Source organism: Astatotilapia calliptera, chromosome 22, assembly GCF_900246225.1.
Source record: "Astatotilapia calliptera chromosome 22, fAstCal1.2, whole genome shotgun sequence".
In the NCBI taxonomy this organism is placed as follows: Eukaryota; Metazoa; Chordata; class Actinopteri; order Cichliformes; family Cichlidae; genus Astatotilapia; species Astatotilapia calliptera.
Genome location: NC_039322.1, coordinates 34,291,999 through 34,364,087, shown reverse-complemented (window position 1 = coordinate 34,364,087; position 72,089 = coordinate 34,291,999). Strand labels below are relative to the sequence as shown.

Genomic DNA, 72,089 nt, shown 5'->3' with positions numbered 1-72,089 from the left:
GTTTTTCTCCAAAGTTCATGGTGACATTTGTTTCTGCTGTTTTCATTTTCAGCTGCTGTTTCAAGTTTAAATTATAAGCTTATAAATGTATGAACCTCCTGAACATGTGTTCACTTTAAACCGGGACTGTCTGCTTTCTCTGCTGTTGTTATCTGACATCAGACTTCACCAATCAGTCTTCTCTGATTAGACCTCCGGAGAGGCTGATTGGCCCCGAGGGCTCGTCATAAACTCTGCTAAAAAAGACCGACAGCAGCAGCACGCCATTGCCTTCTCATCAAACCTTTATTAACAGTCATGCTGGTGACAGACTTAAACCAACTGTGAGAATTAATCAACCACCTATTAGTCAAAATAAAGACACATGAAAATATTAAACTTAAAGTCAGATTCTTTCATTGATATCAGACTTAAACATAAAAATATCACAAAGAAAGAACAATACAGTATCCTCAACAGCACCAAAGAGTAAAACAGTCAAATGTGGATCTGCCTAAAGCAGATGACTCGTAATCTGGAGAGGAAATGGCGTGTTACAAATTTAGAGGATCATCATTTAGCCTGGAGAAATAGTTTGCTGCTTTATAAGAAAGCCCTCCACAAAGCCAGAACATCTTACTATTCATCACTGATTGAAGAAAATAAGAACAACCCCAGGTTTCTCTTCAGCTCTGTAGCCAGGCTGACAAAAAGTCAGAGCTCTTTTGAGCCAACAATCCCTTTAACGTTAACTAGTAATGACTTCATGAACTTCTTCACAAATAAATTTTTATCATTAGAGAAAAAATTACCAATAATCATCCCACAGATCAGAATCAGAATCAGAATCAGAATACTTTATTGATCCCTGGGGGAAATTATTTTTTGTTACAGTGCTCCATTTTAAACCAACATTAAGACAAGACAGACAATACGCTAACTAAGAATAGTACAATATATACATATATATACATACATACATAAGTCACTTATAAATAAATAGTTGGAAAAGAAACATGTGTAGCTGTAGCAGCAAACAGTGTGTTAAGTGGATGCGTTGTACAGGGAGATGGCCACAGGCAGGAATGATTTCCTGTGTCGTTCAGTGGTGCTTTTCGGTAATCTCAGTCTCTCACTGAACGAGCTCCTGTGGCTGACCAGCATGTCATGGAGTGGGTGGGAGGTGTTATCCAACATTGTCTTTATCTTGGACAGCATCCGCCTCTCCGACACCACCTTGAGGGAGTCCAGCTCCATCCCCACAACATTGCTGGCCTTACGGATCAGTTTATTAAGTCTGTTGGCATCTGCGACCCTCAGCCTGCTCCCCCAGCATGCAACAGCATAGAGGATCGCACTGGCCACCACAGACTCATAGAAAATCCTCAGCATTTTCTGGCAGATGTTGAAGGACCTCAGTCGCCTCAAAAAATAGAGACGACTCTGGCCCTTCCTGTAAAGTGCTGTGGTGTTTTTAGCCCAGTCCAGTTTATTGTCAATGTGTACTCCAAGGTATTTATAGTCCTCCACAATGTCAACACTGACCCCCTGGATTGAAACAGGGGTCAAGTGTTTCCTGGTCTTCCTGAAGTCCACGATCAGTTCCTTGGTCTTTGCCACGTTGAGCTGCAGATGATTCTGCTCACACCACGTGACAAAGGAGTCGACCACAGCCCGGTACTCTGTCTCATCATCCCTGCTGATGCATCCAACCACCGCAGAGTCATCAGAAAACTTCTGAAGATGGCAGGTCTCTGTGCAGTGGCTGAAGTCTGTGGTGTAGAGGGTGAAGAGGAAGGGGGAGAGGACAGTCCCCTGTGGTGCCCCTGTGTTGCTAATCACCTTGTCAGACACACACTGTGGGAGACGTACATATTGTGGTCTTCCTGTCAGGTAATCAACAATCCAGGACACCAGAGAAGCATCCACCTGCATCGCTGCTAACTTATCACCCAGGAGGGTCGGCCTGATGGTGTTGAAAGCACTGGAAAAGTCAAAAAACATGACCCTCACAGTGCTCGCCGGCTGGTCCAGATGGGTGTAGACACGATTGAGCAGGTAGATGATGGCGTCCTCTGTTCCGAGACGAGGCTGATAAGCGAACTGAAGGGGATCCAGATGTGGTCTTACTATGGGTCGCAGCTGGTCCAGGATGAGCCTTTCCAGGGTCTTCATGATGTGGGAGGTCAGTGCCACGGGCCTGTAATCCTGGGGGCCACTGGGACGTGGCGTCTTTGGTACAGGGACGAGGTATGATGTCTTCCACATCACCGGGACCCTCTGCAGACTCAGACTCAGCATAAACAGTTTATGAAAGACTCCACACAGCTGGGGGGCACAGGCCTTGAGGACAAGGGGACTCACTCCGTCTGGTCCAGCAGACTTGCCTGAGTGAAGTCTCCTCATTTGCATCTCAACCTGGTATTGAGTGAAGGTGATGGGTGGGGGAGGGGTGTCAGGAATCTCACAGGAGGCAACATGTGAAGAGAGAGGCTGGCACAGTGGTGTGGCTCTGGATTCCAGGCTGACTGCAGGTGAGGTTGTGGGGGTGGGAGCAGACACTGTGGTGTCGAATCTATTGAAAAACAGATTCAACTCGTTGGCTCTATTCTCACCTCCCTCAGCTCCCCTGCTGTTGGTTGGCCTGAATCCAGTGATGGTCTTCATGCCCCTCCACACCTCTCTCATGCTGTTCTGCTGGAGTTTCCACTCCAGCTTCCTCCTGTAATTGTCCTTAGCCTCTCTGATCTTGTCCTTTAGTAACACCTGGACCTTCCTCACCTCCTCTTTGTTGCCCCCTCTGAAAGCCCTCTTCTTGTTGTTGAGGAGGGCTTTGATGTCCTTAGTCACCCACGGCTTGTTATTTGGGTAACAATGAACAGTCTGAGCTGGAACAATGGAGTCGGTGCAGAAAGTTATGTAGTCTGTGATACACTCAGTAAGCCCATTGATGTCCTCGGCGTGAGGCTCACAGAGTGTTTCCCAGTCGGTCACCTCAAAACAGCCCTGTAGTTCCGCTATTGCCTCCTCTGACCACCTCCTAACAGTCCTGGTGGTCACAGGTTCCCTCCTCACAATTGGCACATAGCGGGGGGTGGGGTGAATCAGGTTATGATCTGACCTACCAAGTGGGGGGAGGGAGGAGGAGCTGTATGCATCCTTGACGTTAGCATACAGTAAGTCTAAAGTTTTCTCTCCCCTGGTGGGACAGTCCACATATTGTTTGAATGTTGGTAGTGTATTGTCCAGTGATACATGGTTGAAGTCACCCGAGATCACAATAAAGGCACTCGGGTGCTGAGTCTGTAGCCGAGCTATGGCAGAGTGGATAGTGTCACATGCAGCTGTGGGGTTAGCAGAGGGGGGAACATAAACAGCCACCAAGATGACGTGAGAGAATTCCCTGGGTAAATAATACGGCCTGAGTCCAACAGCACACAGTTCAGTGTCCGGGCAACAACTCCTTTCTTTGATTGTTATGTTGGCAGGGTTACACCACCGGTTGTTAACTAAAACAGCAAGCCCACCTCCTTTACGCTTACCGCTAGCGATGCTGTCCCTGTCCGCCCGAACAGTGTGGAAGCCTTCCACGGAAGCATTCTCATCGGGAATGACCTGGTGCAGCTATGATTCGGTGAAACACATCAGGCTACACTCTCGGTATTCCCTCTGACTCCGTACCAGTGCTGAGAGCTCGTCGATTTTACTTGCCAATGATCGCACATTTCCCATCACGATAGACGGCAGACACGGTTTATACCTCCTCCTCGCTTCGAGCCTCCGCTGTCTCACCGTCACCTTTTTTCTTCTCTTCTGTCCTTGACCTCTGCATCCCCGATGTGTTTTCCTCCAAATTTCAGCTGGTACTTCTGCGGGCACTTCTGCGGGCCTGGCCAGCGAGCCGGCCGGCATCAGGGCGATCAGCTGATCTCTGGAGTAAACAGTCCGTGCGTGTAGGAGATGTGCCGCGGTCCCGTTCCATGATAAAAGTAACAGTTCCACGGCCACCAGAAGAACAAAAACTCTCTCAATCCACATGATTGAGTAAGAGATAGAAAACGGAGGAAAATACAAGTCAGAAAAAAAAAAGAATACGTAAGAAAAAAGAGCTAAACTAAGAGAAAAGCAGGAGCGACTGTAACAGGCTGCACGCTGGTTGGCGCATGCGCACTGTCTTGTGTAATATTATCTGTCTTATGTAATATTATCTACAGCTACTCTTAGTACCATTGATGTTAAGTTAGACTCTTTTTCTCCAATTGATCTTTCTGAGTTAACTTCAATCCGGTCGTTAAGTGATGACGTGACGAATCCTACTTCCGGGTCTAAAGTAGTCTGCGTTTAATATGGATTTTGTGTTGTTAACATGTTTAATGTTTTGTATTTTCTTCTATTTGATCTCAAAAAGCTCCTAAAACAGTCAGTGATCCCTGTTGACCTCCCTCGGCTTTTATTACCGCTAATCATTAATTTAAGCTCAGTTTTTAAAACCTTAGGATGTAACTACAGCCCAGCCCATGCAGCAGTATATGAATGACTAACCTCGTATTGTGGATGGATTATCTCAGTTGTTCTCCTGGCTGAAGTTTGGTCCTTTTACATGCGATACTGCCATGCGATTACATTTGTTCCTGACCACCGAGAACACTCACGTTAACTTTTATCGAGTGGAAAAAAAGTTAGCTTGTTTATATTATGCTAACATAGCTGTGTCGCTAGCGGTCACGTAGCACATCATTATATACCAGCTAGCCAAACTTCAGTAACCCTACAAACGTCACTGCTGTTTAGTTTTCTGTCCTCATTTATGCTGGAAGTGATAACAGAGCTGTACGTTTTAATTTGTTTCCAAAACCCCGCAGTCAGGACATGCTATATTGTATTTAGATAGAAGCTAGCGAGCTAACTCCCTGCTAACTTCTAACTCCGTTAAATGTCATAAATTCCGTTTTCATGGATGCCTGGATGTTAAACTCAATTGTTACACCTGGTAGAGCAGAATGCTGATCATTTTATTAAAGATGAAAGACTTTAGACAGTTTTTCAACTCTCAGTAATGCCATAGTGATCGTTTGATATATGGACCTGCAGCGGAGTTTAGGCCCAGACACGGCTAGTGACGTCAGACTGAACAATCGGATAATTACTTCCTCCAAACCATCAACGTGTCTTTTAGACCCCATTCCTACAAAACTGCTCAAAGAAGTCCTGCCATTAATTAATTCTTCGATCTTAAATATGATCAACCTATCTCTAATATTCAGCTATGTACCACAGGCCTTCAAGCTGGCTGTAGTTAAACCTTTACTCAAAAAGCATCTCTAGACCCAGCAGTCTTAGCTAATTATAGGCCAATCTCCAACCTTCCTTTATATCAAACATCCTTGAAAGAGTAGTTGTCAAACAGCTAACAGATCATCTGCAGAGGAATGGTTTATTTGAAGAGTTTCAGTCAGGTTTCAGCGCTCATCACAGCACAGAAACAGCTTTAGTGAAGGTTACAAATGATCTTCTTATGGCCTCTGACAGTGGACTCATCTCTGTGCTTGTCCTGCTAGACCTCAGTGCATCGTTCGATACTGTCGACCATAATATCCTATTAGAGCGATTAGAACATGCTGTAGGTATTACAGGTACTGCACTGCAGTGGTTTGTATCATATCTATCTAATAGACTCCAGTTTGTGCATGTAAATGGAGAGTCCTCTTCACACACTGAGGTTAATTATGGAGTTCCACAGGGTTCAGTGCTAGGACCAATTCTGTTTACATTATACATGCTTCCCTTAGGCAGCATCATTAGAAGACATAGCATACATTTACACTGCTATGCAGATGACACCCAGCTCTATCTGTCCATGAAGCCAGATAACACACACCAATGAGTTAAACTGCAGGAATGTCTTAAAGACATAAAGACCTGGATGGCCGCTAACTTTCTGCTTCTTAATTCAGATCAAACTGAGGTTATTGTACTCGGCCCCTAAGACTGCGTTCTTCCATTTGTGCAACATCTCTAAAGTTAGAAATATCCTGTCTCAGAGTGACGCTGAAAAACTAGTTCATGCATTTATTACTTCCAGGCTGGACTACTGTAATTCATTATTATCAGGATGTCCTAAAAAACTCCCTGAAAAGCCTTCAGCTAATCCAAAATGCTGCAGCAAGAGTCCTGACAGGGACTAGAAAGAGAGAGCATATTTCTTCTGTTTTGGCTTCCCTTCATTGGCTTCCTGTTAAATCCAGAATTGAATTCAAAATCCTGCTCCTCACATACAAGGTCTTAATTAATCAGGCCCCATCTTATCTTAATGACCTTGTAGTACCATATCACCCTATTAGAGCACTTCGCTCTCGCTCTGCAGGCCTACTTGTTGTTCCTAGAGTATTTAAAAGTAGAATGGGAGGCAGAGCCTTCAGTTTTCAGGCCCCTCTTCTGTGGAACCAGCTTCCAGTTTGCAGGGCTCTAGACTAATTTTTTGCCATGGGCATACAGGTACTTTAAAACTTTAAAAAGTTAGGCGTACCGCCACAAAAGTTAGGCGCACACAAATTTTATAATAATTGATATAATATAATGTGTTTTTCTGGATACACTGTGCTTTTTCAGCATTCAAAGATTGATGACACCGTGTCAGAGCTGGCTATGAATTTCAGAAGCATCAGGCCTTAACAGAAAAGTTAGCAATAGTTCTTTTCCTATTACAGCTACATCCACTTCTGTCCTGCCTAGGCTGCTCACTAGGGCTGGGTATCATCACTGATTTCTATAATCCATTCGATTCCAGTTTTCAAAGTCCCAATTCGATTCAACTTAGCCTCAGACAGTCAGAAATATTATAATTCTGATCATTTATCAGTACTGACTTCATCAGAATTGTGAACATCACAGCAGATGCCTTTGTGTGAAAGTAACTGAGAATAAAACACAGAAAAACATGAAGGAGATTTTCCTGGTCTGGCTTTTTATAGCAGATAACCTTAAAAATATTCTGCAATGTTCTGCATATAAAGTTTAAATTTCTTCAGTACTGAACAACAGAAAAAATAGGCTTTCTTGTCCAAGGTCATTTAAGTGAAAAAAAGAAAAAGACAGCAGCCACAGCGCTGTAAACAGCGGTAGACTGGTGGGTAATAAGCGAATGAATAATACAGAAAACAGAGATTGGAGATGAGAAACTATTCTTGAAGTACAGAGAGAGAGAGAGCTAGCTGTGCATGGATGTGATTTTAATAGTCGTGGAAGCAAAATTCATGACGACATTGATCAAATGTGAAGCGCAGTTTGCTGCTTCTTTTGCTGCTGGCTCGGTGGATTTTGGTTGGAGAGACAAAACCTGCAGCTCAGAATCAGCGCAAAAAGACGTAAACACAGCGCGGACCGGATGCATCAGGATCGCTGAGCTCCGACAGCGTGTCCGTCTACGGGCCGTCGGGTGAGAAAGCCGAGAAAGACAAAGCTGATTCTGATGCGTCGGGTCTGTGTTTACGTCTTTGTGTGGAGTCCGTGTACCTGCTCTCATCTGCTGTTTGGTTGTTGTTGAAATGGTTTTGTGAGCTTTAATCTGAGAATCTGGCATTTCTGGCAAAACACAGTTATATTTAAAAGTCAGGATTTAATGAATTGATATCGCTTTATTCAAGCTGCTCACCTCCCACTTCCACCTGCACTTTCAACTGGACCACGGCCAATCAGAGAGGTCCCGCCCCTTACTATCTCTGATTGGTTTAGTCCATGATAGGGGCAAAATGTGTGTCTGTTGTTGACCACAGGGAAGGTTGCAGATTTTTATTTTTTTTTGCTACCCGAACAGTTGGTCGCACAGGTGCAACCAAATATTTTTTTTTAGTCGCACCACTGAAAAATTTGGTTGCAAATGCAACTTTGTGTTAGCATTGTTAACACAAAGTACTTTATTATAACTCAGATTTTTGACTTGTTTGCAGAGAATGTGTGTTTGAATAAACTTCATTCACCCTCCTCTGATCGTGCTCTACCTCCAGCTGTGTTTTCAGTTTGATCGTCCAATCAGAGACGAGCAGCGTCTGCTTTAAAGGACCTTTGCTGCGAGCATGGATCAGACAGACGGAGCTTATCAACCCCCATCACAGACACACTGGCATTTAGCTCCCAGCGTGCACCTTATCCAGAGATAAGATGGGTTAATTATTGCACCGAGTGCACACACACACCTACACACACACAGCAGCACATGAATCATTACAGCGAGTAATGAATTATAATATGAATTACTGCAAATATGACAGTGAGACACTTCCAAATAATCACTCTCAATTTTCCTCGTTTAGTCTTTCTTCCAGCGTAACACACACACTGACTTCCTCTCCTACTCTCAGTAAGTCAGACAGTAAACAGCTGATTCTTTGTGTCACCTGTTCATGTAAGTGACAAACTTATTTACTTTAATTAATCAGAAAATGTCGTGTTCAAAATGTCGTGCACAATTAGAGCACACACGTCCAATTTTTGAAAAAGAAACTTTATTTATAAATCATAAAAGTGCAAAATAAAACCATAAAAACAAAAATAAAAACTGTTTTGGCAGGAAGTAAACAGAAATCATTTAGATGCAGGAACAAGAGGAGCTTGGCTGAGCGACATGGAGTGGTGTGAGACACACTTGAGCGACTTTGTGAAGAGAAATGAGGAGGAAGAGGAGGCTGCAGGAGCAATCAGCTCGGTGAGGAAGAAGGTGCAGGTGAAGCAGTGGCTGTGGGCTGCTAGGAAGTAGGAAGTAGTCCTAAATGAATATGAGGAGGAGAAGTGGCACCTTCCATGTCTGAGAAGTGGACGGAGGCTTGATGCTCCTTTCAGACTGGTTTCATTCACAGCTGACCACTGTTATTTCAAAATAAAAGCCTTGGCTGTGTCTGCCGACACACATCGTATCTGTTTCTGCTGCTCTTTAGTGTGTTACACAGAAAAGTGTGAAAGCATTTTAAATCAGTGTTTAAATAAAAAGCTTATTGTGTTATGACCAGAGATGGGCAGTAACACGTTACTTGTAACGCGTTACTGTAATCTGATTACTTTTTTCAAGTAACGAGTAAAGTATTGCAAAAACGGTAATTAGATTAGCGTTACTTTGCCGTAGGAACGCTGCGTTACTGCGTTACTAAAACCGTGATTTTTTTGCGAGAATGTCTCACGACAGTGACGTAAGCGAGTGCGACGTTGGTGACAGCAGCTGTGTGCAGATCAACAATGGATAATATATCGAGTGCAGAGAGAGTATGAGCGTGCAGCGTTTAAAGCGTGGAAGTACTGACCTTACTTTGAGTTTGATTCCATAAAAAGTGACAAAAACATTAGTGTCCGCTGTGCGTGGGAAGAAAACTTCTTTTTACAGCGAAAAAACCCCTAAACTTCCAACAAGCACCGAGTAGCTACGACGTAATGGGAAACTCACAGAGAAACTCGCGGATCCTTCCACTGACCGCTGCAGCACACCTGCACCAGGGTAACCCTCCGCCTACCCCACTCCTGCTTTACAGGTGAAAATAGAGCAACAGGACCGCTGAGTCTTTGACTTTATTTATTTTCTGCTGTGTTTTACTTGCATCTATTTGAAAGACTGAGTGTAAACACACAAAATATTTTATTTTATGAGCTGGAATGTGCAGAAAATAGGTTTAAATGTTAAACTAATTTCTTCCTGTCATGGCTCTGTGTGCGGGCAGGCGGAGATGAGGATCCAAATGCAGGACTCGGAAAATGGAATGCAACTCAAAAACCTCAGCTTTATTGCTGGCAAGAAAACAAAACATGAAGTGAGGCCTGAACACTGAGACCAAATAACACACAGGTATAATCTGATGGTACCGAGCATGGGAAAACACAGGGCTTAAATACACAGGGTAGTAATGAGGGAATGGGCAACAGAACGGAGACACAGCTGGGGGAGATCAGGGCTAACGAGACGGGGGAGCTAAGCTGCACACACTAACACAAGACAAAGACTTTCACAATAAGACAGGAAACAAGAATTACTAAACCAGATGCAGACATGACACTGAGAGACAGACTAGACACTGAACAGAAACTGCAATTCACATGAGAACCCAAAACCTAAGAACTGATCCCTCACCAAGAATAACAGAAACAGATCCATAATGATAATAATAAACAAAGCACCAGAACATCAGAAAACAATCCATAATGCAAAAATAAACCAAAACATAATAAACTCAAAATACTGGGTCCAATGGACCCAGAACCCAGAACACTTCCAGTCAGAGAATGTTGCATATAATTAAATGTTTGCTTGATGCATAAAGTTAAAAGATTAAAACTAATAAAACAAATTTTAAAAAGACACTTTGTCATCTGATTACATTTTGTATGATGGATTATGCAGAAAAAGTAGAATTGGGCTGAAAGATCTATCACTTTATCACCTATTCAGGTTGTAACTAAGTAACTAAGTAATTAATTACTTTTGAAAATAAGTAATCAGTAAAGTAACAGGATTACTTTTTTGGGGAAGTAATCAGTAATTAGTTACTGATTACTTTTTTCAAGTAACTTGACCAACACTGGTTATGACCCAAGATCATGTGGATTATATACAACGTTCCCTGTAATGTTTCACGTGTCTGAGCGAACACACAAACTCCCTGAGCGTCCCCTTGGACCACTGTGAGCAACAGCAGACGTGAGCACTGTGGTCACGCCAGCATCCAATCCATCCAAGTTACATGTTTATTAAAGTAATCTAATTACAGCATTTATGTTAGACTACTTTTAATTAACTGCTTTAGCCCACTTACAATGAAAATTTAAAAATCTTGTTCCTGTCCTGTGCAACATGTTAACACTATTGGAAGGAAAAATAACTTCAACTCCAATTTTGAAAACACAACTTTCTTTCTTTCTTTTTTTTATTAAATAAAGCTCTGACTGTATTCTGAGTCTGTGGTCTGGGAGAGAGTCTGTAACTCTGTCTGCAAAATACAGTAAATGATGACCAATGTTGGGTAATTAATTATATAGTTACTTCTTCACAAAAAAGTAACTGAGTTATGCAAACAACAAAGTGTTTTGCAGCTGTTTACCTAAAAATGCAGCCAAGGTGTTTTTTAATAAACATTTCAAAGTATTTACAGAACAATCAGCTGTTCTGCATCAAATCTGATGCCACACAAATTATTTGTGCCGCTCCAAAAAATAATTTGTGTCCACTATGAGATGAAGGAGAACAACAGCCTGATACCTGCAGGCCTGACAGCAGCAGATGTGTCACTGCTGTAACACCTGTAACACTCAGCAGGCGCCTCATTGACACACACAACAACACTATTGACTACACTACACACTAACTACACACTGACTACACACTGACTACACACTGACTACACACTAACTACACACTAACTACACACTGACTACACACTAACTACACACTAACTACACACTAACTATACACTGACTATACACTAACTACACACTAACTACACACTAACTATACACTGACTATACACTAACTACACACTAACTACACACTGACTACACACTGACTACACACTGACTACACACTAACTACACACTGACTACACACTGACTACACACTAACTACACACTGACTACACACTGACTACACACTGACTACACACTGACTATACACTGACTACACACTAACTACACACTAACTATACACTGACTACACACTGACTACACACTAACTATACACTAACTACACACTGACTACACACTAACTAACACTACTACACACTAACTACACACTGACTACACACTAAACTAACACACTAACTATACACTGACTACACACTGACTACACACTAACTATACACTAACTACACACTACTACACACTACTACACACTAACTACACACTGACTACACACTAACTACACACTGACTACACACTAACTACACACTGAACTAACACTGACTACACACTAACTACACACTATACACTACTACACACTGACTACACACTAACTACACACTAACTACACCACTAGACTACACATGACTACACACTAATACACACTAACTAACCTAACACACTGACTACACACTAACTACACACTAACTACACACTGAACAACTACACACACAACTAACACACTATACACTGACTACACACTGATACACACTAACTACACACTACTAACACCACACTACACACTAATACACCACTGGACTACACACTAACTACACACTAACTACACACTAACTAACACTACTACACACTACTACACACTAACTACACACTAACTAACACTAACTAACACTACTAACACTGACTACACACTAACTACACACTAACTTACACTGACTACACACTAACTACACACTAACTATACACTAACTACACACTAACTACACACTAACTATACACTACTACACACTAACTACACACTAACTACACACGACTACACACTAACTACACACTAACTACACACTAACACACACTAACTACACACTAACACACCCTAACTACACACTAACTACACACTAACACACCCAAACTACACACTAACTACACCCTAACTACAAACTAACTACACCCTAACTATACACTAACACACACTAATAACACACAACTACACACTAACTTACACTAACTACACACTAACTATACACAACTACTACACTAAAACTAACTACACTAACTAACACTAAACTACACCACTAACTACACACTGACTACACACTAACTACACACTAACTACACACTAACTACACATAACTACACACTAACTACACACTAACTACACACTGACTAACACTAACTAACTACACACTGACTACACATCTAACCACTAACTACACAAGATTTGTGCTAAACGTCTCAAATCTCTCACATCTCAAACACGCCGTCACTCCTAAAACTTCCCCCGTCCTAAACAACTAAAGGCCATGTTGCCATATCATTCTTTGATTGGTCCACATGGTACATTTTTCCACCAATAGGAAAGGCTGGGAGTTTTGGTGTTTTTGCTCGCAGGCTTTCGAGCGTTTTCCTTATAAAACGCCGTTTTTACCGTTTCTTCCTGCAGTAAATATAAACAACGACAGTATTCAGGAAGAAAACCAAACATTGCAGATATTTTATCATAACTCTGGTTTTACGTGGCCGATCAACACAGTTTAAAAACTGGTATAAAGTCCACACTTTGTCCGTCAGTTGTTCCGTCTGTCCTGCTCACATCTCCAATGGTTGTACACGTTGTCATTAACGTGGCTTCACTCCACTAGGCCCAGGATCCTCCTGCTCCACCAGGCCCAGGCTCTTCCAGCAGCCACTAGGCCCAGGATCCTCCTGCTCCACCAGGCCCAGGAGCGTTAAGATGCCGCCTAAGAGGAGCAACATTAATGAGGAGGAACTGGAGGACATAAAGAAATCCCTAAACTTTATGTCTGAAGAAATAACAACAATTTCAAAACAACAAAAACTGATACTCAATTTAATGGATGATATTAAAGAACTAAGAAGGCAGAGCGAGGAAAAGGACAAGAAGATTGCTATGCTGGAAGGACGGGTGTCAGATCTGGAACAATATTCAAGAGTAAATGATGTGATAGTGACAGGACTGGAAACCAAGCATCACACATACGCACGGGTAGCAGCAGCAGAGAGAGGGGAGCCACCCGAGCAAGAGCTACGCTCTTTGGAAGAGCAGGTAATGGCCTTCTTTAAAAGCAAAGGTATAGAAATGGACAGTAAAAATATTGAGGGATGCCATCCTCTTCCGAGAAAAAATCAAATACCTGCCATTATCATTCGTTTTGTTAATAGAAAACAGAAAAAAGAACTGCTCAAGCAAGGAAGAAAGCTAAAAGGTACAAATGTTTATTTAAATGAACACCTAATCAAGAAAAATGCAGACATTGCAAGACAAGCAAGAATATTAAGAAAACAGAAGAAAATACAGTCAACTTGGACGTCAGACTGTAAAATATTCATTAAGTTAAATGGAACACCAGAGCAGGCTAAGGTTCTAGTCATCAAAGAGATGACGGAACTAGAAAAATATAACTGATAAATGCAAAGCAGTGCTAAATATGATGGGACCGTCCAAGTGCACAACCAACGCAGATGTCTGACAATTTTCAACTAACAACTCATATAGATATTGAAAATAAGACATTGATGTATGACAGCAACATAGATCCTGATTGTAATTTCTTTAACAATAAGACAAATGAATGCAATTATTATACAAATGAGCAACTTAAAAAGGAATTCAAGGTAGAACAGGGTATAACAATGGTTCACTTTAATAGTCGAAGCTTATATGCAAACTTTCAATCCATCAAAGACTACATAACAGTTTGAACAGCCATTCAATGTGATAGCCATATCGGAGACCTGGATAACTCCTGGAAAAGAAGAAGACTTTAAAATAAATGGATATGAATTCCTTCATGTAGACAGGATCAACAAGAAAGGAGGTGGGGTGGCACTTTACATTGATAAAAACCTAAAGTACGAAAGAATGGGAACAGTGACGACTGTTATTGATGGAGTGATGGAATGTTTATCAGTGGAAATAATTATAGAAAAAAGGAAAAACCTAATTGTCAGTTGTATATATAGAACACCAGGATCTAAGATTGAGATATTTAAGGATAATATGGAGGACTTATTTACAAATATAAATCAGAAAAGAATGTTTATTTGTGGGGACTTTAATATTGACTTATTGAATCCAAATCATAATAAGAGTACAGAAGAATTTATTGATTCCATGTACAGCATCGGTTTATTTCCACTGATAACAAGACCGACCAGAATAACATCTCATTGTGCAACTCTATTAGATAATATATTTACAAATATAATAGAAGGAAAGATAAAAAGTGGGCTGTTAATCAATGATATAAGTGACCATTTACCAGTCTTTGCATCTTATAAATGCCATTATAAAGTGAACAACGATGGACATAAGATTATTTACAAAAGAATAAGAACAGAGAAGACCTTAAATTGTCTTAGAAATGAACTTTTAAAGCAAGATTGGAATATTGTGTATGAACAAACAGAAGTTAATAAAGCTTACGAAGGATTTTTAAGAACATTTAACACATTACTTGATAAAAACTGCCCAGTAATTGAAATCAATAGGAAACACAACTATGCAGGAAGACCATGGATGACAAAAGGACTACAAAATGCCAGCAAAAAAAAGAATACCCTATATCGAGAATTCATAAAAAAGAGAACAATAGAAACTGAAATGAAGTATAAAACTTACAAAAATAAATTAACTAATATAATGAGATCCTGTAAAAGAGAGTATTACATTAAAAGGTTAGAACACAATAAAGATAACACAAGAGATATATGGAATGTATTAAACAGAATAATCAAAAATGAATCAAGGAATAATGATTACCCTGGGTACTTTATAGAAGGGACAAGAAGTATTAATAACATGGAAGAGATAGTAAATGGCTTTAATGAATTCTTCGTAAACATAGGGCCAAAACTGGCAGAAGAAATAAAGGTTGATGGAATAGAAAGGGACACTGGTGAAAATATTGAAAGGAATAGTAGCTCAATGTTTTTAAGAGCAGTGGAAGAGAAAGAGATTTATGACATAGTTAGAGGACTTAAGAACAAAACCAGTACAGACTGGAATGATATTGATATGGTAACGGTAAAGACAGTTATTGATGGTATCGTAAAACCATTAAAATATATATTCAACTTGTCGTTTCAAAAAGGAGTTTTTCCACAAAAAATGAAAGTTGCTAAAGTTACTCCCATTTACAAAACCGGTGAAAGACATCATTTTACAAACTATAGACCAGTGTCAATACTCTCCCAGTTCTCTAAGATACTGGAAAAACTCTTCATAAAAAGATTTGACAGTTTTGTGGAAAAATATGAATTAATGACAGATAGTCAGTATGGGTTCAGAAACAACAGATCAACAGCTTTGGCACTGATAGATTTAATGGAAAAGATAACGGAATGTATGGATAATAAGAGGTGTGCGCTCGGAGTTTTCTTAGATCTAAAGAAGGCGTTTGATACTGTTAATCATGAAATTCTATTAAAAAAACTGGAAAAGTACGGGTTTAGGGGAGTGGTTTTGGAATGGTTAAAAAGCTATGTAGGGAATAGGCAACAATATGTACAAATAAATGAATATAAATCTAATTTGATGGATATAGCTTGTGGAGTACCTCAAGGTTCAGTACTGGGTCCAAAAATGTTTATTATGTACTTAAATGATATCTGCAGAGTATCTGAGATTTTAAAGTTTGTAATATTTGCAGATGACACAAATATACTGTGTGCAGGTGGGGAGTTGCCACAGGTTTTGGAAATGATCACACAGGAATTAACGATATTAAAGAAGTGGTTTGATATAAATAAATTATCATTGAATCTCGATAAAACCAAATTTATGTTGTTTGGAAACCAAAAGAAAAACATCGAAGTAGAAATATGTGTTGACAATGTATATTTAGAAAGAGTCAATGAAATAAAATTTCTTGGGGTGATCATCGACCACAAGCTCTGTTGGAAGCCACACATTACTTATGTTCGGGGGAAATTGGCACGGGGCATTGCCGTCCTGGGAAAAGCAAAGCATATGTTGGATCAGAAAGCACTGCACATTTTATACTGTGCTTTACTACTGCCATATATGAGCTACTGTGTAGAGGTCTGGGGAAACACATACAAAAGTAACACACAAACAATAACTATAATACAGAAAAGGGCCATTAGATTAATAAATAATGTAGGGTACAGGGACCATACAAATGCACTCTTTGTCAAAATGCAAGCTATTAAATTCCAAGACTTGGTGAAGCTTAAAACAGCGCAAATAATGTATAAAGTCAGAAATAAACTGCTTCCCAAAGAAATCTGTAAATTGTTCATAGAAAGAGAAGGTGGGTATAACTTAAGAGGGAAGTGGAATTTAAAAATACAAAGTGCTAGAACAACTTTAAGAACGATGTCAATCTCAATTGCAGGAGTTAAATTATGGAACAGTCTAACAGAAGAAATAAAAGACAGTCAAAACATAAAACAGTTTAAAGTAAAATATAAAAACCTAATTTTAAATAAGTATAAGAATGAAGAAAACGGGGTTAACCCAGGATGGTAATGTTGCTGGTAATGGTGTTGTGGTTCTTTTTTGGTTGTTTTTTTGTTTTGTTTTGGTTTGTTGTTTTTCCATAACTTGTGTATCTGCAAATATACACATTCTGTATTTTTCATATGAAAGAAACTATACTGTGGTGGGGCTTGCTAATTTCTTGTTTTTGATTTATGTATGTTTTGTTTTGTTTTACTTCATATGTTTATATGTTTCATATGTTGTTTGTTTAATTTAAGACAAAAAAACAATTAAATGAATGAGAGGTAAAACTTGAGGGGGCAGGGACAAATAAGTAAATACTTCAGCCTACTCCTTTTCAAACAAATAATGGAATGATATTTTGTAATGATTGTGAAGGCACATGTTTGAAATGTTTGAAATAAAAATGAACTGAACTGAACTGAACTGAACTCCACATCAGCCGCTTTGCTAAAACACCGGTGTCGCACATGAGGACGCTGTCATAGCCTGTCAGCGACGTTGATTAGCTGCGTATATACGAATGTGAATCGCATCATTGGCTGGACTTTGGGATAAGGTGGCATCGTTCTGATCCCATACGAGAGCAGCCAGTCACTGACTCACACTGCAAACAGAATTGTTAAAGTATTAATTTTAATTTCAATTCAGGTTCGATTTTTTTTTTGTCAAATGTATATCGTGATAAATATTTCTGGTCATATCGCCCTGCTCTAATCTGCAGTATGCAATTTACTGAAAATTGCAGTAAGTTAAACGCAGAAAGAAATCCTGTTTTTTTTGTCGGTGACATGTCTGCAGATCAAACCTCCCAGCATGCCTCACTGTTGTAAACCTTAATATTCACTTTAGCTGCTTTCCTTCTGTCACAAATCACAGCTAACTGAATACTAGCAAAGTGTAACTAAACTGAAACTAAACCATAGCCCAGCATTTCTTTCTTGGGTATCCCCATCCACAAACACTAACATTACTACCACTGGGATTTCCCAGTTTGAAGCAAATGTGGTAATTATTCTAATTTAAAACTATTTTTTCCATACGCCCTCATAAGCATCATCAAATGTTAGCACAGAAGGCTGAAATAAACACAAATTTATGAGCTCAATTTAAAAATAGTACCAGGCTCAGCGAAGGTCTTAATGAGCTCCTCCATGGCTAACATCCAAGACACAGCCAGATGGCAGTTTTGCAAGAAGACCCAGTTGCCACTTGTCAGCGCTGAATGGATCATCTTCTCCGCTATAGGTCCCTGGCCTTGCCCCAGTGAGATAGCCTCGACCCTGAAAAACACAGAAAAATCACCATTTTGATGCCTTTATAAACTTTATTCATTCATTTGCAACAACCTGTCTAGTCCAGGATCACAGGGACAACAGTTTAGACAGGTGCCCAGACCTCCCTCTTCCCAGCCACTACCCCAACACTTCCAAGCAGATATCGAAGTCAAATACTGGTTTGGGAACATGTCTTCTGGATATGACCCAGCATGACCTTTGGACATGCCCTTCACGTAAGAGGTGTCCAGAAGGCCTCCTGGATGTGGATGAGTAGTGGCTCTACTCTGAGCCCCTCCCAAACTCCTCATCCTATGTCTGAGACTGAGCTTAGACACCCTTTATAAGACAGCTCATTTCCACTGCTTGTATCTGCAGTCTTAAACTTGAACTTGTTCATTTGAGGAAGCAACTCATTCTCAAACTGAAGAGGACAATCCACCCTTTTCTGGCAGAGAACCACATGGCTGAACTGTCCCAGTGCAAGTTGCAGATTATTGCTTGGTGCAGTCAAATTGACGGCATCATCCACAAAAAGCAGAGATGATCCTAAAAACCTTCCACTACTTGGCTTACAGAAGACAGAAGCTACTGACTATTAAAAATAAAAATAAAAAACCCAGCTAGGTATATATGTCTATGACTCAGATGTCACAGCCTGGTGAACAAAACAAAGACATTTTTGCGAGCCATGTTGGAGGGACCTCTCCAACCATTTTTTTAGCGTATCCAATCAAACTACTATTATTAGGGCCCGAGCACTGAGAGTGCGAAGGCCCTATTGTATCTGCTCTGTTTATTATTATTATTATTGTTATTGTTGTTGTATGTTCACCAGTATGATAATGATGAAGCAGTAATCTCAGTTAACGTGGTTTTATTAACCAGCACAGCAGCAGAGAACTTACATGCTTGGATTCAATAACGGAATGGCGCCTATACCACTCAAAACATACACACACCTACACGGAGGTACGGCAAGCGGATTAGGACAAAATACCAAACTAACAGCAGGTTATCTACATCCCCCTTCTTTAGCACATCCCCAACCGGATATAAAGTTTAATGCATACTGAATAATAATAATCACAGCATAAAAGGTGACATACGCTGACCCTTAGGAACATTTAAATTTGCAACCAGATGGAAGAAATAAACATGACAAAAATATCATTTTGCTGTATAAAGTTAAATATGATTACTACTGAAAATCACCTCAAACAGAATTTAACTTGAAGCATTGACATCAGTTACTGTTGGCTCAAACATCAAACCTGAAAATGTTCTGTGTTTTAACTAGTACCCAATTAATCCCTATATCTTGGATTTGGTTTGCACACACGACCAAAGCGTGTCCTGTAAACACCATCACTCTTGGAAGGTCTTGGAGAATGCAAAACATCAGAAGAGCTCTCAACATGAGTGCTCTCTTTAAACTGTTCTACATCATTGTTTTCACCCACAACCTGCAGTCCATCATAATGATGATGATCAGTGTCTTTCTGAACAGTGACAGGCTCAGACACAGGCAATATGTGTCTGCGATTTCTCCTGTAAGTGTTTCCATCCGACTGTACCAGGTAGGATCTAGGTTCTTTACAAAGTTCCTTCTCCACACCTGTGCGGTCATAACCCTGTGGGGTCTGTAACCTCACTACTTGTCCTTCGTTGAGAGGTGGAAGTGGTCGGCTGGATCTGTCATAACAGACCTTCTGAGTCAGTCTCTTGTTGAGTAGTTGGGCTTTCACTCTCTCAGATTCACGGTGTTGTGGTTCGAGCAGTTTGGTTGTGATTGGGAGCGTAGTTCGAGTCTGTCTGGATAGAAGTCGTTCTGCAGAGGAACCCAGGTTCACATCACGTGGAACATTCCTGAGGTTCAGCAGGTTGAGAAATACATCAGTGCCATCTCTGTGTGATTTCTCCATCAGCTGTTTAGCACTGCGCACTGCTCTCTCAGCAAACCCATTGGATTGAGGATACTCTGGACTGCTGGTGACATGTTGAAAGTCCCACTGTGAAGCGAAGTCTTTGAAACGCTGGCTTGTAAACTGCCTGCCATTGTCTGAGATCAGAGTGTGTGGAGCACCATGAACTGAGAAGTGTCTTTTCAGCTTCTTGATGACTGTCGCTGATGTCAAATCCTTTAGCAGGTCAATCTCAAACCAGCCTGAGTATGAGTCGACTACTACTAAATAGTGCTGACAGTGCCACTCAAAGATATCTGTAGCCACAGTTGACCAAGGAAGCTCTGGAACTTCATGCAGATGAAGAGGCTCTTTTTGTTGATGAGGTTTAGTGCTGTTACACACCGAGCAGGAAGTAACTGTTTGTTCAATATCTCTTGACATGAACGGCCAGAAGACGATCCCCCGTGCTCTCCGCTTGGTAGCTTCTACGCCGGGATGTCCTCTGTGCATGATGGTGATGTAGTCTCCTTGCAGGGATTTTGGGATCACGGCTTTGGAACCTTTAAGAATGATGCCATCATCCACAATCAGCTCATCCCTGAAAGGAAAATATGGATGAACCGCCGTGGGAAGGTTGTGGAGTTGTTGTGGCCAACCATGTTTGATGAACGAGCTGAGCGCTTGCAGTGTCTCATCCTCAGCTGTGTGTCCTTTAAGTTCCTCCAGGCGTGAAGAAGAGATGCAGCTCACCGTCATGACATCAAAGTTGTCCTCTTCTTCAGGCTGCTGGAAAGTGGAGCAGTCGGGAGCACGAGACAGTGTGTCAGCCAGATACATGTGTTTTCCACATTTATATGTGAGGGTGATGTTGTATTTTTGGAGCCTTAACAACATCCTCTGTAATCTGGCTGGTGCAGCGTGAATAGGTTTCTTTAGTATGGTGACCAGTGGCTGATGGTCTGTTTCTACGACCACAGGCTTGCCATAAATGTAGTCATGAAACTTTGTGAAAACAACAGCCAGCAGCTCCTTTTCTATCTGAGCATATCTGGTTTCAGTGTCTGTCAGAGCACGTGAAGCATATGCCACAGGTCGCCCTTCCTGTAAGCAAGCTGCACCAAGACCATACTGTGATGCATCGCACGTTAGTGTCACAGGTTTGCTGACATCATAATATGACAGAACAGGTGGATTAGACATGTGCTCTTTAAGTGCTTCGAACGCAGTCTGATGCTGTGTGTCCCACATCCACTCGCTGTCCTTGTGTGTGAGCTGTCGATGGCTGAAGTTTGGAATGAATTTTCCAAGATAATTGACCATCCCCAGGAACCTCTGCAGGGCTTGGACATCTGTTGGAACTGGCATCTCTTTGATTGCGGCTGTTTTGGAAGGGTCTGCTTTAAGCCCCTCGCTTGTGAAAATGTGTCCGACATAACTGACCTGATTCAGCCGGAATTTGCACTTTAATGGGTTTAGTCGCAGGTTTACTTCTCTGGCACGATCAAGGGCTTTTCTCAGGTTGTTGTCATGTTCTTTCATGGTTCTTCCGCCGATGAGTATATCATCAACAATGATGGCACATGGATATCCAGCGAATATCTGCTCCATGGCTCGCTGAAACACCTCGCTAGCAGCGTTAAGACCAAAAGGCATTCTGAGGAACCTGTAACGACCAAAGCAAGTGCTGAAGGTGGTTAGCATGGATGATTTCTGATCCAATGACACCTGCCAAAAAGAGTTCTTAGCATCCAAAACAGAGAACACAGTAGCATTTGACATTATTGCAGCCACTTCTTCTACTGTGCGCATGGGATGGTGTGGTCTTTTCAGAGCAGTGTTTAAATCTCGAGGATTTATGCATATCCTGATTTCATCTTTGCCCTTCTTGTTGGTGGCTACCATGGAAGACACCCAGTCTGTCGGCTCTGAGACGGGAGTAATGACGCCTAATTTCTCCATCCTGACCAGCTCTGCCTTGACCCTGTCTTTCATGGCCAAAGGGATGCGATGTGCTGGGCGAACAACTGGTTTCACATCTGGGTTCAGTGTCATGCGATAGGTGACTGGCAACCTTCCAAGCTCATCAGAAAATAAGTTGCTGTATTCTGTGATAAGCTGTTGTGACAGGTCATCTGCAGACATGCTCAATTGGTGGACGTCATTGCTGAATGATACAACTCCCATTTCTCTGCATGCACATAGTCCAAGTATTGGCTGAACATCTTCATTAATAACAAAGAATGATAGCACATGTGACTGTCCATGCAGAAAACACTGCAGCTTAATTACACCTGAGGTTTGAAACTTGCTGCCTCCAAATGCTACTAGGTTAACGGACTTAGGGTGTGCTTTCATTTGTTTATCTGCTCTTATAATGTCAACCGTTTTCTTGGGAAGCACATTACATTTAGCACCTGTGTCCACCTTCATCTCAACAGGAATCCCATTAATCTGCACGGTGACAAAAACTTCCTCTTTGTGTTCCACATGCACATCAGTCGCATGGATTGCATATTGCAGATTTACACCATCAACGTAGAATGTGTCGTCTCCGCTGTCATCAGCTTGGTCTGGTTCCACATGATGAACTGACTTTCTGTGTCTTGCTACGTTTTGGGTAGGCTGAACAGCTCTGCACCGTTTCTTAAAATGATTCCACTTTTTGCATGCATGACACTGTTGCCCAAAAGCTGGACATTTGCTCTTTTTTGCAGCATGAGCACCCCCACAGTTAGTACAGTTAGTGACATGCTGTGTTTCAGACCTGTCTCCTTGTATTTTCATTTTATCTCCTCTGTGCTTTCTCGTAAATGTGGGCTGGAGCACATCAACATTTGATGCAGATTGTTGAGGAAAAGCAAGTGTTTTATTATGCTCTTCAGTCATTTCATGAATCTTGGCAGACAGATATGGCTTTTGCTAGCGTTAAATCACTATCACGTAGTAGCACTTTCCTTAAATTGTCATTGTTGATGCCACAAACTAGTCTCTTATTAGTTCTTCACTCAGATCACCAAATCTGCAGCTTTTTGCTTTAATCCGTAAATCACTTACATAGGATTCAACAGTCTCGTCCTCTGATTCCGCATGTTGAACTTGTGTCTTTCCATCATGACGTTGGTTTGTGGGCTGGACATTTCTCTGAATTTCTTTTTGAGGCACTCAGGATCCTCCTTCGATTCTGCAGGAATGAGGACTCGTCCTCCATCGCCGGGCTCTCTCACTTCTGGCGCGTAAACAAAAGACCGCTCCCGTTCTATAGCTTCGGGACCTGCTAAGTTGAGCAATATGTAGGCTTGTGTGCGCGCTGGCTTGTCAGAGTGTGCCGCCGCTATAAAAATGTCATACTCTTGCTCAAAAATGCGCCAATTTTCAGCAACATTACCATCGAAAACAAGCGGGTCGGGCCTCCTGAATCCTTGCGCCATGTTGTCTGCAGTCCAGATACAAAAAATGCACCCACAAAATAGACTTGAGACGGGGAAAAAATACCGTCAACTACGAAGTACGTGTTTTGTCGCTTCTGACACCATGTTGTATGTTCACCAGTATGATAATGATGAAGCAGTAATCTCAGTTAACGTGGTTTTATTAACCAGCACAGCAGCAGAGAACTTACATGCTTGGATTCAATAACGGAATGGCGCCTATACCACTCAAAACATACACACACCTACACGGAGGTACGGCAAGCGGATTAGGACAAAATACCAAACTAACAGCAGGTTATCTACAATTATTATTATTATTATTTTTCATTGAAATGAATTTCCTTTTTGAGGGCTTTCACATGCTCAAAAACCCATGAAATTTTGCACACATGCCAGGTCTGGTGAAAAATTTTGTTCCTCTTCTGGCTGGCGAGTGGAGCAGCCTACAGGGTCGTGTCCAGGGTGTTTACAATACCTCGTTCCACTGTCCACCGCATCGTGCACAGGGTCACAGAGGTGGTGGTGGCCACGCGCCACCAGGTCATCCACCTCCCACGGACCCCAGAAGACCTAGATGCCATGTCCAATGGGTTTGCACAGCTGGCAGGCCACAGGGCCTTTGTGAAGGCTGCTGGTGCTGCTGCCATGTCCGCATCAAGCCCCCCAGCGGCCCTGAGGGTCAGTGCTACAGGAACAGGAAGTTGTACCCGTCCATAATCCTGCAGGCGGTATGTGACCATCAGGGCCGCTTTGTCGATACACATGTGGGCTAGCCGGGGTCAGTGCATGCCTCCAGGGTCCTCCGCCACAGCCCACTGTACCGACAGGCCCGTTACCCTCCCCCAGGGCATTTTATCCTTGCAGATGGAGGGTACCCATGTCTCCAACATCCACTCCCCCTCATCACCCCCTACAAGAGGCCAGTCCACAGTGTGGGAGCCCAGCGCTTTAACGCACATCACTCCAGGGCATGCTCTGTCATAGAGCGTGCCTTTGGAATGATGAAGACGAGGTTCCGTGTCATCTTCCTGCAAGCGCTGGAGGTGCACCACACCTTTGTGCCACATGTATGTCACGCTAATACGAGCATCATTGTTGTTTGTCCAATCATAATGGCAACTGTAGTGTATACTCTGGCATGTACACTGTACTTACAAGATTAAACATCTGCTGCAGGTCATAACAGCATGTGCCATGCATCTGTGCCGTGCAACATCTGCATCGGTGCTGGTGGCATTGTGGCCCCAGATGAGGAACCCGAGGATGATGCCCAAGATGAGGGGGAGACTGGTGTGGAGGCAGTCAGTGGTGCACACTGGCGGGACCAGCTATCTGCTGAGGTGTCTGCCCTGGAAGAGGTACCCCCGGACCACGATTATTGTCAGCAGGCAAGTATCCCTTAGTGGTGCATCTGCACAGTGCTGGGATTTCACGTGACAGATCTGTCTTAACATGCTCGTTTTCACCATGTCGTTTTCCCACCGCCATGATTACCATCTAGTGACATGGCAGCTGTCGGTTTCACCAGCCCTACAGACCCAAGTGGAGGATGTTGCGGTGGACAGTGGGAATGAGCATGCCTGAGCAACATCTGGGGACGCCTATGTGGGATGCTCCAGTCAGTACCTGGCTATGAACCGGGGGTCTTACCTGTGGCACCTCCCTCATCTCTGTGGTCCTGGTCCAGCAGACCAAGCAGCACTGCCCAAGACTCCCTGCTCAGGCACGTCAGGCCTGGTTGATGATGTGTGTGCATGCTGGGACACTCAGGTTTATCCTGGACCGCAGTGGGTAGTGCATTTCCCACAATCATGTTGTGTTATACGTTGCACTGCTTTCATTTCCACAACGTGGCACGTGCAATAGGTCAGGCCCCCGTAATTGTGTCATGTAGTTTGTGACAGACATGCACTCACAGTTGGGATGTTCCCACTGTCTTTATTTACATACATCTTGTGTTTCTATGGTGTATTGATAGTCATGTGCTTTTGTGCTGAGGTGTTTTTTCTGTTATCAAACTGTTCTCCCACTAGGAGCTCAGTCTGAGTGGAGTTTTTTTTCTCCTCCTCTTACCTCATGTTATGTATTTTCGTTGTTTTTTCCTATCAGCCTACCTTTCTGACGTGTCTGCCCAATGTGATGTTTGTGTAAAGTTGGTCAGAAGGTTCCTTTGTAAGTGCGCATGCGCCATTAGCGTGCTGCCTGCTGTAACCCCTAATTTCCCTCGGGATGAATAAAGTATTCTGATTCTGATTCTGATAACTGAAATCATCTTGTTTGTGCAGAACAAAGGTTGGAACAACAACATAAACAAAGTGCAACTATGTACATTGAGTTGTATTTACGGAAATCTGATCACTGAAATAATCATGTTTGTACAAAACAAAGGTTGGGGTGCCAGCATAAATAAAGTTCAACTATGTACAGTGGCTGTCTGTGGACACGACTCAGTCCTTTTTCTGCTCCACTAGCTTTTCGAGGACACCTATCAGGCTGTCCATCCTCTTGGCTCTCCATTCCTCCATTTGCCGTTGCTGGGCCATGTCCTCCTTTATTAGGGCAATGAGCTCATCCTCCCAGTCCCTCCTCCTTTTCACCACCCGTGCCTCAGGCGGGTCCTCATCCTCCTGTCCCTCCTGGTGTGGGAGTGGGTTGCCCACTGCTGCACTGGGTCCTGGTGCATCCTCCTGGATGGAGGAGATTAGGACGGGTAGCCTGGTGGAGGGCCTCTGTCCTAGCACCTCATCCATGGCCATGTTGCAGCAGTGGGCTTCCCACTTGCACCCTCGCCCGTCGCTGGATACTTGCACTCCTGAAGGGAGGATACATCACAGGTGGCAGTTGGCAACAACAGCAACAGTGCAGGTTTACATAGGTGACTTTTCAGTGTTCTGTGTGGAGTTACATCTGTCACTACCACTGTACATACTTTGTATTTCCTCTTCAGGTTCTCCCATTTACGTTTGCACATGTATATCAGGTCATTTCGTTTATGGCATCCACAACAGTATGTACTGGCTTGGGACCACAGGGCAGACAGTTCACTGTCCCTTGTGCCTCAATACTTGTAGACCTCATACTGTTGCTGTACCTCCAACCCACTGCGGCTGAGTGTTTCGCACCCGTGAACAGGTGCTCATTGTCACGGCGGAGTCGAATGAGGTCTGCCGTCTGCTCCTTGGTCCCTGTAATGCAGCGTGACATTGGATTACATTCCCCACCATCCTGCACTTCTGTTTTAGCATTTCTCCATTTGCTGTCAGTTCAGCATTTACAGCTGTGTGGAACATACACACAGCAATGTCAGGCAATACTACAGCACTGAGTGGGGCAGAACATTTACATTATCAGGCCCTAGGTTGGGGTTGGGGGTTCTCTGTCATATGTTTTGTTTTAATTCAATTCAATTCAGTTTTGTTTGGATGGGGCAGACTCACAACAAAAGTCGCCTCAGGGTGCTTTGAAATATCCCCTTTGACGTATTTGACATGGCAGGTGTGATAACTGTAACAAATGTATGTATATGTTATATTTTATGCATTTTATATTTAATGTGCTGCGGACACAGCTACATTCCTGCCTGGTATATGTTGACATTCCTGTTTGCGGCACAGGCAGGGTCATATTAGTACAGTTGATTGCACTTGTAGTGGTGATACGTCTATTCATACTGCCCTCGGTCTGGTACAGGATTCACAGCTTTGCGGGTCTGTGCATTTACGGTTACATGGGTCGGGCAGGTGTCACATGATTCACCTTGACATTTTCTATTAACCTCCCATTAGCTTTTACATCTTGGTGTTTGTTTCGCTCCTTCACACATATCTTACATTTGCGGGTGTTGCTGTCCTCCGCCGCCGTTTCAACCTCCTCCGCAGCTGCTGACATCATTATGCATTGGCCTGGCTGCGTCGCGCTATGCATTGTGGGATATATGGCACCACGAAGCGTGCACCGGACCACGCTTGATATTTGGGGAAATCGACGGCGCATTTGGAGTGCACTTCGAATTGGGACAGCCGTCGTCGCGTGGCGGTGACGTGATCGCACTTGAAATGCGTACTTCAAGCGTGCATACCCTGAATTGGGACACAGCCACTGTCCAATCTGGACCAAAGAGCACACATATGATAAGGCTCCACCCCTGAACATTTTTCAGCTGCCATATTTGACATCAGGGAGAGCGCCACCTAGTGGGAACAGGAAATGTCATGTTTTACACTTTGGGGTACAGTATAGTGATGGGTGACACCTGCAGCCTCAAATTTCTCCAGGAAAGCCTTAAGGAGTTGGTCTTGGGTTACAGTGAAAACTGTGACTTTTTGTGAAAGGGTGTGACCCCAGCAGCATGGCGAACTTTGATGTCACGCCATGAAGAAACAAATTAGTTTAACTCAATGAAATCCAGTCTGATCATTACCAGACTTTACAGGCATGAAGTCAGACCCGCCCTGAACAGATTGATGTGCCCATTGTCAGGAATACACAGAGCGCCACCTAGTGGCAACAGGAAATTTCATGTCTTTCATTTTGTTGTACTGATTTTCACAGGTTCATCGTGGACACCTCAAAAGCGGTGAATATCACCATCAGTCCCTCGTGATGCTTCAGTGAGAAAATTGTGTCTTTAACCCTTTACAGCCGATCGGAGCGGGCACGCTCTGTTTTGCGTAACTATTTTTAAATCCCGGTAGCTCTGCAACCAAGTAAGCTAGCGCAATAATTTTTTTTGCATATGAAACCGGAGGAGTTGTACTTACATCTTATGCCATCAGCTTGTCCTCGGTCACAGTTTCCTTCCACATATAGCTTTGCAAAAACAGCATAAAAAGCACTTGCAGCAACAAAAACATGATATTCCAGAAACACGCTTCGCTGATCCATCAGCTGTTTGTAACACTTCCTACGTCCATCAGCGCGAACTATCACATGACCGCATGACCTGCCCGAAACCGGAAGTGACGTCATTTTGCGGAAATGTAGTTTTTTACGATCGGGGCCTTATGAGCTTGTGTTTTACTTGTTATGTGTTTTAAAAAGTTATGTTTGACTTTATGACTTTCTGTGTCGTTTCTGGGATGCTTAAGACTCATATTGCACTGCTGGAAATAGTTTATTTTGATGCAGATGCTGTTATTTCTTTAAACTGAACGGCGCACCCTGGTGGCAGCGCTCTTCACCATGAAAAATGAAGTGATGTTTGAGGGGCTTGGAAAGTTTCAAAAGTCTTGAAATTTGGCACACAGCTTCAATGGGATGAAGGCTTTCTTGTTATGTGATCATTTTCCTTGAATAGCGCAAAATGGCTCCGCAGCGCCCCCTACAAAATTTCAAAACATCAGCCCCTGGTCTGTGTTTTATGTATGAGTCTGAAACCTGGTAAGCTTATAAGAAATATCAAGATGTACAAAAGTCTCTTGGAGCAATATCCCAAATCCAACAGGAAGTCAGCCATTTTAAAATTAATGTGTAATTTTGGCGACATTTTCCCCCTCGTTTCAGGCCTTGTACTTTGACGAACTCCTCGTAGTGTATTCATCAGATAGACACGATCTCCGGTGCGTAGAATCTAAAGACCTTTGTGATGTTAAATTGCGAAGCTTTTCACATTGAGGGAAACGGGGTGGTCATGGCGGCACGTGGAGTTTCAATCACTCGCCAAAAAGAAGTAATCTGCTGTCACTCAAAAACACAATGCCCAATCTCTCCGAAAACATTGCAGGCATGATAAGAGTCGAGCTCGGAAATGTTTGTTATGCCATTTGTCAGTAATGGTTAGAGCATCACCTAGTGGAACGAGTGTAATCATGATTGAATGAGATGAAATTTCAGCTACTGGTTCTACGCAGGAATTCGATCAATGTGACATCAGTTCGGACTTGCTGGTTTTAGGTGTTGGGCGTGGCTCGACGCGCCAGGGTGTGAGGGCCCTCATAACGCTGCTTGCAGCTTTAATTTTGATTTTTAAAAAGGTTGCTTTTTGTCAGAAACATACATTTCCCTGTTACTCCAAACCTTTGAGCAGGAAATGCTAAGAGGAAATAAACGGGAGACCTAAAACAGAGGTGTAGGAGAAAGAAGAACAGAACTAGCATGAGGACTGTGACTGCTAACAATCAGTGCATCCAGTCTAGTGGCATAAAAAACAAATGGTGGGTTAACACCATCACTATATACTTTTTAACCTCCTAATACCTGCACTCTTCCATGGCATGCTTTTTTAATTTCTCTTCGATATTTGGGCTGATTGGGACCTGATGAATGTAAAAACAAAGAATTGCCAGGTTGGTTTTTTTTCACCTAATTTTTGTTTCTAAGAAAAATGAAAAATGAGAGCCACGTATGAGGATATTCATATAAAATTTTGATAGAACAGTGGCAGCATAACGTCCTCGTAAGTGCATATCAGGCCCCTGTAGAGCAAAATTGAGTATTTTGGTCTAAATAACCAAAAATGTGATGTCCACATATGTGGACGCAGGTCCTAGGAGGTTATAAAAAAACATAGGAAATCTTTTTTATTAGTTAATTATTTTATTCATTATTGCTTTTATCGAGCTGAACTTCTATGGCTGGATTTCCCACCTCACCTTTTTCAGTGAAGAAGCTCCTTTTAGGAAGCGCCACCATTCCCCATCAGAGATCTCGCCACGCTGCCTCATGATTTCTACGCACAACATAAAGCTGTAGATAAGCTTGTGTTGCTCGAAGAGTTCACGTGACACATTAATGTAGGAGTTTAGCAAGATTTGATTCAGGAGGGTCTGAAGGCGCTCTTCTAGCACAGTACTCTGCTCTGATGTCTCGATGGTGGAATTAAAGAGCTGAAGATGAAGGAAGAAATAAACAAAAAAGAGAGAAAAAAGAAAATAATTACTTTAAATGGGTACTCACACATTTTCATTAAACATTCCTGTACAAGTAGCTTTGTAAATTTGAGAGTAAAGCCCAGCTCTTTTTTCCCTCACCTGTTTAAAGTACTTGAGTGAGAACTGGTACATACGATCGATCTCCGACAGACCGGCAATGACAAAGTACAAAACAGATCCTCGAGTGGCCACAGGCCTGTAGCGCTCCCTCGCAGAGTTTATCATCAGCTCAGTTGCTTCTGCCTCTTCCAGACGGTGCTTTATGGCCTCTGAAGTCACCTGGAGACAAGAGGATGCAAAAAAATCATGGAAATAAACAGGATGAGCATCAGAAAAACAGGAAAGGATCATTGCAGGTAATATTAAATTCAACAACCACAACTCCATATCCATATAGCCTAATCCCTACCTTTGACTCCTGGAGAGTCTGAACTAGCTCCTCGTTGTCAAGTATATTCCCCTTCGAGGTAAAGAGAAGCTTAAGAATGCGGTCTTCAATATCTTTCAGCTGGCTGTGGTCAGCGTTGATGCGCACAATCAGCTCGTTCCTCTGTTGCACGCACCACATCACTTAAAACAGATTGAAAAAAGATTGAATCAAGAGATTCCAGAGGTCATTATCAGAAAGGGGGAAAAGGATACATACAATTAGGATACATAAAATTATGTGCCGTATTTCTATCCATTTTTTAAAAATGTAGATGGCTTTGTAAATGCTTGTTACTAGAGATGGCACGATACCAATTTTTTATGTCCGATACAGATTCCGATATCATAAATTTGGATATCTGCCGATACCGATATGAATCCGATAGTGTTTTTTAATCAATAAAACAGTTTTTTAATATCTTGCTGCATTTTGTATAAGTTCATACTCAAGTTTTAAAAAACAACAACACTAAAGCTATTCTGTTATACCTGTATGCAAAAAACACACTGCACCCAAAATATTTTATAGTTCAGCAAAACTGATCAATCTAATAAACTTAAACCTGCAACATCCTCCCTACTCTGGTATTTTAAAGAGTCCTTAGCAGAAATATTAAACAACCTAACTAATAGGGTTGCCAACTCCTAACAAAAATCTGCCAGAACCACCCCCCACCCTCGATGCTTAATCGACGTAATCAACTTTAATTTAATGCACCTGTAAAACAAATGCATAAGTTCATAACTTCCCTTCAACTCATTCATGTCACCTAAAAGGTAAACCTGTTTCTCCATCACCTGTTCAGCTCTGATGATTCAGTAAGGACATCTCCTGGTTTCAGCTTCATGTTTCCCTCTCACCACATATCCAAACCGACATCATGACCAGCAGCTTTACAGCTGTGGCTCCAGCAAACATCAGCTGATACTAGAAAGTAATATTAAATAAATTCTAACAACAGCTAATTAAGCTTAAATGTGCTGCTGTTGTTTATCCGCTGGTGTCCTCTCTCTAGCGCAAAGTGGGCGATAAACAAACAAGAAAGGCAGGATTTGTGACAGAAAAGCCGACCAGCTGATCATTGATCAGTTTCATGTTTGAAGTAGCAACAGGAGAGGGAATGAGAGAAGAAGAATCAGCTTTGCAGCAAGGACAGAATAACTCCAGCTTTGTGTCTTTTTTCCATTCTAGCTTAAGTACAGGACAAATCGCTTCCTTTTCACCTCCGTATGTAACTCCGATGGCCAGACCAGCTGTGGCTCCATGTATCAGTTGTTAAGCTTAACGTGGAAATACTATGCAAACATTCAGGGATGAACTTACACACTTGCTTTACTTCTCTGGGATAGTTTTTGCCGAGATAACATGCCGCGGTTTGGAAGCATGTAGTGAGGCTCCACATGCTCCACCAGACCGCTGACAGGTCTCGCAGACAACAGCCGCTCTGTCACGTGACACATACTACTTCGATGCGCCGAGCTGGGTTACGCCAAGTAGCGCGTTTTGTGAGGTGATTTTGTGATACTTCGGATCGGATTCCATTTTTTATTTCTCTCCGATATCCGATCCAGTAATTTAGGTCAGTATCGGAGCGATACCGATACATCATATCGAATAGGTTCATCTCTACTTGTTACATAGTTGAAATGCAATAGCTTTTTTCATGTGTGTGCATGTATTTACCTGAGAAGTTGGTCTTCTAAGCCAGATTTAGTGACAGTGAAGTTGATAATTGTAACTTTGATGCAAACCTTAAAAGGTGGAAACAGAAACTCATTAAATCACAATGAAACCTTGACAAAGAAGTCCTGCCATTAATTAATGCTTTGATCTTAAATATGATCAACCTATCTCTAATAATCAGCTATGTACCACAGGCCTTCAAGCTGGCTGTAGTTAAACCTTTACTCAAAAAGCATCTCTAGACCCAGCAGTCTTAGCTAATTATAGGCCAATCTCCAACCTTCCTTTCATATCAAACATCCTTGAAAGAGTAGTTGTCAAACAGCTAACAGATCATCTGCAGAGGAATGGCTTATTTGAAGAGTTTCAGTCAGGTTTCAGCGCTCATCACAGCACAGAAACAGCTTTAGTGAAGGTTACAAATGATCTTCTTATGGCCTCTGACAGTGAACTCATCTCTGTGCTTGTCCTGCTAGACCTCAGTGCAGCGTTCGATACTGTCGACCATAATATCCTATTAGAGCGATTAGAACATGCTGTAGGTATTACAGGTACTGCACTGCAGTGGTTTGTATCATATCTATCTAATAGACTCCAGTTTGTACATGTAAATGGAGAGTCCTCTTCACACACTGAGGTTAATTATGGAGTTCCACAGGGTTCAGTGCTAGGACCAATTCTGTTTACATTATACATGCTTCCCTTAGGCAGCATCATTAGAAGACATAGCATACATTTACACTGCTATGCAGATGACACCCAGCTCTATCTGTCCATGAAGCCAGATAACACACACCAATGAGTTAAACTGCAGGAATGTCTTAAAGACATAAAGACCTGGATGGCCGCTAACTTTCTGCTTCTTAATTCAGATAAAACTGAGGTTATTGTACTCGGCCCTGAAAAGCTTAGAAATATGGTATCTAAGCAGATTCTTACTCTGGATGGCATTACCTTGGCCTCCAGTAACACTGTGAGGAACCTTGGAGTCATGTTTGACCAGGACATGTCCTTCAATGCACATATTAAACAAATATGTAAGACTGCGTTCTTCCATTTGCGCAACATCTCTAAAATTAGAAATATCCTGTCTCAGAATGACGCTGAAAAACTAGTTCATGCATTTATTACTTCCAGGCTGGACTACTGTAATTCATTATTATCAGGATGTCCAAAAAACTCACTGAAAAGCCTTCAGTTAATCCAAAATGCTGCAGCAAGAGTCCTGACAGGGACTAGAAAGAGAGAGCAGATTTCTCCTGTTTTGGCTTCCTGTTAAATCCAGAATTCAAAATCCTGCTCCTCACATACAAGGTCTTAAATAATCAGGCCCCATCTTATCTTAATGACCTTGTAGTACCATATCACCCTATTAGAGCACTTCGCTCTCGCTCTGCAGGCCTACTTGTTGTTCCTAGAGTATTTAAAAGTAGAATGGGAGGCAGAGCCTTCAGTTTTCAGGCCCCTCTTCTGTGGAACCAGCTTCCAGTTTGGATTCAGGAGACAGACACTATCTCTACTTTTAAGATTAGGCTTCAAACTTTCCTTTTTGCTAAAGCATATAGTTAGGGCTGGACCAGGTGACCCTGAATCCTCCCGTAGTTATGCTGCAATAGACGTAGGCTGCCGGGGGATTCCCATGATGCATTGAGTTTTTCCTTTCCAGTCACCTTTCTCACTCACTATGTGTTAACAGACCTCTCTGCATTGAATCATATCTGTTATTAATCTCTGTCTCTCTTCCACAGCATGTCTTTATCCTGTCTTCCTTCTCTCACCCCAACCAATCACAGCAGATGGCCCCGCCCCTCCCTGAGCCTGGTTCTGCTGGAGGTTTCTTCCTGTTAAAAGGGCGTTTTTCCTTCCCACTGTTGCCAAAGTGCTTGTTCATAGGGGGTCACATGATTGTTGGGTTTTTCTCTGTATCTATGAAGCGCCTTGAGGCGACTTTAGTTGTGATTTGGCGCTATATAAATAAAACTGAATTGAACTACTTTGCTGGTCTGAAAGATCGTCTTTGTGGTTTTAATTCAGGATTCTTTGGAGGCCATGTCTCTCTTTTATAATGTCTGTGATGTATGTATGCACTGTTGGCTTGAACTAATGAGAGAGTACATGACTGCATTTAGTGTGAGCCCATTCTGCTAGACTGGTGTTCAGCTATAGGGTTTTGCTAGTTGACATATGACTGCATCTCTTTACAGTATCTGCTTTTGTACACATACAGTATAAGTAGGTTTGAGTAGGTGTGCTGCTGTCCTTACCTCTGGCAGGTAATGTGGGTTGGCCATCTTTGTGGTCATATAGAACCTAAAATTTTTGTCATAGTCAATATCTGAGTCTCCCAGTCGGATCATTGTTCGCCCACCAGCCACAAATGTCTGCTTCAACAAGACGGGCTCCAGTGCTGGATTCAAGGTCTCCTTTAACTATACACCCACAAAATACCCAAACAGAGCCCTTCACAGTACACATGCTTTTCTTTTCTTTTTTTTTGTGTCCCGTTTGGATCTTTAGCATCAGAATTGTTGTCTGAAGGCCAAGAAAGATGCCAAGCGGATTTATTTTACCAAGTGGATCATCATGGCCTTGCCATATTGGTCCATTTGATTGACCTTTATTATAATTATGAATTTATTTTATTTTTGTTTTTTAAGACGGGACAGACATGACTGGGGGATAGGACAGGGAGAGAGAATGAAAGAAAGAGAGGGAGAGAAAGAAAACCAAAGGGGAGAAGAGACGGTGAGAAGGGGGGGAAGAAAGAAAAAAAACAAACAAAACACCTGGATCACCTGTATGGAGGAAAAAAAAAAAAACAGAAGAGAAAGTAAACAAAAAAGGAGCAACATAATAAAAACAGCACCATCACAATAAACTAGCTAGCAGTAGATAACAGTAGATACTAAATATTAAACTATATTGTGCAGCACGCAAGATAGACAGCGCACAATGTGCTTTGAGGCAGCAGCCAAGAAAGGTGTAGTCTGCGTCTGTGAACACCCGTGTGTACACCTGTGTGCATCAGCACGCTTGCATTCCAATACATACATGAGCGCCCAGCCCCAGATGACAAGGACCACCAACACACCAACGTCTGAGGGCATCAGCCACCGGCAGGGAGTGTGGTGAGGGGAGATAGGCCTCCGTACTTTAGAGGGCCTGAGATGTACCCAGAGAGTCTAAGACCCAACCTGACATATAGACACAGACGAACAGGCGCACGCGGACACAAACATGCATTCCCACTAGTGCTGGGCGATATATCGATTTTTTTAAAAATATCGATATATTTTTATACAAGACATAAGCTGTGACAATATCGTTTACATCGATATAGTCTATGTTGCGTTATAATTACACTTGTGGAGCCGCTATTTTGCCTCTCTCTCATCTGGGTTTGTTTGCCCCGCCTCTCACCCTCACTGAACACAAACCCCCTCCCCCATCGCTACACCTCCAGTTGGCAACAAGATGGACACAGGAGCTAGCGAAGAGGAGCTCGTCGGAAAAAAGAAAACCAATGGCTCAATTATTTGGAGATGGTTCGGGTTCAAAGTGTCAGATGAGCAGCAGAATAATGTATTCTGTAGAGAATGTCGAAAAAGCGTCGCAACGAAAGGTTCGAGCACCACTAATCTTTACCACCATTTACAACTGCGCCATAAAGTGCAGTATGAAGAGTGTGTGAAATTGCGTGCTGTAGCCCAGACCGCAAAGTCTTCCGAGGTTCCTGCCGTGAAACAGACCACCTTACAACACTCATATACTCGTGCTGTGCCATATGATACAAAAAGTGAGAAGTGGGGGGAAATTACTAAAGCAGTGGCCTATCATATTGCTAAAGACATGGTCCCCATCTCAACTGTGGAACAAGAGGGCTTTATACAGCTGCTAAAAACTCTTGACCAAAGATACCAGTTACCTAGCCGGAAATACTTCACCAGAGAAGCACTGCCAAAAATGTATACTGATGTTAGACAGAGTCTCGCTGCCCAGCTCACCAAAGTGTCTCACTTCGCACTGACAACCGACATGTGGTCCAGCAGGACGTGCGAGCCATATATGAGTGTGACTATACATTTCATGGAAGACTGGGAACTGAAAACTGCCTGTCTCCAGACCAGCTACTTTCCTCAAGACCACACCGGAGAGCATATAGCTGAAGCCCTGCAGGATGTGCTCAAAACCTGGAAGCTCAACCCGACGGGACTGGTTGCTATAACAACTGACAACGGGGCTAATATTGTCAAGGCGGTTCAACTGAACAAGTGGTCGAGGATCCAGTGTTTTGGTCACAGGCTTCATCTGGCCATTGGTGAGTGCAATACTGAATTTTTTGATTTGGAAAAAAACCCGCTAATAAATGAAAAGTGTATAGAGTCTCTTGTAGAGCTAAACATGCCTATGGACCACAAGACAAATATTTTTATAAGTCATAGCCAGCATATACATCTATCACTTAGAAATCGAAAGTTAGTTGAATAAATAAATAAACTATCCCTATTAAATCCAATAAACGTATTGGGGTGCATTTGTCTTTGTATTAGATTGAGTTGTGACACTAAATGAGGACCACAGCTGAGACAAGACAGGGATACATTTTTAAATACATAGTGAGATTAAAAGGTGTAAAAAAAACAAACAAAAACATGTTCTAATCATTTGGTGATCTGGTGATTTTACCAAGATATGCTAACTACAACCATTTCTAGGTTATACAATACACGACACATTTTTCAAATATTGTTGAGTCTTATGCATCACATCTTATATAAGTGAGATGGATCTTAAGTTTCCCTTTGAGCGATTTGCCTCTTAACATAACAATTAAAGTGATTTTAAAAGTTTGCATTTTGTGTGTCACAGGACATGCTATGGATGATGCCCGCATTACCCGGTTATTTCTCTGTGTAAGAAAGTCGTCAGCAGCTTCTACTACAGCTGGAGGAAGAGAAGAGAGCTGGCTGAAGTGCAAATACAGCTGGGTCTTCCAAGTCACCAGCTACTCACAGAGGCAACAGCTCGCTGGGGATCAAGGCTTCTCGTGATAGAGAGAGTTCTGGAGCAGGAAAGAGCACTTTCTAAAGTTCTCTGTCGACATGAAAACCAGACCTCTAGTCCCTACTTGGCGGGACATAGAGGTCCTGGAGGCAGTTCAGAAAGCTCTCAAACCCTGTCAGGACTTCACTGATGCACTTTCAGGAGAGAAGTATGTGACCCTGTCCTGTGCTACACCTGTTTAACACTAGTCTCCTGGCACCTGGAGAGGTGACCTGTTGGACATGGCTTCTTTTGTGGATCCACGGTTCAGGGCGAAATACATCCCTAGTGAGAAAATTAATGCACTAAAACATAAACTCGTCTTGGAGGCAGAGTCTCTGCTCAGCTATCAGGGCACGTGTTTGTCTGAGCTGCCTGATCCAGCCGTGCCTGAGTCTGCAGACCAAGAAGAAGCAGCAGTGGGTGACACAGCTAAAAAGAGATCACTGGCAAGCTTCTCCCAGCACAGCACAGCCACCAACACTTCACAAGGAGGGAGGCAATCGAAAATGAATTTTCTAGCTACCTGTTGTCAGTTTGTGTAGAGTGATGCTGACCCTCTCAAATGGTGGAAGGAACATGAAGTTGCCTTTCCAGCACTGAGCCTCCTGGCCGAGAAATACCTTTGTGTGCCAGCTACCAGCTCCCCTTCTGAAAGGACTTTTAGTTGCAGTGGAAACATGGTAACCTGCCACAGGGCATCCTTGAAGCCTGATACTGTTGACAGATTAGTTTTCCTGGCACAAAATCTGGAAGCTGTACAGTAGCTGGCCTTGCCAATTGTTTGTGTTCTTTCTATATTGTTATTGTCATTGGAGATTTGCACAAAGACCCACTGAGTAAAGGATGTAATTTTGTTCATTTCATTCAATCTGTTTACATGTTTAGTTTTTTGCACAAAGTACCAGATGATTGTTCAGGAATACACACAAAGAAGCACTTTAGAAAACTTTAATTCAGTGTAAGCACTTTTTAAAGAGCAAGATGCCTTTGTTATTTTAGATCTGCATCTTTTTAGTTTACATTTTACATTTAGTTTACAATTTTTAGCTTTTTGTTATGTATGAAAAGAAAAAAAATGGAGCATTATTATTTAATAAATGCTGACAATTTATTTTTGACAATTTTTTCATGTACATCTACAGTTGTATCTTAATAAAAGTTACATGTGTGACATCTGGGACAAGTACCTTTGACCAAGAACTCTCTTTTTGTTCTTACTTTATGGGATTAAAGAAATATCGAGATATGAATTTTGGTCCATATCGCCCAGCTCTAATTCCCACCCCCATATGCACAACCAAATACTCGGCACTCACCCGACGTGTAGACAGACACAAATAGACACTGCACAGACAGTCGTACTCCCCAAACATACTCTATATCCCAGGTCCAGGTACCCCCAGAGGGGCAAGCCGCACCTAGACCCAGGAGATGTAACCCTTCTCCCTGGGGTGGAGGCAAGCGGACCACCTCCTTATCTGCAGTAGCAGGGAGGCCCCGCATCCCAGACCCCAGTCTGACGGCCAGCACCTCCTCCCAGCCCCCCAGCCCTGACGGCTAACAGAACCGGGGTGAGTGAAGACCTCAAACCTCCCTACGCCCGCTCATATGTAGTGTTGCTGCGTGCTGTTCTAAAGTGCATTTAAAACTCAGGAGAGCATGGTTCCTGCTTCCTCTCAGAGAGCAGCACGGCTCCTCCCGAAAACCCTTAGTGTCTAAATGCATTTAAAATTGAGGGTAGGGCACCAGCGCCAGAGGTGGGTTGGAGTACACCGACCATCCTCTGGATGCTGTAAAACGTGCCCACCCCCAAGGCCCTATATGTCTGTGTTATGTGGATGTCTAGGTTGCAGAATAGAATTGAGGCACAGGTGGCCAGAAGGGGACAGAGGGGGCGTGCCTCCCCTGCACCCTGGTGACACACCTGCACCCCAAGCCCTGCGTGTGTGGGTGGGTGTGGTGGAGCGGGAAGAGGGAGGCAGCTGAGGATGGGGATTAACTCTTTTATAACGTGTCCAGGGGCAACGCAAAATTAAAAACACTATTTAATAACAATCTGTCCAATAAAGGTCTTCAACTTATTTAATGTCGCCCAGTGTTAGCCCACCTTAAAAAATACACAATTACAATACAACATTTGACCACAAATTGGTTTTTTTATGATCAAGTCTGTTTTACTGTCACATGAGTGGTGCAATCCTACCTCCTCTAGCAGTACAGGGACACCCATGCTTATGGCATTCTCCAGGGTACGAAGGAAGCCAGAGTCCGTTAGCTTGATCACCTTTAGACCATGTTTAGCCTCCTTGGAGCGGATCCATTGGTTAGCCTGTGAATGAAAGAAATAATCCTTAATCCCTAATGTGATGAAGATGACTTCTTTAAAAAATTTGTAAGAACGAATTTAAACTTATTTATCCTTGCTATGCAGCTGTATACCACTATTTTCAAAATCAAAATTAGTTTTAAAAACAAGGTTCTCGTGTAATACACGTGTGAAATGAATATTAATCACTTGGGATTATACAGATAATTGAGAAGTTAAAGTGTTAAAAAAATAACCCATTTCATTCATAAAGTAATCAGTGCTGGAATTATCGGCACTACATGGATGCTGCTGGAAACTTGTTTCTAGTTCACCTGATCCTGTGGGTCGATCATAAGAGGCCACCGGTGGCCCTCAGTCACCAGGATGCCATTCTCTGTAGAAACAGTGTCACGAGGCAAACCTTCTGCCTTCCACTGGCGGATGACATATTGATCACCAAGAATGTTAATCAGGCTAAAAGTGGAACTGATTGGGATGTTCAGGTTCTGGCACTGCGTTATCCACTGGTCAATTAGCTGGTGAGAGGGAAACAGAGCGCACACAAGCACAACAACTCAGGTTGTATTTGATTTCATCCCTTATTATTACATGTTATTTCCTGTCTTATAATAAAAACAAACAAGGTGTAAGGCCATTACGATAGTGGGGATTGCGTGTGACTGAGCACAATAGCAGTAATAAGAAAACTGGGCTCAGCTTTTGTTTGTTTGTCCTATTTTCTACTGATTTTCAAAAATTAGACTAAACTCATACTAAAGGCACAAGCTGCTAATTCTTTGTTAGAGCAGCCTGTAAAACCTTAAAAAGCACAGAATAAACCTGTACCTACCAGCTGTCTATAGTGGGAAGTAAATGCGCCATAATATGCCACACAAGCAGCTGCAATGAAGATATTTCCCACAACATTGATGATCTCTTGCTCAAACAGGGCTACACTTTCTTCCCAGCATACTTGTTCGTCACCAAGAGCGGACGCTAGCTTCCCTGCCCTGATCAGACGGGCCTGTGTCAGAGCCATCGTATTAACTTTGATGAAAAAGAAAGAGAAAGAATTTTAGCAAGCCAAAGACAGCAAGGTACATCAAACATTTAATAAAAGACAGATGGTAGAACTTATTTCACAGAGTATATTTTATGTTGCACTTTTTGGCACAACTCTCACCCAAATCTTCTTTCTCATTCGTGCTGCTATCAAACTGCTCCTGCAGGACCTTGATCTGGTTCTCCACCTCCTGAAGCTTCTTCTGCTTCTCTTTTAGGGTTGCCATGGTCACATCCAGCTCTTCCTGCACAAATGAGTAAGCACAGATGAAGAGGGAAATGGTAGGGTAATATCATACAGGAATCATTAAAGCAATACCTCACCCCTCCGGCGCGGTAGTACTGGAGAATAAATTCAATGTCCTGGATCCTGTGGACTTTCCTCCTCTGGCCGCTAGCCCTCGCCATCCCGCTGTGGTCTGCGCCATCTCCACCACTACGCCCCCGGAGCCGCGGCGGGCAACCCGACGCTGTGGTGCAAACTCACCGCGGAGAGCTGTGCTTTACCCCGGCTCCTCGGAGAAGAGGACCCATGGCGTGGCTACCTGGGAGTCACTCACGCAGTCCGGCTGGCGCATCTCCATCTGAACACCCCCGGTGCCGCGGCGCGGGCGTCTCAGATGACCAGCAGCCCCCGGTGGCACCTCCTCTCTTCACGCTGGTCCTCGGGGATTCCATCGTCAGGAACGTGCGGATGAGGGGGGCGCTCACGCTGTCGTTCCCGGGAGCCACCGTTGTTGACATAGTGGACAGAATTCCCAACATTCTGGCATCCCACCCACAGGTTAACCGGCTCATCATCCACATCGGCACCAATGACATCCCCAAACAGCAATCTGAGCTGCTGAAGTTGGACTTCCTCCAACTCTTCAGCCTCCTTGGTCAGTTGCAGGTGAGTGCTTTTATCTCTGGGCCCACCCCCACCTGTGGCAGAGGGATAGGCCGTTTCAGCCGGCTGCTCAGCCTTAACACCTGGCTTTCCTCTGCCTGTATCTCCCACGGCGTGGGTTTTATTAACAACTTTGATGCCTTCTGGGAGAGGAGGCATCTTTTTGGGGCAGACGGGCTCCACCTCAACGCCTGGGGACGCCGTTTGCTGTCCGCCAATTTGGCATTTGGCGTACAGCACTCCCGCACATCGCCCTGTCACTACCCCAAACTGACATTACCTGCAGATCTGTCTGCCACTGACTGATGTTCCCCTGGTCCCAGCTCCTATATTTGTTCCACTTTTAACAGTAATACACGAAACTCTGGACTAGGACCTCTCTCTCCCACAGTCAACACAATACCCGTCACAAACAGAGCAACAGAATTATCATAAATCCAGTAACTCCAAAAACATTAATAACCTAAATATCAACATCCATTCAACTCTCTTGTCAATAATCCACCAGTCTCAATCAGTATGGCACTTTTAAATGTCCGCTCTCTGTGGAACAAGTCTTTTATTATTAATGATTTAATCTTAGATAATAAACTTGACTGTTTATTTTTAACTGAAACATGGCTGGGCTCGGATGCACCAGTTGTTCTCACTGAGGCCTCCCCACCAAATTTTAATTTCTCTTTTTCTATTAGAAGTGGTAAGAGAGGTGGTGGGACTGCATCTTTAGCCAACAACACACTCACCACCAAACAAATTTTATTTGATCATTTTACCACTTTTGAATTCCATGCTATTGTTTTCAGCAGCCCTCCAGTTTTATCTGTCACAGTTTACAGACCACCTAAAGACAGCGCTGCTTTTATCAAGGAATTCTCTGAATTTTTAACAAACATACATTCAAAATATAATATGATAATTTTACCTGCACATAGATAATCCTTCTGACCCTGCAACAAAAGAATTCTTAAACATTCTTCACTGTTTGGATTTTACCCAGCACGTCACGCAGCCGACTCACAACAGAGGACACACTCTGGACCTGGTCATCACCCATGGGCTGTCCACCAGCGTGTCCTCTGTTGTTGACTTGGCTGTCTCTGACCACTACTGTGTGTTTTTTAACATCACCGGTTTTATTCAGCGGGAGACCTCGGTGCGAACTGTGAGGAGGCGCTATCTAACCTCTGAAGTGGCTGCAAATTTTACCAGGGTTTTAGTCAAATGCCCCCCTGTGATTCTACCTGCACCCTGCGATTTGATTTTTAATCATTTCAACAGCAAACTGAAGAAAAGCCTTGACTCCATTGCTCCACTCACCACCAAAAAGATTAACGTAAAACATGCATCACCCTGGAGAAACGAAGAAGTCAAAAAACTCAAAAGAAATTGCAGGGCAGCAGAAAGGAGATGAAGGAAAAATTAAAAATACTATCAACCATCAAATATTTTGCGAGCAACTTAAAATGTACAATAATACATTAAGGAACTCAAGAAATTCATACTTCGCCAAAATAATCAGTAATAACAAAAATAATCCCAAGGTCCTCTTTTCCACCATAGATCATTTATTTAACCCTGATTTTAACAGCTCCCAAAGAACCCCCACAGACTCGCTCTGTGAGCAGTTTGCAGACCACTTCAGGGGAAAGATCAGCGCCATCAGATCTGATATTTTATCTAATCGTGATATGATTTTAAACACATCTGAGGGCTCGATTGTACCTGAGGAGACACTGGACAGCTTTGTCCTGGTTAATGCTGAGAACTTTCAGAAGGTTTTCTCCACAGTGAGACCCACCACATGTCTTTTAGATCCAATCCCTTCTTCACTCTTTAAAACACTTTATGGATTTTTTGAGGCTGAGCTTTTATACATGATGAATTGCTCTCTTCAGTTGGGTGTCTTCCCTGCTGCCTTTAAAACGGCGGTGGTGAGGCCCCTTCTGAAGAAGAGCAATTTGGATTGTAATGATTTTAATAACTAGGGCCGCAGAGAACGTACATGTTTTTAAGAACAGGCTCAAGACCCACCTTTTTAATTTAGCTTTTACTTAGCGTTTATTTATTTTATGCTTATTTATTCTATCCTGTTATTCTATTATTAATTTAGGATTTACCTAATATTTATTGATTTTATTCTTATTCATTTTTTAATCTTCTTACTCTATTTATATTTATATTTATATTTATATTTATATTTATATTTATATTTATATTGTATCCTGTTCTTATTTATTTTATCATTTTACCCTGTATATATCCTATTGTGTCATATCTCCAGTGTTTCCTCGGAGGGCGCTCTCTGCACCAGGGCTGTGATCGACCGTGGCTGCTGGGTCTCTGGGGGTCCTCTCAGCCTGGCTGGGGGGCTCCTTTGCCTCCCTCCTGCTGTGTGCCCAGCCTGGAGGCTGCGGTCTGTGACCGGCTCCCGGTGCAGACGGCTCCCTGTTATAATGTTTCCTCACTTGGCTCATGTGAACCCAGCCCAATTTTTACTCTTTAAGTGTGCGTGTGTGAGTGTGGGGAGTGAGTTGGAGGGTGGGGTGGGCTGCTTTTAACCATGTAAAGCACTTTGTGCTACATTTTTTTTGTATGAAAAGTGCTTTATAAATAAAGATTGATTGATTGATGTGTTGGTCTGGTTTTTATTTCTCATCATTAAGTTTAGTGCACATATGCCAAACCCACATCAGACTTAGTGCTGTAACGTACTCTGGCCAAAATCTTGACTGCTCCTTAAAGCAATAAGCTGCATAGCTCTAGCTACAGTACTACAACATTGGCAAAGCCCATAGAAATCCAGCGATGCGTTTGTCTTGAAAATAGTCTCCTGCCTTAAATTTTCTAAAATTCCCCAATAATCTGAAACAGCGAGTGGAATAAAACACTAATGAGAGAGCTGAAGACCACCACCAACACTTGGCTTTGCAGTGACCCATCTTAGACTGGGTAGCTTACAAACTTCCATTATATAAACTGTGATTCATGATCCACTAGTGAACAGCGTCAAACTGATCATCTCCTTCTTTAGACCTCACCATGTCTTTAGCAGACATATTACCAATGCACCAGAGTGCATTGGTAATATGTCTGCTAAAGACATTAAGCTGCTTTGTGTTTATATATAGCAGGTAACACAGACGACACTAACTCTTTCTTATGTTTATGAAGAAGAAATAATGTTTAGATCAACATTTTACTTAAATGTCAGCAGTCGTAGTCCCACAAATGCAGATATTTTTGTCCTGGTTTAGTGTAACACTATTATCCATCCATCCATCCATTTTCATCCGCTTTGTCCGGGGCCGGGTCGCGGGGGCAGCAGCCTAAGCTGCGCTATTAACAAACCAAAAAAACCCAAAAATATTACAAACTATTTCATATCTACATTATAATTTCCCCCTTAACCTGTATGATGTGGCTAAAATTAACACAACTCTGAATGATAGATAATGTTAAAACCCTAAATCAGGGCTCCCACAGGACTGTTTTTTTTTTTTTTACAGGTTGAATCCTTATAATTACTTTGAAACACTTAATAACTTACATTTGAATAAGCCTGTAAGAACATATTTTTCCTTAGTGAGGTAAACCTAGAACGTTAATTTATTTCAGCTTCAGCTAACAATGACGGCACATCAACAATGCACTCTGTAACTGACCTGTGCCTTGGCCAGTTTTTCTCTCTTGGGCCAACCTCTTTGAAGACTCGAGTAAAGATCCATAGCTCTGACTAGGGATGGGTATCGTTTAGGTTTTATCCGATACCGGTGCCAAATCGGTACTTTTGAAACGGTGCCGGTGCTCAAACGGTGCTCAAACCGGTGCTTAAAGAATGGAGAACACAAAATTGGTCCAAAAACTTCTCATGTTCAGCTGTTTTTGTAAAAAGATAACAATGTTAGCCTTTTCTGCAGCTATGGGGCATATATGGTATCACTCTTGGCTGGAAGCAGTGCTTAATCAATGGGAAAAAACACAAACTTTGTCCTAAACCTCTCATGTTTAGCTGTTTTCCACTTTTTCTTTGGTCATTTTAGCCTTTTTGTCCAGGGTGAAGGGAGTATCTGCCATCAAACAAGAAGACAGCCGCATGTAGCTATGATGATGTTTGCTAGTTCACCTTACATGCATTAATGTAATAACGTGGTTAGCCTACTCAACGTAAATTACACACGAACAACATTAAGCTACTCACGCAGAGAAGAACGGCTGCTGCTGCATCATCATCCTCATCATTTCTGCTACACTGGCAGGGCTAGGGGCCAGGACTCTCCTCTTCGTGTTTTTGGGGGATGTTGCATAACAGGCAACCCACCCGCAGTAGATGTGCTCGGTGTGAGGTCTCGCAGCAAGCTATCAAATACGGCACATTTCTGGGCTTTTAAAAAAAACGCTATGCGTCGCCAGGTGTTTCATCAGATTCTTGGTGTTACCTCCTTTGACAGCATCACAGTATCAGCTTAAAGCACTTGTTGCTGCTGAGTTTGCATCTTTTGCTGTGAAGTACAGCCAGACTTTGACCGCTTCACCTTGGACATTTTTAATCTGTAGCTCTGCTCTAAAAGAACGTACGTACCTGGCCCCGCCTACTATCCTCGGAAACGTAAAATGATTGGCTAGAATCCAAAGTGTGTGACGTCTCAGGAAAAAAAAAGCACCGAAATGTGCGCTGCTTTTCGGTCTGGTTACTACCGTTTATGTCAGAACCGGTGCCATCATGGCACCGGACACCGGTACCCATCCCTAGCTCTGACCCACATGCACATGGACTTGCACGCCCTTGATGCCTTTTCCACCTAATAAGAGCGACACAATAAGAAACTAGGCCAAGCAAAAACATACTGAAACATTTCAGAATTTCTGATAGGTTATACTATCTGAAAAACCACGTTTAGTCATAATGATACACTAAGAAGATGTTATTTTCACTGGCTCTGTTTGTACTTTGACATTTTTTAATCTGCCAAAATATCCAAACTGACCTTTTCAGGCATGAAATTAGGGTCATTGATGTATTTTTGTAGTTTCAGCAGGATCCTAGGTTTGATATTGTCCTTGTCATATTCTGTCAGACGCCTGAGAAAGTTGGGATCGCCCAGTAATTGCTTGGCACTTAGCCAGTCTGGTCTGTTAGGAGAGAAGAAAGTTAGTGAGACACTGTTAACAAATAAGGACTAAAGAAATGTCACGGTTGCTCGATACATTAGACCGTGACATTAGTTGAGCTTTTCAAAGTAATGAAAATTCTTTGGGCAGAACAGCAAGTTTCAAAATCCCAAAGAGGGTATGATATTGTGAAGATTTAATTCAGATCAACAATGCAGTAGATTAGTGAATGGTGAAATCTGCAAGTCATCTCTGTTTAATGTTAAACGCAAAATACACAAGATTGAAAAAATAGTCCCGTTGAAGTGAAGGAGTGATAAAGTTATTACATTATTGTGATTATAAAGAGTTGCACTTTTAGAAACCATCACCAGTGCAGGGTGGATACCTAATAAAAGTGTAACATGTTAAGAAGCTATTTATTTATCTATTATTTTTTTAAGAAAATAGTGCACACTCACTTGCAATCAAGCAAGATGCAGACAGACTCCATGACAGTCATCACAGGGCTGGGGGTTTAGTGAACACCTTGATCTCAGAGATGTCAGCCCTGTTAAGAGATCTGAGGGCCTGGTTGGCACTCTCTAAAGCTGGCAGAGCCTGATCTAAGTCCCTCTGTGCATCATCTGCAATGGCCTGGGTTTCTTCAGCCTTAACTCGGGCCAGTGCCTCATCTTCTTCTACTACTTTATGTACCTGTGACAAGGAGAATTATTTTAGTTATGCTCATGAAGTAATGACAAAGAGTTACCATGATTTATAATTGAAATATAGGCAACATCAGACAGGTTTTTGAAAGTTTTGTGATAAAACACAGACAGACCTCATCAGCCTTCTCTTGATCTACAGCCAATTTCTCCATGAGGGCATCGACATCAGTAGATTTTTGTTTGAGGACTGGCTCCAGAGCGGAAAGGTCCACCTTCATTTTGTCTACAAGCTCATTGGTCTCCAGCAGCTTAGTGACACCATTCTTTACACGATCCCTGGCCTATACAGTAACACACGCATACATAATTATCATGTTTGATATTATTGACATAACTCATGATGCATTACAGTCACAGTAAAAATAAAACTGACTATGAGTACTCACCACCAGCTAATGTCTCTAGCTGCTATTTTTCCTACACAATATCAGGTAACGATTCATCATCAACAACATATGTGAAAAATCGCCCATAATTGTGTTGACATACCAGAACTAACTGCTGTCTCTTGTTGCCAAGCATGCTGAGGTAGAGGTTGATAAGCTCTAGATAGGAGGTAGGTGTGGTGTAGTACCGGCGTCTCAGCTCTAAGTAGAAGCGCTCAGCCATTTCAGTGACACTAACGTGTATCTCGACACACATCGCAGAGATGTTCTGCTTCAGCTTCTCATTGCCAAAGTCCACATTCTGGAAAAAGGCCTCAGAGACAGAGCGCAGCGCCTCCCGGGGCCACTGAGCACCAGAACGTACAGCGAAAGAGAGGAAAGTGACATAAAGGTAGCAGCGAGGACAACGATTTGTAGCTTTGACCTTTAGCTCCTGTCAACTGAACAGTTATTCAGCAGATGGACATAAAACATTTATTTAAAAATAGAAATTGTAAAAAGATTTTTTTAAAGTAATAAGTTCAAAAGAAGCTTAAAAAATATAAACTACAACTTCCATGACGATGATGAAACTATTTTTTTTCTATAAAAAGGGACATGAATAGGATTACCTTAAAGCTATAGATTATGAAAAAGAATTCAATCTAAAGGGACGGTGGTGTAAATAAAAAAAGGGTTATTTTAGAAATATTTTACATGAACAAGAGTGATTCCATCGACAAGGGTAGTGACGTATATACTGAGTGATTCATATATATCAGTATACCTGCATAAACCAGTCAATAGTGCAGCAGTGAACCAGTGAAGGAAACATGCGACATCGGGACCTGAAAGCATCGCCCACAGGGCTCATACACAGCACAATGTGTCGTTTTTCTTGAACACGGGAGATGAAAAACTGGAACACCTGAACGCACCATGACAGACATGTAAAAAAGACACACACACATAGAAGATCACAACAGGCAAACAGCATCAGCTCTCATGTGTTCTTTCCTTTTGCCTGGGACACTGATTTTAACTGTCTGCTTTCATACAGTCTGTGGAAATTTTAGCCCATAGTGGGAATCTCAGATGCTTTGCTAGGTGTTTATTATCTTCTTTAAACAACTCAAAGGTCAGGCTTCATCATCCTTCTCTCATATTAGAAATTAATGTTTAATTTCATTTTTTTTATCTTGTTGAAGATCTATGTACTGTCGCTGAAAACACTAAGTGATTATATCTGGTAGTTAAAGAATGATTTCCTACATTTAAGAAAAGCCACAACACTTTTCAGGATATGAACATTCGTGACTCCACGTTCGTCCCACATTCTAATTTGTTAAACACTTTGGGTCGTATCCAAAACAAAGTTCTGTGTCGAGATTGTATTTTTCATTTTTGCTAACTGTAACTTTATCCTAACTTTCACAGAAAATTTTAATTCATTTATTTTCTGACAAATAATGCAGATATGCTGTATTTAAAAGTTACTGCTTAAATGACACATGTTTTATAAACCTTATGTATTTACATAAGTACCGTACATACCTCATCCCTGCTCTCTTCACTGATTCCAGCCTCTCTGGCTTTAGGGCGGGTAGCAGCAAGCACTTGTTCTAGCTCGTCTTTTTCAAAGAGGTTAGGCACCTCACCAGAGTTTAAGCATGTTGTTTAAATCCTCCAAAAAATCTTCTACTACAATCTACAACAGATTTAATAGTTAAACACAGTAAGTACACAGAAACTTAAATACTGTAAGTATTTTTGTGGCTCAATCTTTTTGCAATACCTGAGTATCTGTAAAGAGGAGCACCATATCTTTGCCCTCCACACCAGCCATCTTGTAGAGCCTCCTCAAGTCTTCATGGAAGCTGTCATAGTTATACCCTCCGCTCAACTCAATCTCAAAGCAGCGGCACCCACACATGTGGGCTGCCAAGCGAGTGAGTGACTGCTTGCCTGTACCTCCCACCCCGACTAACAAGGCATTGCCTCGCTCCTGGCGAATTATACGAGCAATCCTAAAAAAATAATAAGATTATTTCGTTCCATATGGCACATGCATCGTGTCATTTAGAAAATGTACTGCAAGCTATAATCAGATCAAATCACTTGATATGACACTACCTTTAAAAAAAAAAAATCGGAAGAGGTGCAGTTAAATTTTATTACTGACGTTAAAATAAGAAAGAGTGCCTGCATTTTACTTATGTGGAAGGTATGTCTGCTAATTAGACATGCAAGTAATTATTATTATGGATAAATGATCCTTACAGTCCATATCACAGGCATTGCATGTTCTATTTTAAAACCAATAAAACACAATCACTCGTATTGCTACTGCCCTTTGGGTGACTCAGTTTGTCCCAACTACAGCTAAAATAAATCAACTACCTGTTAAGAAACTACACAAAAACAAGTTAAATTCACTCACCTGGAGACATGTTCAATGGCATCCTGGAAGAAAACCAGCTTGATCTCCTTGGAGAAGGTCATGTTGTAATCATCAAGATAGTCCTGAAGTACAGTCTGGATCTTATTCATGTCTGTCAGGTCTTCATACAGGCGATCTTTTTCTGCATGCATCTATGTGGATGATGGTGGACACAGAACAAAACTGCAAATCAGTAAATAATGTGCAGTATTTTTGTGTCGACCTGTAAATAAGTTGCTTGGAGGAAAACCTGACCTTGATGAAGTCCCCAAATATTATGGGATGAGACACAAAATGTGAAGACTAAGTGGATGTCAAAATATCGCCCTGGCAAAAAAGAGAGGTCTATCTTAAACCCATAAAGCCAAAATATAGATTTTGAGCTGATAACAATTAACTGAGCATTCAGAAAATAAAGTCTGAGGCTGGACTGTGAGAGTTCTTACTGGCCATCTCACAGATGATGGTGTTGAAGTAGGTCTTATCTTGGGTGTTGATGAGTCGGTCATGAAATACGCGCTGGCATTCATGGCAGAAAAGGCGGAAGATCTGGGTCTTGTCTCTTACTTGACTTGGCTCACACTGCAGTATGCCTGGTAAGCAACAGAGAGAATCTATATACTCACAACAAGCTTGAAAATCAACATTTGGTAAGACTATCTTTATTCTTCAACACAGTCTGAACATTTAGGTAAGCTTCTTGCAGTAGTCTTCAGGATTAGTTCTTCAGGTTTGTATTCAAAGCTCTTATTTATAGCTTGACTTCCTCTTGTTCCATTCCCTGTATAGATGATCCCACACTACTTCAATAATGTCAAGGTACAAACTCTGAGGAACCCAGTTCTTGTGTAATTTAGCAAACCTTAACCATTTCTCCCTCTCTTAAAACGGGATTCTTTTTGAGACCCACCCTTCCAACGAGACCACTTCTGATAAAAACTGAAATGCATCTCTCAGGTCCTGTGTCGGGACTTTCCTGCATATTTTTTCTATTTCTTAGGGACATTTAGATACTATATCTGAAGTAGGTTGTTCTTTTGTGCTCTACTTGTCCTGTTTCCCCAGATTATTTAAGGGCACACCATCCTGAGATAGGTCAAATTCAGTTAATAATCTGCGACTCACCTTGTCATTGTAAAAGAAAATTTTATGATGGTCAAGTTGTGTTATTTTTGGCATTTCTCATAGATTCAAGAGATGGCAACAAAGTTTTTGCAACAGGCTGCTAGTAACAAAGTGCCCGAAGATACAATCTGAAATTGGTTCTTTGTGAAGTTTGTTATGTGTAGACTTGTGCTGGTTCAGCTCTCGAGTTAGGGGCGTTTTTCCTGCTTGAATGGTTCACAGGTCAGTGTTAAGCCACTTAACAAACCAAGAAAATAATTCTTCTGAAAATAGTCAGATACAAGGACTGGATTGCCAATGACTGAAAAAGCAGCCAAAGACCAAAGGAATACTCACCCTGGACACACTTGGAGAGGTCCCGGAGATTAAAAACATAGTGGGACTTCCTGGGGTGGGCAGCAGATCCACACTTAAACAGTTATAAATCTCCACAGCTGCATGCACAATCTGTCCGGCACAGTCCTTCACTGCCCGGGAAAACTCAGAGGAAACCATTCAGTATAGCCTGGAAGGAGGTTGGGTATGAAAAGTGGTTGTAACACAAATGAGAGGGCATGAAGAGGGGTATACTGAAAATTATATATACTGGCGGAGCAGGAAATGGAAAAATTAAAACATTTAAAGTAAGTGCAACATCTCATAGAGAGAAGTTCATGGATATAACACATACAGACTGCTCAATAGAAATTCTTAATCTATCAAGATTAACTTAAACTAATAATAAATAAGCACGGACATGATATCTTTTGAACTGTAAACACTACTCCCTAAAATGTAATTCTGTACATACGTGTGTGTGTGTGTCAGTATTTTGGAGGACTCCTGACTTTGAAGATCTGTTTGAGGCTGGTGTCCGAGGGTGTTGGCAGGCACAACATGCTGAAGTGGCGAATAAGTCTGGGGGGTCACAGGATTTCGCCCCCCTCCTGGAGGAGCACATGAGATGAGATGAGATAGCCTTTATTTGTCAGCTGCAGGTCTTTTGCTCACAACCGAGATGACAGACCTTGCCGACCGTACATACAATACAAACATCACATTGGGGAGACAGGTCAGGCCAGGTAGCGAGGAAAAAAACATTGAAATGTGCAACACAGAAGGATAATACAGGAATGCACAGATATCAACACACCACAGCACAATAAACACAGACAGCAACATGGGAAAGAGTTCCAGTGTGTACATCTGATCTGGGACCGCTGCAATCTTTCGACTGCGCCTCCAACTGACCTGATGTCCAGATCAGAGGGGAGGTAAGCGTTGGAGGTGGCGTTGGATCCGGGGTAGGGAGGGTGATGTGTCAGTGAGTGCTTATCAGTATCAGTATATGCATGTGTGTGCGTGTCCATAGTTCAGCTGAGACAGTGTCCTTCGCCCTGCCAGGCTAAGTAAACAGTCTTCCAGCCAACCCAGGTGGCCTTGCAGGGAATGGGAAGGAACAGACTCAACACAGTCGTTATCAGGGAGTTGTTGTTCGGCTCCAGCCTTGAGCTGGCGCCGAAGGGGTAGCCGGGTTATGATGGTAATTGAGAATTTCAAGCTGTTTTTTAACACTCCGACACTGGTCTCTCAGTCTCCCGTTAATAGCTGCGAGCTTCTCCGTGATGTTATTAGCCGTCGATTCTGTGGACTTGTCACTCTTTTTGCTCACATAGCAGATTCTGAGACCTCACGACCGCAGCCAACTGATCCGAGGTGTAATCCAGCTCCGCCGAGAGATGTTGTTCTGAGTTGATTCTTTCCTGATGTAATCCAACATACATACGCTCAAAGGTGTTATTCTGAGCATTCACTGCAGCCGTTAGCGCCTCCAAGCTCTTAACCATGCTGCCTTCAGTGAGCCCTTTATGAGAAGTCGCACCTGTCGTTCCAATCCCAGCGGGCAGTCTTGTGGGCGTTTGAACAGCCGGTTCGGCTTTCTTAATTCTCTGATAAGCCAGGGCCAAGCCAGCTCCGATCAGCAAGAACCCTGTTATCATGGTTCCAAATAGGTAGATATCTTCAGCGTCCTCGATCGACAGTCCCGCCAGGCACACGATCCTCTGCCACCCGTCCATCGTGTATCCGGCAGGGAAAGTCCCTCCAGGGCACTCGGGTTCTCCCGAGCCCAGACTTCTCGTTAAAGGGTGTCAATAGCATTCAGAGACCAGTTGATCAAATCCATAATGCTGCTGTAATGGTCATTTCCTGAGAAGAAAAAGAAAGAATAAAGGGACTACTAAACAGCTGATAAAACGCTAGTATGTTACTTTTTCCTGACATGTCACCATTGACAATAAAATGTTCCATTTAAGATGAGGGGTTCCTTGTGTGGGGCATTTAAAGACAGTACAGAAATGTTCTAAAATCAGTTGTGCCTGTGTGTATATGTGTGTTTGTATAGCACAAGTTAAGGTAGTAAACATTCTATGGATGATGCACTGATCACAGACCACTTTTAATTTCGTTGTACCTGCGACAATGACAATAAAGACATTCTGATTCCCATTTTATAAATGGCAAGAAAAAAAGCTAACAAATAGCCCACAAGATTAAAAACAGCAAACAGAACAAATGAGGTTTTTAACCATGCTCAAAAACTGAACACGGGGAAAACATCCATAGTAGCCGAGTCTAGAACGATTTTGTCTTTACTTGTAGGCAATCTTTATGGGAACTAGAATGTACATGTTAACTTGTTATTTTCTCTTATATCGCGAGAGTACTGTTGCCCGCGAAGAGTTGTTGTTGGTGTAGAGAAAAATGGCGTAACGAATAAAGCGCTTGGAATGAGACTACGACGCCGTGTCTTTTGAGTTAACAGTACAGACACTAAAAATAAAAGGTTAAGACTTATGAGCAATTAACTTATAGCTAGTCTAGAACAGCCGTGCTAGTAGAACTGTCCTACCCTTGTTTTAGATACGTGCTTGTACTTATAGGAAACATGCCCCATAATCTTTCTAAAATCTGAAAATGCTCCTTCTTGTGGTTTTGTTTTTAAACGGTTTGGAAAAATCTAAAATAGATAACCTCAACTGCAACCAGAGTTAATGTTGAAGAAGAACTTCTTTCTGTCATAAAACCCAGAAAAGTCCTGGAACTGACGCAGGAGTTCTATAGGAGGCTGAGATCCAGAACTGTCCAGCTTAGGCATATTCAAGTCATCCACAAAGACCACCAACTTCTTGTTTCCTGGAGAGAAAAATAATAAATATTCAAGAAGAAAAAAGTAAACGTGTAAGCACTATTGGATGAATGGCCAGGCAGTAGATGTGTAGGTGAATAGTGGAAGCAACTCTTTTACCTAAGATGTTCTTTCTCTTTTTCTCCAGTTTGGACTCAATGACCTCCTGTGTACGGGCAGAGGAGGTCTGAGCAGAGAAGTTGATGAAGACAGGAAGATATCCTGCACTTTCCTGGATCCTGTTAAGCAGGCCCCGGGCCACCACAGTCTGCAAGAACATGTTCATCAATTACTTTTCACATATAAATTTTGATATCTGCATTCCTTTCTAAATTGCAACACCAAAATATTACCTTTGCTTCAGCACCATGGATATTTTGGATATGAAACCTAAACTAAGCACTGCTGCAGACTCGTGCCATTTCCTCTCTAAAACTCCTCAGCATTTTATTAATACGTCACCATCATCAGGGCTCTAGACTAACTTTTTGCCATGGGCGTGCCGGTACGCCTAACTTTTTAAAGTTGGGCGTACCAGCACAAAAGTTAGGCGCACACAAATTTTATAATAATTAATATAATGTGTTTTTCTGGATACACTGTGGTTTTTCAGCATTCAAAGATTGATGACACCGTGTCAGAGCTGGCTATGAATTTCAGAAGCATCAGGCCTTAACAGAAAAGTTAGCAATAGTTCTTTTCCTGTTACAGCTACATCCACTTCTGTCGTGCCTAGGCTGCTCACTAGGGCTGGGTATCATCACTGATTTCTATAATCCATTCGATTCCGGTTTTCAAAGTCCCGATTCGATTCAACTTAGCCTCAGACAGTCAGAAATATTATAATTTAGGGCTGCTCAATTAATCGAATTTTAATCACGATTACGATCTGGGCTTTCAACGATCATTAAAAATGACTGAGCCGATTATTAGCCCCTCCCTCATTTATCCGCGACACCTTAAAGGCCGGTCCGTGAAAATATTGTCGGGCATAAACCGTCCGTGGCACAAAAAAGGTTGGAGACCGCTGATTAAGAGGACCCGAGGGAAGCTCGGAAAGCTAAGCAGAAGTTATTTGGAGAGTGACTGCTGTTGGTTGAAAAGAGAGTTTAAAAAAAAAAACTTCAGTGGTGTTGCACACTATTTTATATTATTTTTTAAAGTCATTGTTAACCCTTTAAAGCCGGTCAGAGCAGCACGCTCCGTTTTGTGTAACTATTTTTAAATCCCTGTAGAACCTGAACCGTGTAAGCTAGCGCAATAATTTGTTTTGCATATGAAACCGGAGGAGTTGTACTTACATCTGATGCCATCAGCTTGTCCTCGGTCACGGTTTCCTTCCACATAAAGCTTTGCAAAAATTGCATAAAAAGCGCTTGCAGGAACAAAAACATAATATTCCAGAAACACGCTTTGCCGTTCCTGTCAGCTGTTCGTAACACTTCCCACAGTGAAACAGACGTCAGCGCGAACTATCGCATGTCCGCCATTTCCTGGCCGAAACCGGAAGTGACGTCATTTTCGCGGAAATTGTAGTTTTTTACTTGTAGGCCTTAAAAGCCTATACTGGTCATGTTTGACTTTTCTGAATAGTTTCTGGGATGCTTAGAACTCGAATTGCACTGCTGGAAATAGTTTATTTTGATGCACCTGCTGTTTTCTTTGCAAATTTGCATCATAGGATTGTTTTTTCGTTTTTCCTGCAGTATATAAAAATTGGTGTATCTCCAAAATAAAACTATGAAGACACTCAAAATAAATTTCCTGTTGTTGTAAACTATTTTTTGCAACTTTTTTGTATTTAAAGTTTTGAGGGATGAGCCTCTTAAATTTCTCCAAGTAGAAATATATGTAAAAAAACAAAAAACAAAAACGATTTTCAAATTTTTTTGTAGTTTATTGCACTTTTTTGCAATTAATGTAGTTACTATGGACTTAATGGAGACATATTATTAAAATATGGGCTATAAAAGTTGTATAGCAACTTGAAATGCTCCCACAAATGGCACTACAACATGTAAATAAACAATATAAGCTCTGGCGGACTTGGTTCTATGGTAGGTCTTAAAGGGTTAAATAAATATCGTCAAATAATCAAGATCTCAATTTCAGTGAAAATAATCGTGATTATCATTTTTGCCATAATGCTCCATCTAGAGAGAGAGAGAGAGAGAGAGAGAGAGAGAGAGAGAGAGAGAGAGAGAGAGAGATTTATTAGGGGTGCAATGATACACAAAATTCACGGTTCGGTTCGGTTCGATACTTTGGTGTCACGGTTCGATATTTTTTCGATACAAAAAAATGTTCATGCCTTTTTAAATTTGTCATTTATTAAAACTATAAATATATATTTTAACTCAAAAGTACAGTTTTTAAATTTAACCCTAACCCTTGTGCGTGTTTTTTATTTTGACAGCGAATGCGCACCTGCGGACCACTTATGTGCAGCCCTGGTTATTTAGCTCGTCATATTGCAGCCACAGAAATTCTTTTGTCCATGAAACCATAAAGCTGCACTTTCTTTTTGCCTTATAGTCTGATTTGTCATAACTTCTCCGTTTTGTGGTAAGCTTTTCTTTGGCTGTCACTTCTTCACCCTGACCTGTCTTATTTGGCTCAGCAGAACTGAAATGCTTTTACACATGCACTCACATAAGCTCAGCGATTCTCTGCGATCAACCTCTCACATGTTTAAGCTGCGGGAGATTTCACTTGTCATGTTTGCATAGTAAGCTAACGATTAATAAGACGATGTCAGAGGAATTGGTGCACAAATTATCATCACTCACAGATCAGTGCTGTCGCTCTCTATACACAGTTCACGCGATTACAAAGTGAAAGCAAAAAAACAAGCGCAAATTCAAACACGACTTCAATATGTCACATATTGACAGTGGCTCACCGATGCCAATGACATAATTACCCAGCTACATTTCTGAAAGAATGCAAAAGCATTGACATATATTTTTCCTTCCTACAATAGCCCGACGGGCAGGGCAGAGATAGATTTTGGTAGCCCGACTGGAAAAATCGCTAGCCCCAGGACGTCGGGCTAGCGATTTTGCGAGCCCTGTATCTGATTGAGGAATCACTCATCTTTGGAAAAGAGAGTTTATTACAGAGAATTGGCTCTTTCCAAAATAAAAGCTATACTATCCGCTTCTTCTGGGCTATATTCTCAGCAGCATAAGGAGAATCATGTGCTAACAGCTGTCTAAATGACTCGGCTAAAGTTAGTAGCATGCTTGTTGTTTTTGTCTTTGCACTAGGATGATGTCGGTGTAAATGTGCAGTCATATTCGTTGTGTTCCCACTAGTGCTTTCAGGTTAACCTCGTTAAAATGACCTTAACGCCACAACACGGCAAATCTCCGTTAACGAGCTACCGCCGATCGCTCCGTGCATGGGGCTAGACGGCCAACACGTTAACGAGCTAACTGCGCTAACACACTAGCGCCCACCCATGTAATTGAGCATTGCATGGCACATCCAACATACTGTTTTACTTTAGTCCATGACGCGCTTACCTTCAGGGTCATACGTCACATGAAAACCAAAATAATTCCAAACGCCAGATCTGAATGAGGGTGGGGGAGGTTCAATTTGCCATGTTGCAAGGAGAGCTTAACTTCTGTCACGCTAGCTTGCCCTGCGCTCTTCCTTCTGACTATGCTGTCTGTGTTGAGCGTTCAGTGGATCTGCGCTCGACAGTGCAGCCTAGGCGGAGTAGTCGAACACAGATTCACTGAGCGCTCAACACAGACAGCATCGTCAGAAGGAAAGTTGATCAAATAAATTACAAATTTTGTATTGTTCGATACATATGCGTACCGAACCGAAAGCACTGTATCGAACGGTTCAATATCGATACGAATATCGTTGCACCCCTAATATATATCCATAAAAACCTAGAAGAACCGCCTGACAGATTCATTGTTTCTGGAATTGGAAGTTTAACTGAGAGAATATCAAGTTTCGCAGACTTCCACATCAAGAATTTTGTACCAACTTTGAACTCTTACAAAAAGGATAGCTCTAATGTTTTGCTTTTCCTCAAAGACTTCCCATCATTTGATACAGATATAATATTGTGCACTTTTGATATTGAATCTTTCTATACTAGGACTGGGCGATATATCGAGGTTTTTAAAAATATCGATATATTTTTATATGAGATGTGACAACATCGTTTATATCGACTTAGTATATGTTACGTTATAATCATACTTGTTTGCCTCTTGTTTGCATTTACGTTTTTAGGTTCTGATGGATAACTTATAATTTCAAGTTTAGGAGATAAGTTGCTTTAGCTAATGTTTTTGTGTTGACAAAATTAATAATTGTCCTTTTTCTCAACTCATATTTTATTGTTTTTGCAACGTATTTCCTAAAGTTTACACAAGGTATCAGTTTTAGTTTCGGCAACGTATTTCCTAAAGTTCACACATGGTATTAGTTTTAGTTTCAGCAACGTATTTCCTAAAGTTTACACAACATATTTTTTTTTGTTTTGCCAATCAATTTCCTAAAGTTTAGAGAAAGTATCTTTCATAGTTTTCATGAGGTGCTCCCTGTTGTACCAATGAATGTTTACACAGTTGATTTTCAAATACAACTGCACCACTGACAATGTTGACTTTTGAGATCAGCCATTTTTAACATACTGACAACATTCAGCCACAAATAAAGTCCTTCCAAAAACACAAAAAAAGTCAAATTTTTGTAACAAATGTTACTCATCCAATTTTAAAGGTGGTGTTGTCAGACAGAATATCAAACCTATCTTGATAGATAGTCACTAACAAACAGATTCAAAACATCAGATGGCAGGATGTGAACAACTTCTATCTGGTTTCCATACAGCAAACAACTTTCAAACAAATTTTTCCACCACTTGTCTTTTAATAGTAATGGTATCAACACTCCAATTTCCTGTGAAGTTCAGTATCGCGCCACATTTGTTATAAAACTAGTACAAATGTACCTAAAACCAGATTATAAAAATTGTTTAAAACAGCTCAAGTTAGAATAAAACCTTTCAACATCTTATAATAACATGTTAGACATGAAATCTGCAATCAGCCATGCAAGCTACATTAGGTAAAGTTAGAACAGAAGACATTGATTCAGAACTTTCTGCACCTTACCGTTTTCTTAAAGACAGAAATTAACTTTTTTCAGAGCAACTTGCCACGAAACCCCAAAAACTGTAAATCAAAACAAATTGCCATTCTGTTTTACACAAGTTGCATTTGAGTTGAACATGTTGTCAAATAGGTTAGACTTTGGTTAAGAGCTTGGTTTTGAAGCTTCTTATCCTCTGGGAACATGTACAGTGGGGCAAAAAAGTATTTAGTCAGCCACCGATTGTGCAAGTTCCCCCACCTAAAATGATGACAGAGGTCAGTAATTTGCACCAGAGGTACACTTCAACTGTGAGAGACAGAATGTGAAAAAAAAATCCATGAATCCACATGGTAGGATTTGTAAAGAATTTATTCGTAAATCAGGGTGGAAAATAAGTATTTGGTCAATAACAAAAATACAACTCAATACTTTGTAACATAACCTTTGTTGGCAATAACAGAGGTCAAACGTTTACTATAGGTCTTTACCAGGTTTGCACACACAGTAGCTGGTATTTTGGCCCATTCCTCCATGCAGATCTTCTCGAGAGCAGTGATGTTTTGGGGCTGTCGCCGAGCAACACGGACTTTCAACTCCCGCCACAGATTTTCTATGGGGTTGAGGTCTGGAGACTGGCTAGGCCACTCCAGGACTTTCAAATGCTTCTTACGGAGCCACTCCTTTGTTGCCCGGGCGGTGTGTTTTGGATCATTGTCATGTTGGAAGACCCAGCATCGTTTCATCTTCAAAGTTCTCACTGATGGAAGGAGGTTTTGGCTCAAAATCTCACGATACATGGCCCCATTCATTCTGTCCTTAACACGGATCAGTCGTCCTGTCCCCTTGGCAGAAAAACAGCCCCATAGCATGATGTTTCCACCCCCATGCTTCACAGTAGGTATGGTGTTCTTGGGATGCAACTCAGTATTCTTCTTCCTCCAAACACGACGAGTTGAGTTTATACCAAAAAGTTCTACTTTGGTTTCATCTGACCACATGACATTCTCCCAATCCTCTGCTGTATCATCCATGTGCTCTCTGGCAAACTTCAGACGGGCCTGGACATGCACTGGCTTCAGCAGCGGAACACGTCTGGCACTGCGGGATTTGATTCCCTGCCGTTGTAGTGTGTTACTGATGGTGACCTTTGTTACTTTGGTCCCAGCTCTCTGCAGGTCATTCACCAGGTCCCCCCGTGTGGTTCTGGGATCTTTGCTCACCGTTCTCATGATCATTTTGACCCCACGGGATGAGATCTTGCGTGGAGCCCCAGATCGAGGGAGATTATCAGTGGTCTTGTATGTCTTCCATTTTCTGATGATTGCTCCCACAGTTGATTTTTTCACACCAAGCTGCTTGCCTATTGTAGATTCACTCTTCCCAGTCTGGTGCAGGTCTACAATACTTTTCCTGGTGTCCTTCGAAAGCTCTTTGGTCTTGGCCATGGCGGAGTTTGGAGTCTGACTGTTTGAGGCTGTGGACAGGTGTCTTTTATACAGATGATGAGTTCAAACAGGTGCCATTCATACAGGTAACGAGTGGGGGACAGAAAAGCTTCTTACAGAAGACGTTACAGGTCTGTGAGAGCCAGAGATTTTCCTTGTTTGAGGTGACCAAATACTTATTTTCCACCCTGATTTACGAATAAATTCTTTACAAATCCTACCATGTGGATTCATGGATTTTTTTTTCACATTCTGTCTCTCACAGTTGAAGTGTACCTCTGGAGCAAATTACTGACCTCTGTCATCATCTTAAGTGGGGGAACTTGCACAATCGGTGGCTGACTAAATACTTTTTTGCCCCACTGTACATGACAAAGCACATTTTTTTGCAGAACATGCAAGCGGCCGTCGTTATTGTCGGACTAAGATGCTCTTAAATCTGGGAGTAATCTGGGTCCTAAACTCCATATTCTTCAGGTCAAACGAACACTGCAGCATCACTGAGAGTTAAAAACTGTCTAAATTCTTTCATCTTTAATAAAACGATCAGCATTGCTGCTTTACCAGGTGTAACTATGAAGTTTAACTTCCAGGCATCCATGAAAACAAAATTTATTACATTTAACGGAGTTAGAAGTTAGCAGGAAGCTAGCGGAAGCTAGCGGAAGTTAGCTCGCTAGTTTCGCTAGCATGTTCTGACTGAGAGATTTCTGAAAAAAATCAAACGTATAGCTCTGCTATCACTTCCAACATAAATGAAGACAGGAAACTAAACAGCAGTGACGTTTATAGGGTTACTGAAGTTGGGCTAGCTGGTATTTAACAATGATGTGCTACGTGATCGCTAGCGACACAGCTATGTTAGCATAATATAAACAGTGAAGCTGGAGGACGAACACTAACACTTTTCCACTTAAAAAAGTTAACGTTAAGGTTTCTGATAGTTAGAGACAAATGCAATCGCATGGCAGGATGCTGTAAACGGACCAAACTTCAGTCAGAAGAACAACTGAGATAATCCATCCACAATACGAGGTTAGTCATTAATATACTGCAACAACATGGGAACAGAGCAGCTGCAGAGAATTCAACATTAATGAATCAATGGTACAGAAGTGGAGGAAGCAAGAAGAATGAGTTTAATAAAGTTTGATTTATCTGACTGCTTTGTTTCGCTTAATGTGCCTTATAATCCCGTGCACCTTATGGTCCGGAAAATGCGTACTGCACACTGCAGTTTAATGTTGCAAAGCACCTCTTTTTAACTTCAGTGGATATTATACATGGTTATGCTCAGGATATGTCAGCCCATTTCTACTGGAAATGCCTTTTGGTTAAACTTTCAGCAAGGAATTTGCATTTGCACTGTTACATTTTTATAAAGCTTTAATGTACATAAAAACCAGCTTCTTGTTTAAGTGAAAATAAATGGAAGGTTGTCTTTTTGCGCTAGTAATGTTGTGGAGTTGTATTTTGTCTCGCATCAATTATATTGTCAGTTATATCGTTATCGCAAATTTTCAAATATATATCGTGATAAATATTTTTGGCCATATCGCCCTGCTCTACCCCTTAGTATTGTGGAGAGAGAGTGTAACGTACTGAAGGAATAGGAAGACCTCTTATCAGAACCTTATCCACCTGGCTTTACAGCTTTTGTGTACCCCAGCTTCATCTGTTCCTGTGAGTTTTCGAAAGCTGGGGAAATGGTGTAAAAAAAAAAATCACAATAGACTGAATGCAAAAACATTGGATAAACCTATTTTTCTGAATAGAAATTTATAATAAACTCTGAGTCAAATGGGTAATATTACATTCACAATACTTTCATTTTAATTTTCACTTAATGTTATTCATAATATATTTTAAAGATGTCTACAATATTTGTAATATAGAAGGTATAAAATGATTCCATGGAAAGTGCAATGTCTTACTGTGTATACAGTGTATATAAGCATAGCTGGACTGGCCATCGGGCATACCGGGCATTTGCCCGGTGGGCCGCTGGCGATTTTTTGTTTTTATGGGCCGATGGATTTTTTTTTTTTTTTTTTTTTTTTTAGGAAGGGTATATATATAATGAAAGGTGTTGGATTGGCCAATTGATCATGATCGATTCTGGGCTGGACCAATTACAGCCGAGGAGGCTGGATGCACCCGCCCCCTTGTTTAGCAATCACGTGATTTTCGCGCATTGCATGCCGGGAACTCGTGGCAAAACAATCCAAGTACCGCATCAAATGCAAGCATTTGCAGCACCGCAAAACGTTCATTCTCCGGTTCCAATGCCTTCTTGTTTTTTCTTTGACGCACAAAAAAGGAATGTACAAAACAAAAGGAGAACAATGCCGGTGTTTTGCCAAAAAGTGATTTCCAATGTTTCCGTGTATTTTTTATGTGTAATATCTTTACGTATGTTGGTAAATAGACTTCGGTGAACAGCGTTTACAAAGGGGTTATATATAGAATTAAAAGATTATCTGTTTTTTCAAGTATCTTTATAACTCTGTGTTATTGTACTCACATTATAACCAATCCGGTCCTTTTTCCCCACTTACAATATTTTTACAGAACTATTGTAATATTTGCTGCCATTTCTGCTGTCTTACTCTTACAAAAGACATTTTTAATGTTAATGAGATTTTTTTTCAACTGCATAAATAAAGGTTCTATAAAAGTCGCTGCCAAAAACTGATTGCGGCTTCTACCTTGTTACACGAATGTTGTTTGTGGCTCAATATGACTTTGTGTCATCCATGAGGGATGCATTTGACATATGTTTCACATATTATAGGCCAACAAGTTACTTATAGCAGTTTAAATACGAGCAATCAGTTTTTGGCAAATACTGGAAATCAGTTTTTGGCAGATAATCACTTTTTGGCACAACACCGGTCCGTACAAAGACAGACTCGACGAAAAGACAAAGAAAAGATACGAGGAAAAAAATCAAAGGAGTGAAAGGGTCAGACCCTTACGAGCACACAGAGGGACAAAAGACGTTAGCGTGCTGCCCAACTGTCACCACGCTCAGATTTATAATCATATGGTTCTTGGAGTGAGTGCATACACTCATGAAGTTTAGTAACTTCATGTCACTGCAACAAGCCCAGGAACAGTTTACCGACGGATGGGTACAGGACCTTGAAATGCACCGTGTAGAACGAAAGACCATCGTACGAACAGAGGTAAGCTTACCAGTCTCACAAATCGTCGTCATAAATACACATTCGTTAACCATTTATTAATATAACCTTTGAGCTCAACGGTAATTAATTAGTAGTGGAAATAATTTCTGGTAGCATCACAGAAATGTAGCAGTGACAATAATATTGTATGCTGTAATCGTACTGGACAATTAGTGATACAAAAAACCTGTTTTATCCTGTGAATAAAAGTATATGTTTTTGTCAATGTACCATAATAACAGAAGCGAAACGCAATATTGTGTCAGGACAATTCACTATTTATGCACAATAAACACAATAAATAAAGGAGCATAGCACCACAATTTCTGTTCAGCGCCAGACTTGCTTGTAACCTATATCACCAATTATGTTAAGAAAAATGACGTATTAACTACTACAAAACTCTGACCTTTGTGGGAATGCTTGGAGCAGACTAACCTGTGAGCTGGAGTGTTCTGAGACGTTATATTTGGTATATCCAGACCATCCGTCGGCTCTTACTTCGGAAACATGGCTTAAAAAATTTCTCTTCAAGGACTTAATCCGACACAATATTGCGTTTCGCTTCTGTTATTATGGTACATTGACAAAAACATATAGTTTTATTCACAGGATAAAACAGTTGTTTTGTATCACTAATTGCCCAGTGTGATTACAGCATACAATATTATTGTCACTGCTACATTTCTGTGATGCTACCAGAAATTATTTCCACTGCTAATTAATTACCGTTGAGCTCAAAGGTCCTATTAATAAACGGTTAACGAATGTGTATTTATGAAGATGATTTGTGAGACTGGTAAACTTATGATACGTACGATGGTCTTTACTTTCTACACGGTGCATTTCAAGGTCGTGCACCCATCCGTCGGTAAACTGTACCTGGGCTTGTTGCACTGACCTGAAGTTACTCAACTTCACGAGTGTATGCACTCACTCCAAGAACCGTATGATTATAAATCTGAGCGTGGTGAAAGTTGGGCAGCACGCTGACGTCTTTTGTCCACTCTGTGTGCTCGTAAGGGTCTGACCCTTTCACTCCTTTGATTTTTTCCTCGTATCTTTTCTTTGACTTTTCATCAAGTCTGTCTTTGTACGGACCGGCATTGTTCTCCTTCGTTTTGTACAGAACCTTTTTGGGGGGCAAAGAAAAAGCAAGAATTTATTGGAACCGAAGAATGAACGTTTTGCGGTGCTGCAAATGCTTGCATTTGATGCGGTACTTGGATTGTTTTGCCACGAGTTCACGGCATGCAATGCGCGAAAGTCACGTGGTCTGTCAATCTCTATTGAAAGCCTGCGTGCGCTAGTACCTCTTGCCACAAGTTCCCAGAATCCTTTGCGGTTTTACCCCTGAATGACGTCACATTTTCAATCTTTATCGTGGTGGGCCGGTCTCTAGTCAAAATGCCCGGGCCGATTTTTTGTCCCAGTCCAGCCTTGTATATAAGTATGACTAGGTCATTGAATCAGTGTCTGTTGTGCGTCTCAAGTAAGTTGCCTGCAATGATATTTAAGGTCCAGCAGGTGTCAGTATGGAGCAAAACTGTGTCGACACAGTGTCGATACAGTTTGGGAAATGTGCTGAAACGCTTCACGAGGCCTCATCTACCCATCCCTAGTGAAAACCTAACACTCAACTAGTTAGTTCAAACATGACCACACTGAGGTTTGTCACATGGATAATACGTGGAGTTGGTTCAAGGGAAAAGAGGCTTAAAATTACTAACCGATTAGATGACTTACAGGCAGACAGGAGACACGTATGTCCAAAACATTTGTACACACAGTCACTTCTCCACAGTTCCCTCAAACGTACTCAGCCTGTTACAATTTAAAATAAAGAGGCATAGCCATTTTAATTAGCAGAAATATATACGTTTTCAAAATAAAAGTTCTAAATGTTGTTAACTCCTCCTTTTTTCATTATTTCTTTTCTTCCTTGTCGGATGACTCTGACACCACACTTTATAATAGGAGGAGACTTTATCCTCGTATTTAATCCAGAAATTGACAGGCTCAGTACAGCAGTTTGTCAAAGGATGTTCTTAAACAATACATGAGTAATTTTGGTCTTTGCGATGCTTGGCTTTCACATCACCCCACTCTCAGGGACACGTGAGAGTGGGGTGAGCCACGTGGGCGACCGTGGCTCAGGGGGTTGGGAATCGCATCTGTAACCGGAAGGTCGCCGGTTCGATCCCTGGGCTCTCTGTCCTGGTCGTTGTGTCCCTGGGCAAGACACTTTACCCTACTTGCCTACTTGCCTGGATGACTGAGAACCTTCACAGACCTACTTGCCTACTGGTGTTGGCCAGAGGGGCCGATGGTGCGATATGGCAGCCTCGCTTCTGTCAGTCTGCCCCAGGGCAGCTGTGGCTACAACTGTAGCTGCCTCCACCAGTGTGTCAGAGTGAATGAATAGTGGTATTGTAAAGCGCTTTGGGTGCCTTGAAAAGCGCTATATAAATCCAATCCATTACCTTGCTTTTACGACTACACCACTCATAATCTGGTTTAGGCTGCTTTTTTAGTTAGCAGCATCACCAGGGCCGTGCAGAGAGGTTTAAAGGGGTGGGTGCTCAAAGTTAAAAAGGGGCACATTGAACCAGGCTGAATAACAACAACACACATTCATCAAGAATCTAATATGGGAGGGGCAGGGCTGTGTTGATCTGAGACTGTAGACATTAAAAAGTCCATAGGAGAGATGGTAGCTGATTAAACAAGTGTCATGAGATAATAACAAAATGCAAAGATTGGTGACAGCGCTTGGAACCATAAGGCAACAAAAAACTGTGAGAAATAATTTAGGCTCTGCCTGTGAATCACTCTTTGCTTCTCTTCTTCCTTCCTTCCCATCATTTCATATATCACTCTCCACTTGCTGTCTATCTGAGAACAAGGCACAACTTGCTATTGCAATAAACTATAATCTAATTATCCACACCTAACAACTCCTGCACTTAATTTAAAATAAAATGATGACAGAAAAATGTTATAGCCCTGCCTTTAGTAGCCTCACACAGCTCCTACTGTTTCCTCCTCATGTCCTTACCAGCCATGTCTGCACAATGTTATATCATGAGTAATATTTTTTTTAAAAATCCAGCTAAATAAAACACACATGCACACACAGTGACATTTTAGACCTTCTTCAGAATACTGTATATACTATGGGCATCCTTACATTATTATTTATTACTAGAGCTACAATAATAAAGCAATGAGGAGGGGGAAGTAATAAATATGAAATAATGTATTTATGATGATTCCATTTGTTTCACTATCCACTCTGTGCAGGGCAAAGCTTATTACATGTTTAAACTGTAGAGATACAATCATTTTACTGCTGTAAAATCCAAATTTTGTCTAATTTAAAATATAAATCTAATATCAGAATCAGAATCAGAATACTTTATTGATCCCTGGGGGGATCTGCTTCTTAATGTATGTTCTTTAAAATACAGCTTGTGTTTTTTAATATATTATAATTATAATAATGCATAATTATGTGGACATGCATATTAGATCGTTTTTTAGTGAAATATATTCCCTCCAGAAAGTCCGGAAAAGCCCGGAAACTTACTTTAAGGCTAAATATGTTCTGAATACTTTAAAACTAAATATGTTCCCTAAAACGGTGACAGAGCTACAGACCCATGACAGCCTTACACAGGTAGCCAGCAGCTGTGACCAGCACTACCTGTGCCGCTGTCAGACTCTGTGTTCTTCTTCTGTTTTATGTTGCATTACCCATTTTGCTGCTGTCTGTGGATAAGATTACAGCTACCTATGTTTACGATCGCCACACTCTACTTCGGATTAAATCAACTATGAAATCTATGGATGAAACCTGGAAATATTTTCGAGGCTTCTCTCCACCTTCCGGGCGATCAGCTGTTGCCCATTACGTCCCTTGCTTGCCTGGGCCAGGGAAAAACCGGAGCCGCCGTTCCCGGACAAATCACCGTCAGAGAAGACGAGGAAGGAGAGCGGGCATCCAAGTGAGACTACGGAAATATAAGAGTACCGCTGATTTAACGGCCTGCTTGGAGTTCTCAACAGTGGATGTTTTTGCTAAGGCGGACCTCCAGCTTAATGCACAGTCTCCTCGCATGGGCTTCATCAGGACGCCGTGTCTGAAAACAGTTTTTCCAGACCATGTGAGTGACCGTCCTATTGTCCCACGGATTATACTAAACGGTAAAAAACCCCGAGGAGTATGCAGTGCGAACCTACACCAAGCCCCTCAGGGTGTAAACAGTGACACTCCAGCACCGCCGATTAACATGGCTCTATTAAACTGCCGCTCGATCTCAAATAAGGCATTTGTTCTCAACGACCTTTTCATTAGGAATAACCTGGACTTTATGTTCCTAACTGAAACTTGGCAGCGGAATATGGAATTTGTCCATTTCAAAGAACTGTGTCCAGCAGACTGTAAGTGCTTAACCACACCGCGTCTCTCAGGACGTGGTGGTGGGTTGGCAGTTATTTCTAGAAACTCCTTTTTTTGTCGGCTGGTAAAGACCCCCTCCTTTAACTCCTTTGAAATCCAGATGATGAAGATCAATAGGACTCATCCCTTCTATGTGATTTTAATCTATAGGCCACCAGGACTAGCTAGGAGTTTCTTAGTGGAGTTTGGGGATTTTCTATCCTCCACCATTAAGCTGGAAAAAATTCTTCTGCTGGGGGATTTCAATCTTCATGTTGACGACAGTTCATGTCACGCTGCTTCGGATTTTCTTACTCTCTTAGACTCTTTTAACCTTGTCCAACATGTGACTGGGCCAACACACAGTGGTGGCCACACCCTGGACCTGATATTATCACTGGGTCTGGATATCGGCCCAGTTCATTGCAGAGACATTTTTATTAGTGATCATAAATACCTTTTATTTGATCTCTCTTCTACTTATGACACTCTACCCTCTGTTTATGAGAAGCGTTCACGATTAATCAGCGACTCAGCGGTAGAAGAATTTAGGGAATTGTTTGTTAACAATTTATCTGAAACAGACGATATAGATCAGCAGATGACCTCCTTCAATTCACAATGTCAAAAAATTCTAGATAAAGTGGCTCCTCTTAAAATCAGGAAAGGCAGTACTGTCAAACGCCCGCCCTGGTTTACAGAAGCTATCCGCAGCTTTAGGCGAATATGCCGTAAAACCGAGCGCCTGTGGAAAATCACAAAACTCGAGGTTCACAAGCTTCACTTAAAAGAACTATTATCTACCTTTAATGACATGGTGTCAGATTCAAGAGCCACCTACTTCTCTCAACTACTTGCAGTAGGAAAAAGAAACCCGAAAATTGTCTTTGATACAGTGAGTAGCTTTGTCTCCCCCCCAACGCCATGTACACCCGTCTCTTCAGATAAGGACTGCAGTGAATTTTTAAAATTTTTCCAAGATAAGATTAGTTGCCTAAGACATAACATAACTCCCTCAGGAAACCCCACCAACCATGATCGTCCACACCCCATAATTATGGAATCTTTCCTCCCAGTTTCTTTAGAGGATTTATTGGAAACACTGACTCAATTGAATCCTTCAACGAGTTTAGCTGATGTCTTACCTACTCGTTTATTCTGTAAAGTTTTTGAGACCATCGGGCCCTCTGTGGTCACGCTGATAAACCATTCATTGCTATCTGGCTCTGTCCCCAGGTGCTTTAAACAGGGGGTTATTCAACCTCTGCTGAAAAAGCCTAACCTGGATCCAACACTTCAGTCAAGCTACAGGCCCATCTCAAAACTTCCTTTTATCTCAAAAATCCTAGAAAAAGTTGTTTGGCTACAAGTAAAGAAAGCGCTGGAGAAGCATAACATTCTTGATAAATTTCAATCGGGTTTCAGAAAATTACACTCTACAGAAACAGCTCTGCTGAAAGTCACAAATGACCTCTTGATGGCTGCAGACAGGGGTGATTGCTCAGTCCTGGTTCTTCTGGACCTTAGCTCAGCTTTTGATACCGTTGACCATCAGATCTTAATCGATCGCTTAAACTGCACGGTAGGGATATCAGGATCTGTTCTAAAGTGGTTCACCTCATTTCTGGAAGATAGGACGCTTTTAGTTTCAGTGGGAAACTTCCAATCAGACGTGGCTAAGCTTCTATGTGGAGTTCCACAAGGTTCGGTTCTAAGCCCCCTATTATTTTCACTATATATTCTTCCCTTAGGCCGGATCATTAGCGGTTTCAAAAATATTTCCTATCATTTATATGCGGACGACATCCAATTATACATTTCTTTTAAATCCTGGGAATTAGACAAGCTATCCACTCTTATGGACTGTCTTAAGGAAATCAATCTTTGGATGACAAACAATTTTCTGCAGTTGAACGCAGACAAGACCGAGTGCTTAATCCTAGCCCCGGAGAATATCAAGCCACAGATTAGTCAACATCTGGGTGCTTTTTCATCGTCGATAAAAGCCACTGCCCGGAATCTTGGGATAATTTTCGACCAATCTTTGTCCTTTGATGTCCATGTTAAATCCGTGACCCGCTCTTGCTTTTTTCACTTAAGAAATATTGCCAAACTCAGGACTATTGTCTCCACAACCGAACTGGAGATGCTTGTCCACGCCTTTATCTCCTCCCGGCTGGATTATTGTAATGCACTCTTTTCCTGCGTATCTAAGGCCTCACTAAATCGGCTCCAAGCGGTTCAGAATGCTGCAGCAAGGCTTTTGACCCATAGCAATAAATTTTCCCATATCACTCCTATACTAAAATCCCTGCATTGGCTTCCGGTTGAGTATAGATATAAGTTCAAAATCCTCACCTTTACGTTTATGTCTCTACAAGGTGGGGCCCCCATCTATATCTCGGAGCTTCTCCAGCCCTATTCTCCAAAGCGAACTCTTAGATCCACTGATAGCGGTCGTCTATCTATCCCACGGACTCGTCTGAAAACAAAGGGGGATCACGCATTTCAAACCCTGGCTCCTATACTGTGGAATGGTTTACCCCCCCCACTACGCACCATCGACACGATGGCTTCTTTCAAAAAACAGCTTAAAACTCATCTGTTTAGACAGGCATTTGGGAAATGTTAATGCGTAACATGTTGTTTTATTTTATATTTATATTGTATTATTGCTTTTTTGATATGCTTTTATACTTTCTTTATGTTGCTATATTGTTTGTTTGACATGTTTTCTTGTGAAGCACTTTGTAACAGCGTTTTGTCTTAAAAAAGTGCTATATAAATAAATTTTACTTACTACTTACTAGTTAATAAAAGGACAGGTAATGTTTGTCGCGCTGTTGCACACACAGCACGCTCGTTTGTTTCAGTTCGTCAGTTGCAACAAGACAGCTTACCAACGTGTACGTAATAAGCTAATACTCCTGTGTGCTACACACTACAGTGTGCGCTGTACACCTACTTACTGGTTGTGTCGCATCAGTCTGTGTCTCTGAGTTA

The 72,089-nt window shown here is 41.8% G+C and overlaps 1 protein-coding gene and 1 pseudogene across 1 annotated transcript; both read right to left on the bottom strand.

Moving 5' to 3' along the window:
- Positions 1 to 17,759: 17,759 nt before the first annotated feature.
- Positions 17,760 to 50,746, bottom strand: LOC113014572 (dynein heavy chain 6, axonemal-like; annotated as a pseudogene).
- A 253-nt stretch (positions 50,747 to 50,999) lies between these two features.
- LOC113014319 (dynein heavy chain 6, axonemal-like) lies at positions 51,000 to 56,207 on the bottom strand. Its single transcript, XM_026155750.1, has 6 exons — positions 56,187 to 56,207; positions 55,006 to 55,153; positions 54,807 to 54,893; positions 53,843 to 53,906; positions 52,056 to 52,105; positions 51,000 to 51,187 (listed from the first exon to the last, which is right to left on the bottom strand). Exons 1-6 carry the CDS (start codon positions 56,196 to 56,198, stop codon positions 51,000 to 51,002), a joined length of 549 nt encoding a protein of 182 aa, XP_026011535.1. The 5' UTR covers positions 56,199 to 56,207.
- Positions 56,208 to 72,089: the final 15,882 nt, after the last annotated feature.

Coding starts and splice junctions, on each gene's coding strand:
- LOC113014319 (XM_026155750.1), bottom strand. Junction 54,894..55,005: donor AAAGAGAAAGAACATCTTAG/GTAAAAGAGTTG, acceptor TTTTCTCTCCAG/GAAACAAGAAGTTGGTGGTC. Junction 53,907..54,806: donor GCCTCCTATAGAACTCCTGC/GTCAGTTCCAGG, acceptor TTTTCTTCTCAG/GAAATGACCATTACAGCAGC.